At 49.8% G+C, this 60,431-nt stretch overlaps 2 protein-coding genes across 2 annotated transcripts; both read right to left on the minus strand.

Annotated features, from left to right (window-relative positions):
- Window positions 1-7: 7 nt before the first annotated feature.
- On the minus strand, window positions 8-8,980 carry LOC123936392 (annexin A8-like protein 1; the record flags this gene model as incomplete). The annotated part of the gene is made up of 5 exons (XM_045996970.1): window positions 8,760-8,980; window positions 3,369-3,459; window positions 2,373-2,467; window positions 858-971; window positions 8-98 (listed from the first exon to the last, which is right to left on the minus strand). Coding segments are annotated over exons 1-5 (412 nt in total), but the record flags the coding sequence as incomplete, so codon positions are not given.
- Window positions 8,981-20,133: 11,153 nt separating this feature from the next.
- Window positions 20,134-48,025, minus strand: LOC123936393 (anthrax toxin receptor-like; the record flags this gene model as incomplete). Its single annotated transcript, XM_045996971.1, has 16 exons — window positions 20,134-20,361; window positions 26,126-26,203; window positions 27,657-27,740; window positions 28,785-28,820; window positions 29,936-30,121; window positions 31,684-31,774; window positions 32,320-32,389; window positions 33,678-33,776; window positions 39,906-39,966; window positions 40,060-40,140; window positions 40,688-40,756; window positions 40,833-40,912; window positions 41,971-42,004; window positions 42,107-42,188; window positions 46,536-46,607; window positions 47,954-48,025. Coding segments are annotated over 16 exons (1,423 nt in total), but the record flags the coding sequence as incomplete, so codon positions are not given.
- Window positions 48,026-60,431: the final 12,406 nt, after the last annotated feature.

Here is a 60,431-nt window from a genome sequence, read left to right on the forward strand (position 1 = left end):
CCCTTACCCTCCTCATAGGCCTTCATTATCTCCCGCAGCTGGTTCTTGGTCCGAGAAGCCAGGATTTCAATGATGACACCCTCTTTGGTCCCCAAGCCCTGTGGACAAAAACCTCTGTCTGCTGGAGAGCTCAGCCAGGCTTGTCTGCTCTGTCCCTACCCTCCTCTGTCAAGAGGCGAGAGGAAGAGCCTCAGGAAGAACTGGTCAGTGCGCCGCCGCCCTCTGATGGGGGCTTCTGCTGGAGGGTGTTACTGGGGGAAGTCGCCTGCGTTTGTCTCCAGGGGCAGATCCTGGGGGCAGGGGAGGCAACGGGAGAGTTCTGGCTCAGCTCTGCCCTCCATGCTGGGTGGTCTCTAGCACGTGACTCCACCTCGCCAAGCCTAGGGGTCCTCATCAGTCCTCACGGGTAAAGAGCTGGCCCAGTCCAAAGTGGATTGGAGAGAACAGGTGGGAAAGGCCAGGCGTGCACACCCAGTGAGTGTCCTTTCAATGGAGATGATTATAGTTGCTGGGCCCTGACGCCCTCTTCATTCTCTGAGAGTGCTAAAGGAGCCATGGGAGTCATAAGAGATGACTGCAGGAAGAGGACGGAGAAGAGTCTGCAGAGGTCGACCTGTCATTCCTGCACACCTGGGGTGGCCCTGTCCTGAGAAGTGCTGATTCTGGCTTCCTGGTGGCTGCATGACGGCAGAAGCCGGCCCGTCTGGGCAGCAGGCTACAGGCTTCCCGGGCTGGGCCGTTCCAAAGGGTGGTTCACCGGGAGCTTGGAGGTCCCAGTGCCAGGCTGTCTTGGGGAACGCGTTCCCAGCTGTGGCCCCAGTCAGTTCTTGTAACATTTCTGCCCTCCCCCCAGCTACCTTCATGGCATCGTGCAGCTCCTTGGCTTCAAATCTGTATGGAGGGTACATGAGGGCCACAATGAGCCTCTCGAACTTGCCACTCAGCTCCGACTGCAAGGTCTCGGTGAGATCCTAAAGTGAGAAGAAGGAAGAGCAATGATCTGGACATTGTGCCACCCCAAGGGCAGGCAGCTGGTGGCAGCCAGTCCTGGAGGGTCCGCAGGGCCTTTTGCGGGCTCTACCTTGAGCGGGAGCTGGAGTTTCCGGGGCCAGCAGTGCAGCTTCTGTGAGCAGCATTACCTTTCCTGGTGAACTGGAGACAGTGAGACTCCCGCCTTATACCACTGCTTAGGGGACCGGTGGAGAGATGTGCGTGGCTCGACTCAGCTCTCACGGCCATGCTGGGCACATTATAAGCCCGAAATATGTGTTTGTCATTGCTCACCATCAAATCCCGTCATAGCCCGTGGGCACTCAGTAAATTCAGGAATGAATGAAGGAATCCATTTCATGTGGCTCTGCTTCTGAGGGCACCAGTCTCCGCAAGGAGCCACAAGGCCACACCCTGCTGATCTGCACAGTACAGCCAAGGACCAAGGGCCTTGCTGGACCTGGATTTAAATCCCAACCTTGTTGCTTATAGGCTCTGGGATCTTGGGCAGTTACTCTTAGAGCTTATTCTTAGTACATCAATTTCCCTAATGATGAATGTAGGAAATAATGCACAGTTGGGAAGGTTAAGAGAAAGAAATTAAGAAAAAAAAAAAAGAAAGAAAGAAAAGGAAGGAAGAAAGAAAGGAAGAAAGAAAGACATGCATTGACACCCCTTGGAATGTTTGGGCTTCATCATTCACCTTCTGACGTTCAATCTCCAGACTAAGGAGATGTAGCCACAGAAGCTTCTGGCAGCTGAGGCTATGTGTGCCTTTGTTTCTGTGTTTAGGTAGTACCCCCAGTGCCTGGCTCTATCCTGGGGTGGTGGAGGGAGGGAAGAGAGAAAAAGGGTCCAGTGCATGTGTTCCCTGCCCCTGGGGCTCCCTCGAGGCAGAGGGAGCAGGCACAGACATGGAAGCTCTAACGTGAGAAGAGAGTGGACAGGTCACAGGACAGAAAGGAGCTTGGCCGGCTCCTCTGCACGTAGGTGAGAGGAGGATTCCCAGGCTTTGGGAACAGCGTGAGCAAAGCATAGAGGCAGGGGCACAGCTCAAGGATGGGGCAGGGAGACAAGGTAAAGGAGTCGGTAAGAGAGACGGGGTGGAGGGGTACAGCGGACTGCAGAGACTGGCCACCAAGCCAGGGGTGTGGGAAGCCATAAATAACGTAACTAGATAAAACACAGGATGGCCAGTGAAATTTTAACTTCAGATACACAATTAATAATATTTTTAGTGTAAGTATGCCCTCTGTGCCTCATGTTTTTAGAAGCTGGTCTCTGGCCAAAGGCCTGGTCCGGAGCAAAGCTGTCTGCCAGGCTGTCTCTGGCCACAGCAGCCCCCCTAGCATCCCAAGGAAAGTCTCCTGTCCCCCTTTTACCTTGCCAAATTGGGCCTTGAAGGACTTGGCAATTTGCTGCCGCTGAGTGTTGCTTCTCTTCGTGAGCACATCGATGATGGCCTGCTCGTTGGTCCCTGCAGGGGTGCACAGAGTGAGCATCCCTATGGCCCCCAAGGGGGCTGAGGAGGAGGGAGAGCAGCTGCTGGGTGGCCAAGCAGTGGGCACACACCGAGTGGATAGCTCCCAGACCTGACGATGTTCACGGTGTAGATAGAACACTGAAGCAGAAATCTATTCGTCCCCTTCCTCCGCCGCCTCCCACCCACAAGGGGTTGGGGCGCTCCCAGAGGCCAGTCTCAGAGTGGTAGTGCTGAGGTCCCTCTGATCATCTGATCTGCCCTGGACACTCCCGGGGCCTTTGGTGCTCAGATAGGAGGATCTTCTACCCTGTCCTCTCTCGGGCTGGTGGTGGCAGGGGCAAGTCAGGACTGAGGGTCCAGCAAATTGGGTCTGAGTCCTGGCCTAGCTGTCTCATTGCCCAGAGCATCTGCTCTCTCCTTCGGGAAGTGGGGGTAACAGCAGAGATCTCATAGGAAACAGAGGTCATGAACATGCCGTCACGGTTCATCTAGGAAGGACGGCAACCCCTTGCTTGCTTCAGGAATGTGCATCCTGGAGACGGAAAGAGGCTGCCTGTGCCCAGCCCGAGCTGAGTGGAAGTCCAGCTCAGTCCCACAGGTCCAGGGTTCCCAAGGCCATTCTGTGAGTGCAAAAGCTCTGACGAGACGATGGTGATTCCCTCCCTCCCTCATGACTCAGGGAAGCAGAACCACTCTCCCTCTTTTCCAGCTGATGGGGGCAGGGTGTAGACCAGTGCTGGGATGGGGGCACTGTGTGCTTCTCTGGGCTGGGAGACCGTCTTGGGAGCATAGTGTCCCCTGGCCACCCCCCTCCAGAGCTGTGGGGCTCACGGTCTTGAGCAGAGTGGCCAGACCCCAGAGAGGCCCGTGGGCAAGTCTGCGGATGTCCACTTACCGATCCCCTTCATGGCTTTGTAGAGGGTCTCTGCGTCGGGGTCCGGGTTAAAGTGGGGGCTGCCCTTCACAGTAATCCCCTCCTGTTCCACCTGCAAAAGAGCCCAGGCTTGTTCCAAGTGGGAAGGCTGGCAGGGGTGGGTGGGGGGAAGATCACCAGCCCAACACGGCGGAGGCTTGGGCCCCTCCTGCCCCAGCCTGGCATGGGTTTCCGTGATGGTCTGTCTTGGATGAAGGGAGGCCTGAGGGGTCCTTCCTGGCCCAGGACTGTAGCTCCTGGATATGACAGTTACCTGCAGATATGTGTTGAGGAAGGGGTGCCTCAGTCCACTTGGCATCGAGTTGCCCTATGGCTCTTCCACTTTGGGGCTGCGGAAGCCTGGGGGGTGTGTGTGGAGGCCCCGTGTGGCCCTTAGCTGCCTTGGCTAAGGGGAGGGCTGTCCTGTCAGCTCCGGCCTTAAGAAGGAGGGACCCCCTGAGGAGAAGTGAGGCAGGACCGAGGTGGTCTGCATCCAGGGCCACCGTGAGTGGGGGGAATCTCAACCTTCAGCACCAGGGCCAGCCCTGTGGAGCTGGTGTACACTGACCCTAGAAGTGGCTGGTGCTGTTTCTGTGTGCAGACCCGCCACCCAGCCTTCAGTGTCAGGAGGAAGGAAGCACTGGGAGGAAGTCCTAGGAGAGGGGGCTGGACCCAGAGAAGGTCAGCAGTGGTTTTACTGGGGTGACAAGGCACAACAATGACCACGAGTGTGCTCCTGGCCACCTGGCTGTCTTCAGAAGGGTCCCACAGTTTCCCCTGCCTCAGCCTCCTTGCCAGACCTGTCCCTGGATCTTTTGTAATAAGATTCCCGTGGCTGAGGGAAGGTTCACCGGGTGTAACAGGAGCTTGGGAGAAGGGGTGGGGACACCGCAGGGTGTGCGTACAGTGGGTATGAAGGAACACAAAGGGCAGGATGTCCTATGGGAGGTAGCTTTTGGGGGTTAGGCAGGCTGCATCTAATCTCCTGGGGTGGGGTGGGGGGGGGTCTGTGACTCAGGTCAGGCCCTCAGAGGCGTCAGCTTGGTAGGGAAGCTACCATTAAGTGAGAGTAATGTGAGAGACCATAGCCTGTCTGGCCTGGCTGTGAGGGGTTGCTGCTTCCCCTCTGGGCTCTCTGGCTGCCATGTCACCTCCACAGAATGGCTCTTTGATTAATAGGCTGACACCAGCCAGAACCGCAGCTTGTGGGAAGAAGCCACAGAATCTTTCCTGCCCCCGCTCCCGCCCTGGGGTGTGGGCTGTGGATCAGGCCAGGCCTCTCCCCGCTGGCGTCATCCTAGGGCAAGCAGCAGGCCCTGCCCACCCGCACCCCAGAGCTCCCTCCAGCACCATCGACAGGCACTGCTGTCGGTGGGAAAGGGCCACCTACCCCCAAACCACAGGGCAATGGGCGAGTAAGGACAGGCTTTGTGGAGCTGAATGTGCTGCTTTGAGAGTGTGCAGACAAGGTTGGGAAGAGAGGTGTGGTATGAGGTCAAGCTGCCTTCTTTCTGAGAAGTGGGTGTTCACAAGCAGGTAGAGACCCAACAGCCCAGAGCCTTTGCAAGTGTGCAGGCTCATGGAGGACAGAAGGTTAGGTTTAGAAAGAACGGCATGATGCTCTGGAAATTGTGAAGTAAACACAATAACCAAAGTTCGTGGGCCTTTGATCTGAGCCAGATCTCTAATCCCAGGGCTTGCCTGAGGGCTCCTTAGCCTTGTGCCCTGTAGAATTTATCAGATGAAAATAAGTGATCTTTCTTAAGTATGTGCTTTTAGGAAGATGGTAGAGGAGTGGGGGGAGATTGGAGATGGGCACTGAATTTGAAGAAGACTCAGAGATTCCTCAGTGGAAAGGAGTTTAGTCCCATCGTGTTTGGTCTCCCATGAAACTATTCACTTCCTCCTTCTGTCTGCCCCTCATCCACTCATCTACCTTCCCACCTTCCCACCCACCAACCCACTCATTCATTCATCTACTCATCCACTCTCTACACAGAGACTCAATGGCCACATCCATCCATCTATCCAACCATTTATTCATTCATTTAATCACCATGTCCATCCTTCTATCCATCCTTACATCCATCTAATCACCCATCCAGCCATTCATTTAATCATTGTATCCATCCATCCATCCAACCATCCATCCTTCAAGCTCTAATTAGATCCTGAAAATACCTGGCAGATTGCCATCTGTGGGGCTATCTATAGGGATATCGCTTTTGAGTAAAAGGTGAAAGGTCTTTCTATTCCCTTTGCTTGAATTTCAAATGTCTGCTAACACATTTTCCTATCTCATTTTTTTAGCACCGTATTTCTCAGCAAGAAGTGTTAGAAATAATCCCTTGTGCAAATTCCACCCAGAAGAGCCTATATGGTCCCAGAGGTGGCCTGGTTGTGTGCATGCATACACAGTATCCCTTGTTTGTGGAATCTGAGCTGCGGTGACCACCCTTAGCCACTGAGTGGCTGCTTTGTGCCAGGCCTCTGTGTTCGATGCCTCCAGGGCCAGAAGTACTGTGCTCATACTCCTGGACTTCTCTAACCATGAATGCCTCGTTTTACAGACAAGGGGGCTGGGCTCAGAGTGTTTGTCAAGCTGATGTGGCTAGCAAGACCCACAGCCTGACTCAGAAGCTGAGCTCTGTCTACTTCCCCCTACTCTACAGATGACTCAACTTTTTCGGGGCAGGGAATTTTCCCGGAACTCTTTACTGAAGGAAGCCTTGTCCACAGGAATGCAAGTGGTCCGGGAGGGAGTGCGAGGTCTGGGGACCACCCGCGAGGGGCTGTCTCCCTGACCCCAGGCCAATGCGTGGTGCTGGGAAGCAGGGACTGGCCAGACCATGGGGACTGATTCCCTGGGAGCAGTCCCTTTAGCGGGTCCGAGGTCGGCTCTGGGGGGAACTGTTGTCAACCCACTTCCTGGGGGGTTGTGATTTTTGAGGCATTGAGGAGCCTCAGTCTCTTTTTCTTCTCTGTGATTTTAGGGGATAAAAAGTACAATCATCTGGAATCAGACCCCTGAACATCAGCAGAGTGGGGCAGGGCACCAGATCTTCCTATCTGAAAGGCCCCGCTGTTAGAGAACCTGCCGGGGCCCCGTGCCCAGACTGGGCTTGTCCAGACAGGAATATTTTCACTGAGAAGGTGACTCAGTCCTGCCCATGACTCTGAGAGCTCGGTTCTGAGGAGCGCCCCACCTTTGCCTTCCCCCGTCACGAGGCTGCCCTGGGGAACCTGTGAGACAGAACTTCATTTCTCTAAGAGAGGCACAGACAGGTCCCTTTAGCTGATTTTTCATACCCTCACCCCCCAACACCCCCCAGTCCTGGTCCTGGTCCAGCTGGGGGCCCAGAGGATATCTGGTCCTTAGCCAGTCACAGGCGGGCTCTGCCTGTGGTCTTACTGCCCCAAGCCAGCTCTCCTGTAGGCTGTGGGCTGCCAAGGCCCCCAGTCTGGGCTCTGGAATTGGGCTGCTCTGATTCTAACCCAGACTCTACTACTTGCTCGTGAGGCAACCCTGAGCATCCGCTGAGGCTCCTTGTGCTTCCGTTCTTCATCTGTGGATAAAGATACTGTCGTCCGTTTTGTAGAGGTGTTACAAGGCTCAAGCGAGACGCCGAAGTGAGATGCTTAGAGGAATGTCTGGCGCACCATAGGTGCTTGGTGAGGGTCACCATTAACCTGCCAGGTGGGCCAGGTCCCTGCAAGGAGGCTTCTGCCTGCCTGGCTGGGTGGGGCCCCTGCCCCCCTGGGAGCAAGGCCCAGAATCAGGCCATCTAGGGCAGCAGCTGACCATGGAAGAGAGCCCACTGGGCTCTCCTTGCCATGCCTGCTTTCTCAAAAGAAACTTCCCACTGGCCAGGTGGAAACAGGAGGCCACTCTAGGCCCTTGACCTGTCCTGGCTGCTGTGCTGGGGCCCAGACAACGGCCCCCTGTCCCTGTCCCTAGCTGCCTCTCTGTCCTGACTGTCCAGGCCTGGCATATCTGAATCCATCAGCCCCTGGGTTGTGCCGTTTGTGAAAAAGAGATTTCCTGGAGCAGGATAAGGCTGGCTCACAGAGTGCCTGGGGGAGGGGGTGGAGAGACTTCTGACTGCTAGCTGTGGGACCCAGAGGTCACTAGGTGTCTCTGAGACTCAGTGTCCTCATCTGTGAAAAGGGAAGAGCAGCCCTGATGTCCTGGGCTGCCTGGGCGGGGGGTGAAATGAAGGAGTCGTGCCTGACCAGAAGATGTCATTGGCTTGTCATCTTTGTGTCTTCAGCTCATGAGGACGAGACGGCCTCGACTCAAAGCTAGAAGAAACACTCCCAAGAATCTGGTAGTTCAGCTGCGAGGTGGGAGACTTGGGGACAGGCTATGATGTCTTTCCCACCTCAGTCCTCCAGCACTCTATAAAGCATAGGTTTCAGACACTCAAAGCCCCTGTAGGCCAGGTCCTCTTGCCCTCCCTCCTCTCTCCTCAATCTTGTTGAATAAACACCATGGGTTCCTAGAAGACTGCCTGCCCTCCCATGCCCTAAGGTGTGGGCATCGATGAGATCTCCACCATCAGCTGATTTGACTGTGTTGCTCACCAACTCAAGTGCCTTTAATGGCTCCCCACTGCTCTTAAGGTAAAGCCCAAGCCCCTTAGCCTGCCGTGTGAGGCTTTGTAGGAGCTGTCCTGCCTGCTTCTCTAGGTCTGTCTCCCCTGATTCCTCTGCCCCCCCACCCCACAGAGGGCCCTCAGGCCATGACGAGCTACATCTCTCCAAAGCCAAGCTTCCCTCCCCCCAATGCCCCCGGGCCTTTGCACATACTATTCCCTTTGCAAGGAGCAATCTGCCTGATTCTCCTCAAACACATGTGTGTGCACACATACCACACACATGCACATCTCACTCAAACATGACACCTCCTAGCTTTAAGCAGCCTAATACTTCCCACCGCAGCTCTTCCTCTGGGGTCCCCATCCCCTCAGCTTTCTTAGGTGCATCTCAAGGTTCCTTTATCTGGGGGTGCCTGGGTGGCTCAGCTGGTTAAGTGTCTTCCTTTGGCTCAGGTCATGGTCTTCTGGTCCTCGGGTTGAGCCCTGCATTGGGCTCCCAGCTCACTGGGGAGTCGGGTTCTTTCTCCCCCTTGCCTCTCCCCCTGCTTGTGCTGGTTCATTCTCTCTTTCAGATGAATAAATAAAAAAAAAATCTTTTAAGAAGAAAAGCTTCCTTTATCTGTCTCACTAGCTGTGAGCGCCTCTGGGGCTAGGACGGTTTCTTCTCTTTCCCCCCTCAGTGGGCAGCCTGGTGCTTGGCCAGCAGATAGCATGCCTCTCTCCACCAGCACCCTGCAGGAACCCCACCCCCCACCGCGGCTTGCTCCCCACTTACCCAGGCTTTCCACCAGGCCATCCTGTTCTCTCGATTGCCTTTCCCAGGGAAATGAAGATCTGCAGGTCGACCTTCTCTCTACTCGGGAGATCCCACAAGACTGGCTCCCACACAAGAAGCCAGGTCCTTGGGGCTGGGTGTTGGGTGTGGTGGCGAAAGTGGGGCCCCAAGCCCCACCCCTTCCCCTCTGGGCTCCGCCTGGCTCTGGGTCCCTCCTGGGGCTCCCTGGCCGCACCCAGCCACCGCCCGGAGCCCGCCTGTGGAATGCTGCCACTCACTGCCAGATGTCTGGGCTGAGACTGTAATGTCGACTGGAAATTCTGAGTCCCAGCCTTTGACCGCCCTACGTAGTAAACACAGCTGTAGTTTCAGACTGTCTTTGCCGGACCTGAGCTGTAGAAAAGAGGGAAGGATACTATGCCTCCCTTTCTTTAGTTGCACAGTTTCTACACCACTAACAGCATAGTGGGGAGCTCGGCAGGGGACGTAATTACGAGCAGCCTCCATTTTTTGGGGGTGTCTCTGAAGTCTGGAGGCTTCTTTAATCCCTTCTTTAATCCCTGTGACCCATCTGTCCCCTTTGCCTCAGCTGTGAGCGGCAAGCATGAGTTCCGTGTCCTGCAGGAAGAAACAGGCTCCAGCGCTCAGATCATCTGCATGAGTCCCACTGCTCGGGAGAAGCAGAGTGGTCACCCACCCTCTGGGCCCCGCTCTGTGCCTGCCCTGGGCGGGGTCCCGCAGGACGCCACAGCTGCCAGCCAAGGGAGGCAGCCAGGGCCCTATGGAAGAGGTTGATTTTTTCCTCTCTGGAAGAAAAAAAAAATTTTTTTTTAACTCTCCCTGAGTCCCCTGACTAGAATGTTCCACAGGAGACTTTCTCCATCCAACTCTTAACCTGCCCTTTAGGGGAAACATCAGTGCCTCAGGGACCACCCCGAGGCGCCTCTGTTGGGGGAGGCTAGGGCTTCGAGGACGCCCTGCCCTCTGAGTGGACGCTAGCTCCATGCTGGTGTGATTGTTTTATATTCAGGGAAACCTTTCAGAGTAACAGATACGGGTTGTCTCTTGATGCAAAGTTGTCTGGTTTCCTGACCCCGAGTCTAGTACTCTTTGCTCTACACACACGGTGTCTCCAGGCTGTTCTTTCTGGAAGTGAGGACTGGGGTGGGTGGGACAGAGCTGGGCCGGTCTGCAGAGGGGGGCAGGCACCACCCAGAGCCACCGGAGGACTAGGGATAACTACTAGAGAGAACTGTGAGATGTCATCTGAAGAGGAAGCGTTCAGTCTGCCTCTGGTCACACGGACTGAGAAAGGTCTACCCCCGCCTTTGGGGGCCCAGATTTCCCATTCTTCTTAGGAGTCCTTGGGTCAGAAGCGAGGTGCCCTCACTGGTGGGCCTTCTCGGGACTTCAGCTGCCCACACCCATGTGCCTGTTAGGGGGTGTCCACACCATGGCCTGGGCGTGTCTGGGTAGTAGGTACCCTCTGGGAAGCTGTGGTCAAAGTCTAGTTATGAGGCTGACCTTAGATAGGGCCAGCGTGGTGGGCCCTGAGCAGAGCCCGGAGAGCCATGCCGGGCCCTGAGACCAGGATGGGCCACAGAGATTGGTGCAGATGTGACCTGGCTCTCTGAGGGTCTGCGGTGCACAGTGACCCAGACAGGTCACTGGATGAGACCAGGCCCCAACGGCACTTGTGCTCTCTCCTCAGGCTCTGTTCGGACTGCTCTAACAGCCAGGACCTCACCTTCCTTCCCCAGCCCGTCTCCTGCTTCCCTTTGGGATATCCTGCACCCTTTTCCAACTTTTTTAGTCTCATGATTACCACCCTAACTGACCCCCAGGACTCCTTCCTGGACCCTCTGTTCTTCCCCTTCCTCATCAGTGGTTCTGAGCCTTGGCTGTCCTTTGGAATCAAGGTTATGATTCCAAAGATTTGATTCCAAGGACTTGGAATCAAGGATTTGGGGAACTCCCACCCCAGAGAGGAAAGTCCAGAGGCCCCATCTGCTCCTGCAGGTTCTTTGGGCTCAGCAGCCCCACCCATGGATCACCCACTGGGTCATACCCCAGAGGCATGGGCCTCTGTCCTCATGCCAACTCTGGAGCCTCTCACCTGCCCACTTGTACCCACATTCTGCCCTTGTGCCCGCTTCCCCCTCCTGAATGGCCTTACCTCACTCCTGGGTAGATTGGGCAGCTCCCTGAGCCCTGCTGAGTGAGCCCCGGCCCTGGGGGTCAGAGAATGGACAGCGGGCCCCTCCCTTGGGTGCCTGTCTGAGTTCTCTGGGAGGGCTCCCCCTGGAGGAAATCACCATAGCCTGTTCTTCCCACAGCCCCGGCAGACAGTGTGAAGACCACACCCAGGCACAAGGCTGGCCCAGTGCACTGCGGGTGCTCTTAGCTAGGCTGAGGGGACTTCTCTTGAGTAATGTTATGATCTTGGGGTGCCAAGATCCTCTGCCCCATATTTCACTCATGGACCCAGGGTGACAGGAGCTGCCGTGCTCCCACTCAGCTGAGCGTGGGCATGGGAGGGTACTGTGTAGACATGGGTGGTATGGGAGCAACAGACTCGGAATGAAGGCAACACAAGCAGAGGGTGGATTTCTCTGGAAGGGCGTGTGGGGCTGGGGAAGGTGTTTTTAAGGAAGAAGGGGGATTGAGCGTGTTTAATGCTCTTGGAGTGCAGAGAAGGATGAAGATGCAGAAGAGGGAACAGAACAGGGACACCAGTTCCGTAAGAGGCAGGTGGGGAATGGGAGCCAGGGTATGAGCAGAGACTCTGGCATTAGTCAGGAACGAAAACCCCAACCCCAACCCCAACCCACTGTTGTGAAATTTGAGGGAAATGGGCAGGAAATGGGGCATGTCAGGAAAGAGGGGGCTTTCTTTCCACATGCTGTGGAGGCGGTTTTTGTCTGGACACGGTTACAGGTGCTGAGTGTAGGGTGAAGTAGTGAGGTCAGAGGCAGGTGGTTTGAAATGGTCATTGTGGTGAAAATTAACTTACGGCAGGTATCTGTCTTGAGTATTGATCCCAGACTTGGAGTCACCCTGACTGGTCAGGCATGAGTGAAGACCCCCTTGGTCCAGGAACATGGGGCTTGTTTTAAGCAGCTGTGTACAGACCTAGAAACACATTCTGTCCAAACCAGAGTGCTAGTTCTCCATCTTTGATCAGCCCCACCAGTCCTTCCAGAACCTTCTAGAGAGTCTGCTGACTCTCTCTCTTAGCAGAGCACTCAGTGGGTTTCTTGCCTGGTGTTTGCTCTCTGGCCTGGTGAGTCAGCAAACGTGGCTTTGTTCCTTTGTGTGTTTGAGCTCTAGAGCCTTTGTTTTATCCTTTAACCACAGGGGATGAAAGAATGGGCTGCCATGGCTGTAGCTCCTCATTCTTTCCTCGTTTATTAATTTTCCCCTTCTGGTTTCCATCTCAGTCAACAGGGACAGCATCTGCAGATCTGTCTCTCGATTGAGTCCATTTTTTCTCTTCAATTATGTCGAATCATATTAAATTTCTAATTTAATGCCATTTAAAAACTTTGATCTTCTTTAAACTCTGCCATTTTCATAATTAGTTGTTCTTGTCTTCTAGTTTTTATTTCTTTATTTTGTTTGAACATTTCACACACTCTTTTTTTATTTCCCTTTTAGGTTGCTCTATTATCTCTACATTCTGGGCCCTGAGTCTTCGTTTCTTTGATCTGCTGGCTCTCCTTGGCTAGATACCTGGGATTTTTCTTCCCCCTTGAGCTCATCTTCAGCAGGAAATGTTTTCCATGAGAGGCTCCCGCTCCCAGTAGCCCAGATAGGGGAGGCACCACAGCGGGACAGGGCCATGTTTGGTTTTGCTGGAACCTGGGAGATTCTGTTAGGTCCAGATAGACTCCAATGCTATCTTCTCAGCTCAGGTTTCCCATAGCACGCACACCACGCTGCTGACTTGGGACCCTCATTTCCCACAGGAGCTTGGGACGTGTGGCCCTCCTCTGTTAATGAGTAATGTTGTGACCTTCTGCCAAGACGGTTTGTGTCCTGTTTTATGGGGAGCATTGCTCTCTACAGCTCTGACATAAAACGGAGTAGACCCAGCTCTCCGTGTGCTTGGGCACTGAGACTTCACCTCTCAGCTCCTCTGGCCAGGACATAAGTCTTTTTATTTATCTGTTTATTTATTTTTAAGACTTTATGTATTTATTTGACAGAGAGACAGAGAGTACAAGGAGGCAGAGAAGCAGGCAGAAAGGGAGGGAGAGGGAGAGGAAGAAGCAGACCATCTGCTGAGCAGGGAGCCCGATGCGGGGCTTGACCCCAGGACCCTGGGATCACGACCTGAGCTGAAGGCAGCCGCTTAACCGGATGAGCCACCCAGGTGCCCCTGACGTAAGTCTTGTGTTCAAGACTTGACATAAGTCAAGTGTTCAAAGTCTAAGAGCCATTCACTGTTGTGAATTCATTTAAGTTCAGGTTTCTCCTTCTTCCTCCTCCTCTTCTTCTTATATCTCTGGCAATTAGAACATGGTTTTCCTTATTTTTTAACTGGAATTTGTGTTAAAAGTTGTTCTCAGCACTGAGGCTTCAGGGGAGATGGGTGGACACTAGATTCTGAGGGCACGAGCCTGGCAGCGGTATGGAGTTCCCTCCAGAGAGTGTTCCGCAGCCCAGGACAGGCACAGGAGAGGCAAACAGTTGGTTTCATCCGCTTGACTCAGATTTTACCCTGGGTGTGTGACACAAAGAAATGACGCCAGGGAAGAGCAGCATATTGGAACGAGGTTGACCTGGGTGCTGGGCCCTGGGGTTTGTGCTGGAAAGAAAGTGGGAATGACTGTGGGTGGGAGGTCCTGATGGGGTTAAAAAACAATGGGGTGGGAACAATAAGTCAATAAACTAGATATGTACACAGTGTTGGCAGGAGGGAGATGTCTCAATTGTGCGGATGGTGGCTTACAAGCCTCAGGATGTGGTCAGGGGTAGGCAGGTGGCTTGTAGGGCAAACAGGTGGAGGCCAAGAGGTCAAGGATAAGAGGTCATGGCGTTGGGTGGGACATCCCATGGATGTCGAGGTTTGCTGGGATAACAGTGGGCATTGGGTTGCATGGCCATGTTAGCTGAATACGAGGTCTATAGTCCAAGGGAAGGAGAGTGATGGTTGGAGGGAGAGGGCAGAGAGTGGCACAGCAGAGTGGCAGGGCTCTTCCCTGAGTCCTTGACTGTGAGCAAGGCCCATTCCCTGGGGCCCACTGGGCTCTAGAACGGGGACTGAAGCGGGCCACTGGCACGGACCTGGCTGCCCCAGCTGTGAGTCTGCTTAGAACAGGAGGCTGCATGGGAGGCCTGTGGGTTGGAAAAGTACATGTTGAGGGTTTAGGGCACTGCAGGTACCCCCATCCCCTGCCAAGTACTCTCCCGTTTCTCCAAGTTTTAAAGAAATATCTGTAGTCTCCAGAAAAAGGAAAAATAGTGTCATCAATGATGGTGTGGCAGAAAGCGACACTTAACGGACATGCAATTAACTAAGTGGTGATGCAAACGTCTCCATGTTTGTTCCATGGTTCTGCTGACAGCAGATGGTTTAAGATAGATTTTTAAGCTGGGCTAGTAAAGGAGTGTAAGCTTTGAGCGCCATCTTCTGGAACAATCCACCACATCATCCTGGTCTCCCGTCATTCTCATGCCCATCCTCAATGAGGCAACGGGGCACCTAATGCTTGAGGCCACAAGGTAGGACAGCCTCTGGGGTGGGGGGCACTGCAGGAGATGCCTATCGCCTCCTGTACCTTCCCTCCCCTGGGACCCCAGGGGACTTGTGCTGATTGAGCCCCAAGCCCATCTCGGAGTCGGCTCCTGGCCCCAGCTCCCCGAAAGGAAGAAGCCCCTAAGCTTCTTCCCCTTTATGGCCTCCTGTCTGTGAGGCAGCTCCTCTCACCACCAGCCATCTGCTCGCTGAGCCAGAGTGTGCTTCCCAGGGATGTCCCCTGCCCATGGGTAGTGGGAAAGAAAAAAAATGGTCAGGATCTCCGGTTACAAGAAATCCATTTTTGGATTTGAGAATCCCATCTCACCTTTGGGCTCACGAGCTGCAACCCTGGGCATTCTGCATGTCGTTGGAGCCCCATAATTTCTGCAAGGGTCATGAACATGAGGCAGTGGCCCCCCGGAATGTCGAGTCCTCAACATGCTTTTCTTCAGCTCCTCACTCTTCAAAAGAGAAGATGAGTCCCCACAGTCCCTTCCCGATCTTGCCATCTGACCTGAGCAACTAGGTCGTGACCCAGCATTGTCTCAGATTCCCAGGAGCTGCCCCTTGGGAGCCCTCACTGCGTGTGTGAGGATGGGGCGCTGTGCACTCTTCATGCTCCATCTCCACGTTGCTGTCGTCTCTAAAGAGAGAGAGGTCAGTGGCCTGCCGTGGTCACCCAGATGGTCCTTAACCATGGACTCTTTTCACAGGATCCCCCGTGTCCCCCAGAGCCCACCACTTGGAAAGGGACTCCTGACAATATCAGTTGTTACGGGCTGAACTGTGTCCCCTCCAGATTAATCTGTGGGTGCCCTAATCCCCTCAGTACCTCTGAGTGTGACTATTTGGAGATGGGGCTTTTAATTTTTAAAAAATTTATTTGACAGACAGAAGCCACAAGTAGGCAGAGAGGCAGGTAGAGAGAGGGAAGCGGAAGCAGGCTCCCCATGGAGCAGGGAGCCTGATGTGGGGCTTGATCCCAAGACCTTGGGATCATGACCTGAGCTGAAGGCAGAGGCTTAACCAACTGAGCCACTCAGGTGCCCCTGGAGATGGGGTCTTTAAAGAGATAACAAAATTAGATGAGGTCACTAGGGTTGGCCCTGTTCTCAGAGGACTGTTGTCCTTAAGCAGGAGATGAGGACACACAGAGCAGAGCCTGTGAAGGCATAGGAAGAGCTGGCCATTTACAAACCAAGTAGAGAGGCCTCAGCAAGCATGAAACCTGCAGACACCTTGATCTTGGACTTTTAACCTCCAGAATTGTAAGAAAATTGATTTCTGCTGTTTAAGCCACTGAGTCTCCAGTACTTTGTTCCGGTAGCCCATGCAAACATGGTACCCCTAGATGGACAGACACCGCATGTCCCATCTGCTGTTAACTGAGCCCAGACTGCACATGAGGGGTCAGACTCCTCTGTCTCCCACCACTGCCCAAGCCCAGCCCCCTCCCCCGGCTGCACAGGGTGGGTCTGTAGGTTGGAGGCAGCAGGTGGATGTGGGACCCCAAGAGAAAGGGAAGAAGCCAGAGGCAGGTGATGGTAGACCTTGATAGGCTCCTACTTGCTCACACGGCTCAGCTTCTTGGGGCATCAGGAAGCCAAAGACAGTGAGAGAAAGGAGCAGGAGTGAAGGATGGCAGGCAATAAGGGGCCACTCACTGAGAGAGAGATGGATCAGGCTCCCCAGTGTGTGCAGATGACCTTGGAGGAGGCAACTGCTCAGCCCATGGTCACACTCTCGACCTGCCCCACACACTGTGCTGGGCCTGACAGCAGCCATGTGCCCACAGGGACATCCTTTCCCCATGGGCGCAGCACCGGGGAGAAGCCGGTCAACTTGAGCAGGGGCCGGCAACTGGAGACTGTAGGCCGCTGGGCAGCTAAGGGCACAGGGAGACAGAGATGGGAGCGAGAGAGTGGGAGGGACAGAACTCAGAGACCACAAGGCCCAGAGGTGGTCACGTTTGCAGGAGGGTCTGAAAGAGAAGGTGGTGTTCCTTCCCATGGGCTTTCCAGTGTCTGGTCCCGTCTGGCTTGGTGGCCTCTCTGACCACAGGTCCGGACCTGCAGCCAATGTCATTCTGTCCTGCTGCAGCCTGCTGCGCGGTCAGGCTGCTCTCTTCTGCAGGGGGAGTCCTTACGGCAGGATGTTGCCAACCTTCCCATGGAAATCCTGAGCAAGCAGGGGGCACATTCTGAAGTGGTCTGTGAAATTTTTGTGAGCTTTGTGGCTCATCTGAGAGATTCACGACTTCACAGTAGAATTCTTCATATTGAAGAATGTAGATTCCATATGCTCCCCAGGGCTCCTCCTCCTCCAGGGTTAGAACAAAGTCTTGTCTGCAGGAGGGCTGCATGGCTGTTCCCAAACCACCCAGTGCCAGGCCTGCGCTGGCCTTCCGTCCCGGAGGATCTGGCGAGGCTAGGTCCCTGGGCCCTTAGCCTTCCATCTGGCAGGTGGCAATGGCTCCAAATCTTTGTCCTCACTCCTTGTCCACTCTGCCCCCTTGTTCTGAGATACTAAGCACCGCCCCCAGGAGCTTCTGTCTTGACACAAGGTAGAAGACAGATGGAGCTCAGACCACTTGTTTCCTGCTGCAAACGGCCAGGTGGTACCAAGAGCCTGGCCACCTGCCTGGGGTGTGGAATGGGAAACAGGGAGAGCGAGGGGAGCTGATGGATGCTTCTGTAGACTAATTTAGTGCCTGAGCAGATCGCTGAGAACAGCACAGAGAGAAGCACCAGGCGGTGATTGAGAAATAGTGTTTCCTTCTGCCCCACTGACCGCCTCAACATCCCGGGCCCACTCGGGGGGTCCCGGTTCAAGGGCTGTGACAGGGAAGGAGTTCCCACATGGAGATGTGTGTGAGTGCACTGCGGCTTGCACACTCGTGAAGGAGGCCTGTGGCTGGGCCAGGTGGGATCTGAGGGAAGCTCCCAGCTTCCAGAAGCACAAGCTTTGGCCCAGGTCCACTCTGCATCTATAGGGGCCACTCCAAGGGACACCGAGAGGTACTCAGAATATGTCTGAGGGAAGGAGTAAGCATTGCCCGGTGTATTCCCCCTTGCACATGTCTCAGCTCTGGACAGCTCAGATGTCAGACATTTTCTAAAAATGTCCTGCCCTGCCCAAAAACCTCAGGCAGGAACAGGAGACAGGTGATCTGCAAGCCAGCTCTCAGCAGTGGGCTGTGCCCCTTTCTCCTTCACAAAAGCTAGGAGCCCCAGGTTGATGACAAGCCGGAAGACCTCCTGAGCGAGATTCCGGGACGGCAGGGCGGGAGCATGGGTCCGGGAAGGGGTCTCCAAAGAAACTTCCTTTTCCTGATGCCTCCTGATACCGTCCCCACCAGAAGCAAGGCAAGGATCCATGGCTGCGGGGCTGGGGTGGGGGGTGGTGGGGGTAGGCCGATGTTCCTCTCAGATGTCCATGCCTACTTCCCTCCTCAGCTCAGGGATGAGAAGGAGCGATGAGCCCAGGTTCTTATTGGCTAAAAGTAAGACGGCTCCCAGCGCCCGCTAACGAACAGGCATGTTGATGTCGGTCAGGACCAGACCTTTCTCCAGATAGGGTCACGGAGGCTCGGAGATGGCCAAGTGCCATCCTACGGTTCGATGTAGCTACAATGTTGGAGCCCAGAGCCAGAAAAGTGTCCTAGGACCTCTCAGGCCAGGATCATGCTTTCACCAGATACAGAAAAAAGACCCCACTTTTTGGGAAGAGATGAAATCTCTCTGTACACAACCATGATGTTTTAACTCCCATTCTGTCCAGTAAAAAAATGTTTCACACATTTTTCTTGGTATCACAAGTACAATAAGCATGTTTTCCCCGATTCTCAGAAGACTGAGAGTCGATCGACCTTTTCAGAGCTGGATGTGGCAGCTCTTGGCTCATTCATGCTCGGCCCGTGGGCACCAACTGCTCCGTGAAGGTGGTCCAGAGCCAGTGGTCCCGTCCCACGCTGCACAGGCGCCGGTGACCTGCCTGTCCGGAGCCTTCCCCACGGGCTGCACAAGGGCGGGGCCACCTGCCCGCTGGGTGTCCTGCGTCCCCCCTCACCGCGCTCCGTGTTTACACCACCTGTGATTTTCACTCTTGTAACCCCAGAGCGAACCCAAGCATTGACTAGGGCCTCCCATTCCATGAAGGACCTCGGGAAGTGGGGCCTGGAGCAGTTGCTTGTTCTCTTTCATGCACCTGTATAGTTGTTCTGGAATGGGTCCCAGAGCGGGGTCCAGAGAAGCTATGAGTCCATGCCGCAGGGTTAAGCTTCCTCTTCTACTTCCTCCATGTTGAATTGGCTTATTTCTCCGAGACACGGTGCACCTGGCATTTTGTGCTAGGAAAAGCTCTCTTAGAAACAACTTGTGAGGGGGCACCTGGGTGGCTCAGGGGGTTAAGCCTCTGCCTTCAGCCCAGATCATGATCTCAGGGTCCTGGGGTTGAACCCCGCATCGGGCTCTCTGCTCAACGGGAAGCCTGCTTCCCCCCTCTCTCTGCCTGCTTCTCTGCCTACTTGTGATTTCTTTATCAAATAAAACAACAACAATAACAAAAACCAGCTTGTGAGATGGATGGGCTGGGGGACGCGCCAAGGGCCCACAATGGGGTAGGAGATGTTCTCTGTCACCGCTCCCGTCCTGGCTGGTGGCAGGACATGGATCTGTGGCCCAAGCCATGATGGGACGGAAAGGTCGGGAAGGGGTCCACGAGAAAGAGCAGCTCCAGATACAAACGCTTTGGAGAGTTACACTGCAAACCCTCTCCACTTATACACAAGCCATGCCAGGTAAGCCTTTTACTTTTTATTTTTTTTAATTAGGGTCATGGCTATCTAGCCACTTTAATCCATACAGATTAAAAACCCAAACCTGACATTTTTTTTAAACCTATACTTGTCTTACAGAAATTCCACCAAAAAGCGTAATTATGACATTGAAGGATATGAGGGTGGAGGCAGAAAGGACTTTCATTTCCTATCAGCGTGGGTCGGAGATGACTGGGTATGGTCCCGCCGAGGGCTCACGGCCAGTAGGGGAGGGTGTACATTCTCTAGGGAAATGGAGAGGGTCCTCTAACATTCTTCTGGGCTTAGGGATTATCTGGGATATCTGGAAAAGAGAAGTCGCCCTCGCGGCTGGTGAGCTGTAGGGGGTTTGCCTCTTTCTAGGACACATTCAGAAGTGGGGGTAGCCAAACTATGAAAACGAGGACTGTGGAGTGAAGGAGGGGAGAGACTCAAGTTTTCCCTCTGCACAAAGTTAGGGAACAAAATACAGCATTGCATTCATATTTCAGAGACAATGGGGCATTTTTTTCAAGGAGCAGAATTTGGCCAGAACCCTGGGCGTTGCAGCCCTTGGTGACCGATGAAGAACTGGCTGTGGGAGGTGGGAGGCATCCATGTCTGCATCCAGCAGACACCAGGGCACTCTGTCCTGGCAGGAGCAGTATAGACACTTCTCACACAGTGCAGCGATGTTCTCCCGGTAACAAACTCTCTTGCTGATCAGCAATAGATTCCAACTCCTTTGACTGCAAACCAAGACTCAATACATATGTCTAATTCAGTGCACAAAGGGCTCTTAATAATCTGGGGGTTTTGGTGCATTAGAGGCTGGGCTAAGGGGGAGGGAGTGACAAAGTGGTTCCGCAGACTGCCTGGGTAGGGGGAGAGATCAGTGGCAACATCCGGGTGGAGAGCCGGGAGCACGTGGGGAGGGGGTGTTGGCACCGTGAGTAGCAGCTGTTGATGGGGCAGCACGCCTGGCTGGACGGAAGGCAGACCTTCCCGCTGCAGGGCAACTGCCTGCAGAGGGGCTTCACTAGGGTGAAGTTGAAGCACCGGCCCTGCTGGAAAGAGGAGAGAGAGACGGTCGCTGGAACGGCGCTGGAGCAGAATGCTGGGGTTTCTCCGGATGCTGGGGCCTGTCGAGCACCTTCTCTACTTAAGTCCGTCACCCAGAACCCTTCTGATCCCTCTGCTGGATCTGTGGGGGTCTGTTGGTCCCCAGAAAGACCCTTCAGTCCTCACGTGCAGTGAGGCAGACTTGGGACTTCTGTGGACCTGTCATTCATTCATTCATTCAAAGTGTTACCTTGAGTGCCTGTGAGTGACAGAGGGCCCGGACAGATGCTTTCTCTTATGGGGACTGTCATCATCATCACTCTAGTTTTAAAAATCCTTCCAGGGGCGCCTGGGTGTCTCAGTGGGTTAAAGTCTCTGCCTTTGGCTCAGGTCATGATCCCAGGGTTCTGGGATGGAGCCCTGCATCGGACTCTCTGCTCAGCGGGGAGCCTGCTTCCTCCTCTCTCTCTGCCTGCCTCTCTGCCTACTCATGATCTCTCTCTCTGTCGAATAAATAAATAAAATCTTAAAAAAAAAATCCTTCCAAACCCTTGAGAATGACCTTGGCTTTCCCTCTTAATGTAGCTACAGTAGAAAAACAACATACCTAACCTCTGAGAACCCTTGGGTTTCTAAGTGTGTTCTCAATGAACCTGGGACACCTGGAGCCAGACCGTATCCTTTTTCACACCCACAAGGATGTTGAGCCTATTGAACTTTTGGGAAACACACACTTGGGGACCTGCACCCCTCTGTGCAGAGTGGAGTTGAGCCCAGAGATGGGCAAGGATTCCTTGTGGTGACTTTTGCTAGTGGGACAGCAAGACTCACATACATTTTAAACCGTCACTTTCTAGGCCACATTCTATGCAACATCACCTTAGTGTCCATTAAGTTAATATTTTATTTTTCACAGGTAAGAATTTTTGCTTTTCCTTATCGTAAAAGGTAACACTTGCCCGTTGTAGAGAATCCAGACAATATAGACAAACATGCACAAGGAAACAGAAGTTGCTTGTTTTCTAACCACCCACGGTAACCACTCTGAATAGAATCTTGAACTCTGCATATAGCAAGTTCTTTGATCCTTTATCAGCAATCCCTTTTAAGATCTCTGCTCCCTAGCTGGCCATTCTCACTTCCAGACCCACAGCCCAGGTGTGCATTTGCGGCCGCCCTCCAGCTGGCTCCGCATATTATCCCTGCTCACCTCCCCTGCCTCTTTCTTCCCAGCCTCCAGGGCATCAGGCCCAGCCTTAGGGTCTACTTGGCCCAGACCCTGTCCTGAGCCACCTGTGTCTCCGGTCACCTGTCCATTCTCACCTTCTTGTGCACCCACGTACCATCCAGGCCCTCAGGTTCTCTGTTTAGGCCCACTCCACTGTGTCCATTCCCCTGGTCACCTTGTTGCACTCCCCTAGTTCAGACTGCATAGGATCCTCTCCTCTGAGCAATCCCCTAGCTCCATCCCTGCCCCAGGATCAAATAAAAAACTCCTAAACTATTCTTAACTGTTCTTGTGTGTGTGTGTAAACTTAAAATCAGGTTTTCCTAAACATGTTCATTACAATTCCACTAAAGGAGAACTGAGCCCATTGAGTTCCTCTAGGAAAAGCTGGCAATAGGGTCTAGGTTTTCATGTTCTCAAATCTTCTTTCTAGCGGTGAGTAAAGCTCTGTGGTTTCGTTATAGTTCAGTACACTCGTGCTGCCCAGATGCATGGGAGTGCTGCTATTGAGCATAGATTGGAATTTTGTACCTTATCTTTATTTCTACCTCTTTTATTTCTGCTTATTTACTCCAGAATGTGAACAGATTATTCTAGACCTAGAAACTGCTGGGGGATCCCTCTGATTTTGTTAAGAGATGACTGTGGGGGGGCACCTGGGTGGCTTAGTGGGTTAAGCCTCTGCCTTCGGCTCAGGTCATGATCTCGGGATCCTGGGATTGAGCCCCGCATCGGGCTCTCTGCTCAGCAGGGAGCCTGCTTCCCCCCTCTCCCTCTGTCTGCCTCTCTGCCTACCTGTGATATCTCTCTCTGTCAAATAAATAAATAAAATCTTTAAAAAAAAAAAAAGAGATGACTGTGGGGCACCTGTGCTGAGGTCCACCCTCTCTCTCATGCCTGAGCCTATCCCTGGGAGCAGCGGGCTGGATCTGCCCACAGGCAGCTGGGAGGAATGAGGGGCCCCATGTGTTGGGGAACCCTGGAGGGACACAGAGACCCTGAATCTGTGGTGCAAGTGTCAAGGGGTGAGTGGAGCAGTTTGGGCGTTGAGGGGGTCTAATTCCTCTCTGCCTTCTTACCATTTGATGATCTAAGCCAGTGACCCCTCACTTCTTCCATCAGCTCAGGCCTGCACAGGTGAAGGACTATCCTTGAATCTGCCGGCAAACGGTCGCTTGCTAGCCCTAACCTCCGGTGCTTTAAAGCATTGGCTCCATTATTGCATTTCCTGCTACTGCATGAGGAATATGTGTGTGTTTGCACAAGTCCTTGCACGCGCTTGGGCATGCCTCTGTGTGTGTGTGTGTGTGTATGTGTGTGTGTGTGAGAGAGAGAGGAAGAGGGAGAGGGAGAGAGAGAGAGAGAGAGTGATTGTGTGAATTTTGGGTCAGGGATAGGGAGGGTTGCAGAGCACAGGGGAGCCAGCTGCTATCACAATCCCAGAGTTGCATGTGAGACCTTCCCCAAGTTCGCTGGCTTGATAGTTGCCTGTCAAGTTCAGCCTTCCTGGGAGGGGGGGTAAAGTCATGTCCCAGCTTTGTCACACACGCATCCCTGGTGCAGCTCCCTCTGTAGGTAAGGTCAAAGGCTCAGGAGCTCCTCGACCACGAATGCATCGTAAGGCCCATCTGTATCCAGCTCTGCTTTTTCCCCGGAGAAACACTTTTCTGGCAAACATGCCCAAGGTCTATCAGCAGCATATTAGGAAAGTAAGGTGTCGACATTCACAACTGTTTGCCCATTTAAGACACTGCACTGTGGACAGAAGTACATTCCACGTGTTTCCCTACTGCCCTCAGAGTCTGCACAGGGACAGAGCATGAACTTAGACGTGAGCTTCCCCTGGGGTCAGTCATTGCCCTGCCACAGCCCTCCACAACCCTGTCACTTCAACTCCATCACTAACTTCAGAGGCTCAGTTTCCACAGCTGTGACATGCTAAGAAATGACCACATTGCAGAAGAGAGATACAGTCATACGGCAGCGAGGCGCTGGGCTGCTGGTGCTGTCCCGAGAGCTTCACGCCGGGGCCAGTCTGGGCAGGAGACTTAACTGTGTGGGCCTCAGCTCTCTCCCCCATGGAGGTGTGGGAGATGGAGGAGTCGGTTGTATAGAGCCCTCAGGACAGTGTCCGGCCGTCTGCGGGCTCTATGTAAATGGCAGGGGCAGTCCCTGGAAAGGAACTGCTGTGCAGAGAGCCTCTCGGGGGGCACAGTGCTAGGACTGTGGGCAGCACCTGCGGTGGGGGAGGGTAAGGGGGCCTGATTTTTGTGGCGGAACTAACAGTACCAGCATCTGAACTAGTGCGTTGCTCTGGGATAAGGCAACGAGTGAAGAGACACTGATCTCACAGGGGAGCCAGGGTTTGGGTCAAGATTAAGCAACTAGACTGAGTCTTGCTGTGCCATTATATATATATATATATATATATATATATATATATATATGTCAATAGGGAAAGTCAGTCTAGAAGGGAAAGTTTTTAGAAAAAATCTGGGGATTTAAAGGTGGTAGGGGTGGTGGTGCGGAGAGTCGTAGTCATTTTACAAACATCTGCAGTATCTGCTTTCCTACATGGAAGCCCCAGGCCACGCCCATCTCTGAGCAGCCTGGGCTAGGGGTCTGAGCTTGGGGCCACATTGGTATGCAGAGACTGCAGGTCCCAGTGACATTCAGACCCTTTGGTTTCTGGCTGACTAGGGCCTGGGACCAGTGCACTGAAGGCTAAGAGAAGGTGCCAGAACCCTGCACATACTGCAGTCCTGGGGCCCCAGCAATACTCAGGACTCCAGGAAGATGGTTGGAAGGACAAGGTCAGGAGGGGACAGATGAGTGGGGAGGGAGCCCCCTCCCACGGGGCCTAGTTATAGGCTCCCAGGTCTGCTCAGGATGAGAGGATTGACTTCAGACAGCCCTGGGTGCTGAACTTGCTTTCTGTTTGCTGCTTTCCTGACCTCTCGGACAGTGTTTGGCCATCGGCACACACACGGTCCCTCCTGGCTCCAGAGGGGTCTGGGCCAGTGCCAGAGCTGGCATGGCAGGGGTCTGGCAGAGCCGAGGGAGCTGGCAGTGCCCCACAATGCGTGAGTCTGAATTCTGCCACCCTTCATCTGGGGTCTTAGGAATGTGACCATTCTGGAAGGTCGTTCAGCACCCTGCCCTCACCTGGATGGGTAGGATGGCCCTTTCTGGTATCCCTTCCTTGTTCTCCATCTGGTCTCAGGCCTCCCTCCATGTCTTGCTCCATCCCTCCGCCCTGAGTGGGCACCGCTGGGTGGATTCAGGGCACAGGGTTGGTGTGGTGCTCATGTGACCATCATGGGGCTGCGGTTCTGGGAAGAGGCTCCAGGAGAATCAGATCGAGAAGGGAATTCTGTGTGAGCATGGCTGGGACTGAGAGCCCTCTTCAGATCCAGAGCCCAGAGCCCAGCCCCAGAGGAGCCCTGGCATCTCTGACACCAGACGGTGGCCCTGCTGGGGGTCAGCATGCATTGGGGGTGTCTCTTCACCAGTGTCCCAAACCCCTCAGGCCTGCCCAGGACTCTAAATGCTCACCTGATACCGAGGAGAGCCGTGCTTGCCTGATCCAAAGAAGGGACTAATGTGGTCCCCACTAGGGCTTCTGGGAACTACAATATCCTCCAGGCCCCTGGGCCAGTCTGAGCAAAGGGTCTGAGACCTGGAAGCCAGGTGAGCCAGGAGCATGCTCTTCGTGGGCCCTCGGTCTGAGCCTTGTGGGTGTTTGTGGGGTAACCATCATGGGATCAGGATCCTGACCTGACAGGGGCAGGGCAGGGAGAGGGGTGGAGCCATGCCCTGGGGTTCAAGTCCAGCTCTGCCACTCCCAGGCTTTGTGACCTGGGGTCAGTCACTAGACCTCTCTGTGTCTTCGCTCCCCCTTTGGAAAGAAGGGCATATTAGTAGTACTGGCACATGGAGTTATTGGCAGGAGTACATAGTGAAACCATGCAGCGTTCTTAGACTGACAGCTGGACCACAGGAGGAACTGAGAACAACAAGTTGTCACTAATATTCAGTTCCATGGAGGACACCTGTAACAAGCTGGCTTCTCCCTGTTGTCACAGGCAATGAAAGAAGGAGGGACTCTACTATCTGGTAAAAGCAGTCAGTGTTGGCCAACAACATGGGGGTGTCACCACACCTTCCACCAGTCCTGGCATGAGAATCAGCCACACAGGAGGGTCTCAGTGGATGGGGGGAAGCCAGCCGACCTCCAGGGGGGAGCTCAGTGGGGAGAGATGATGGTCAGGGGCCAGAAGAACTCTCTGGCTGGCCTCCCTTTACAGCTTCTTTGACTTAAGTTTGGAGGCGCTGGGTCATAAGAACTTTCCTGTCATTCTGGAGAGGATATGCAGGAAAAATGCAGGTGCCAGACCCAAATCAGCCTCTCCATGTCTTGGCATCCTCCCTGGCAGGTGCTTGGACACAATCTCTGACCCACAGTCCCTGAGTGCAACGGTCAAGACAAAGAGCAAAGGCCTGCTGGCCCATGGGGAACTCCCTGTGCCCCTGCTTACCTTTCTCTTAGGCTGACACCATATCAATGGCACTTGGTTGCAGCTTTGAACAAAGTCACACAGGGTATCAAGTTTGCCCTGAAAAGCAGATGTGGCCACGAGGAAGCTGTAGGCATGGCGATCACCTCCAGAGGGTACAGTCCTCCACTCTGACAGAGGGTCCCAGAGGGCTCTATCCCCAGGAACACACTGAGGGAGCCCTGCAATGTCTACCTGGGGCAGGGACCTGGTGGCCTTGTGTGTTTGGGGTCTCTGGAGTCTGAAACATGTCTTCCTCATGCTGGGCTGTCTGGGGCCTCCCCATCCCTGTCCTCACAGCCCCCTTCAGGGTTGGGGCCTCCCTCACTGGGTGGGGGCCTAGCACATCCCGGGGTGAGAACGTTTCCTGCAGGCCTTCTCCTCCACGAGGCTCTGGTCTCTCCATGTCACTGGGTCCCCAGGACAGTGGAGTTAGCTCAGTCCCTCACTTAGCTGAGCAGACGCATGTAAGGCTTGCAGGAGCCACTGGCATTTCTGGATACTTTTAATAGTGAACAAATCTTGCTCAGAATTCTCCTGTAAAAAATTTCCTTATTTACCCCAAAGATGCAGAAGTAGTGAAAAGAATGGCCATATGTATCCCAATGTTCATAGCAACAATGGCCACAGTCGCCAAACTGTGGAAAGAGCTGGGATGCCCTTCAACAGACGAATGGATAAAGAAGATATGGTCCATATATACAACAGAAAATTATGCCTCCATCAGAAAGGATGAATACTCAACTTTTGTATCAACATGGATGGGACTGGAGGAGATTATGCTGAGTGAAATAAGTCAAGTAGAGAGAGTCAATTATCATATGGTTTCACTTGCTTGTGGAGCATAACAAATAACATGGAGGACATTAGGAGAAGGAAAGGAGAAGTGAAACGGGGGGAATCGGAGGGGGAGACTTTGGACTCTGAGAAACAAACTGAGGGTTTTAGAGGGGAGGTGGGGGGATGGGTGAGCCTGGTGATGGGTATTAAGGAGAGCATGTATTGCATGGGACACTGGGTGTTATATGTAAACAATGAATTATGGAACACTACATCAAAAACTAAGGATGTACTGTATGGTGACTAACATAACATCTGACCCGTGGGAGCCTGCTTATGACTGGGCTTGTGTTTCATCATCCCCCTGCTGGCTGCTGAACCCCAAGTCATTGCTGGAGCTGCTGAGCAGCTCTGAGTGTCCCGGGACTGGCAGACAGTAGCCAGCTACCAGCTTCTGCAAAAGTGGGCCCATGCCGAGGGGGAGACCCTAGTGCTGGGCCCCGCGTGGTAGTGGTGTCAGGAGCCCTCCCTTTGTGTTCTCTCCTGGGCCTGGGGATCAGGGTGCCCTCTGCTTTTTCTCTAGTACCAAGGGATCAATGTCAGTTTCAGTAAAGTTCATTTCCACCCCAGCCATAGTTTCTGGGTCCAGGCCTGTGGAGCATGAAGTGGCTGCCCTCGTTCTCCCTCAGCCCCACCTGCAGGGTCACCGCACCCTCCCTAATGCCCCTCTCACCTCTATCCGTCTTATTCCACCTCCTTGGCACCCACAGGGGATGACCATTGTTGGGCATGTCTCCAAACATTTCCTCGCTGGCTCCTAGGAAGAGAAAGCAGAGTCTGCTCCTGGGTCTGGCAGCTCCTCAGTGTAGACCCATGACATCTGTCCTCTAGCACCTGTCCAAGCTCTGCCCACTCAAAAAAGCACAAGAGAGTTTTCAAGGACAAATGAGGAGCACCCTGCACCAGGACAGTGTTCTCCATGTGAAAATAAGCAAACTCCTTTTGTTTGCAGAAATGACTTTACCCGCCCTTGGGGGAGAAGCCCAGTCTTGAGGTTGTGCAGTGTACAGGAGGGCTGTCCGGATGGGAGCATTGGCAGGGGACGGGGCTGCACTCACCTGACCTTGGCAGATCCATTCTCAGCACCTGGCAGTGCACCCTGTACAGCCAAGGGCGGTGAGGCCTGCTTCCTACCAGCCGTCAGGCTCCGGTACCCTCTTCAGGACACGGTGTCCCCATATAACTCTTTCTTCTGGGACCTGATTTGGGCCCCCACCCTGGGATATCCAAGCCTGCTCCCCTAACCCTGGTTCTCTGTGCTCACCCAGACTGAGGGCAGGTAAGACACCTTCCAACCTCCATAGCCCCTCACATCCCTAGAGTCCCACCCTAGCCAACCTCCTGGCCCTGCCAGGGGACAGGGATGGAGATCAACCATATGCAGCCCAACATACATCAGAGTCCGGGCAGAGGACCAACGTTTGAAACATAAGGTTCCTATTCTCAAAGTTCACCTGACTCTCTGAAACAGTCCTTTGGAAATTGACCCACAGTCCCTATATTTTAATAGGGATCCCAGTGCTTGCTGAAACAGGCTACCTCAAGTTGCTAATTCGGGCGCAAAGGCCCTGGAGCAGCAGAGCTGCATACATGGGAAGGGTGTTATGAGCCCCAAGTCCTTCTGAGGCCCTCCCCGTCCCTCGGTTACTCTCTTTTTTCTGCCAGCTCTCTTTGCCCAGGGAGCTGGGAGGTGCTGGGGCAGGAGGTGCAACTATCCCACAGGCAGCAGGAGCCCTTGTGTGTGAAGTTCAGTGTGGGCATCGAGGATGCAGACCGCATCAGGACCAAAATCATGACTTACCCTTTCTATTATATGCACCGCTGGAATCTCCTTTTTCTAGAATGTTAAAGAGACATGAACACAGGCTGAAGTGGCATGGAGGGAGCTGGCTCCACCATACAGACAGGAGGGGTCCCTATAAAGTAGCAGTTGGACAGAACACGGACTTTGGAGTGTCACTCTACAAGCCACTGCCCATGGGTCTCTGGTCAACCAGCTGCACTGCCCTGAGCCTCAGGCTCCCAGGTTATTCAAGGGGGATTGGAGCTCCCTGGAGGGTGCACGGGGAGACAGCCGGACTAGGCTGCCTGGTCCATGGCAGAGGATAGAGTGGCAAAGGGAGTTCCACCTCTCCCACAATGAGACCTGTTTGTGTTCTGCAGGTTTGTTCTGTCCTTTCCCACATCTGCCGTCCCCTCTTCCTTCACCAGCTCTGGCTGGGACCCTCTCAAACTCAGCAGCCAGTGTGTCTGCCCTCCTGCCTCCCCCAGGGCCAGTATTTGTCTTTTGCTAAGGCTCTGCTTGCCACACCCTATGAAGGTGACATTTTACCCTCCACCCACAGGTACCCATCCAGACCAGACACAGGACGGCGAGTTCCTGAGAGCAAGGCTGGTGGCAGGTCCATTCCTGGCCCTCTATGGCCACCAAGGGGCCCAGCATGCCCTGGCCCTTAGCAAGGAGGAAGGAAGGCCAGACATCCTGGATGAAGGCAGAGATTCTTGTTGGTGTCCGAGGCTCAGCTGTCCCAGAGGTCAGGACCCCTGCCAGCCAGCAGGATCCTCCCTTGGGGCTCTCAGTGCCTCCTGCAGGGCCCACCCTCTTCCTGCAGCACCAGAGGCCTTGTCTGGTGCTCAGTCTGCCTGAGTCTCCAGAAGCCTGGCTGCTATGAGGCCTCCCTGGCATCTGGGCCCTTAGGTGGCTTCTCCCCAGCGGCCAGGGCAGCTCACAGGCCACCTTCAGAGACATACGTGAGGCTGGTGGACCTTAGACACAGGGTGAGTCTCTGCCCAGGAGTAGAAGACAGGCTGTGCCTCTGGTTGTTCCTGCGAGGACCTGGCTGCTGATGGGCAGCTGCCACAGGCAGAATCTGGGGGTGAGGCTGGGAGGCTGTGTCCCTCATGCTGTTGGCATTGTCCCAGGAATGGGACTATGTTCGAGATGTTACTTACCTTTTTGAAGCAATATCGCCAGATGCACCAGATAAGAAACGGGATTAAGACCAGGGCTATGACGATCCCAGCCAAGATGACAGGGTTCATATCTGGAAGATATGTATTTCTAGGTGGTGATGTGACAGGCTGGACTGGTAGTAGAGGAACATTTGGAACAGGAATTGGAATCTGTTCTGGCGCATTCTGCAGAAAGCACACATGTCAGCGACAGGGATGGGCATGAGTGACCTCTTACGGGGAGCATACCCTAGTGCCCACACCAGACCTCCCATCCACCTGTTCCCATGGACCTCAGATTTCCCCACCCCAGGGAGCACTCAAGGCTGGAGGACAGAGACAGTACCGAGAGAGCCACTGAAGAGCCCTGGGCCACAGAGTCTGTCCCAGAGCCCCAACCAGGGAGCGGAATCCCCACGGTGGGACAAAGCCAGTCCTCAGTACACCCCTCGGCGGACACACTGCACAGCCCTGCCCTCAACTAAGTGATCTCCTTTCCCAGAGGCAGGGGAGGGAGAGGGCTGAGGGTCTGTGTCCAGGAGACAAAGCAGCTGAAGGGGGAGGCAGGGTCGGAGTCCAGGGTGGTGTGGCTCCTCCTGAGGTCTTTCTGACATGTGTGTGCTGGGGGCGGGCTGTCAGTTGGTGGGACTCCTGACGGGCACATGGGTGAGTCAGTCTGCTGGTTCAGGAATGTATGCCCAGGCACAAGCGAAGACAGAGTCGGAGGACTGTCAGCACTGCTGGAGCTCTCCCAGGCTGGGACTGGACACTAGGGTGGTGGCGATTAGGCACCACTATCCCTCCTCCCAGGCAGTTGTCATCTGCATCCTAACACTCTCTGTCGCCCATGTCATGGTGCCCTATGCCAGGTATCCAGAAGACATGGAGCTCTGAGGAGGGGGAACCTGGGAGTAGAACCTTCTTTGCTTATGTGCCTGTCCTTGAGCTGAGCCCCAGGCCCTTCCCACAACCCTGGTTGCTTCCCCTCTCATTCCAGGAGAGTAGAGCTAGAGAATGCTAGCAGAGAGGGACAGTTGAGGATCACGAGAAAGCAGTGGAGGTAGAGAGGAGGCTGATTGTCTCTGCCAAATGACCGGGGGCGGGGGTGTTCCCAAGTGGGCTGGGGCTCGGGCCAGTGATGGGCATGTGTGGGTTCAGCTGTACCAGCAGCTGCATCCGTATGGTGGAAACACACCTGGCCCCACCCTCCAGATGCCCTGTGTCCGGGACCTGGATTTGGAGTGTCCCAGTGTCCCCGAGGTCCTGGACTCTGGCTCCTAGCCCACAGTCCCCCAGCCTCTCTCAGCTGCCCGGCTGGAATGCAGGATGGAGCCCTGAGCTCTCCACCACCACAGCTGGGCCAGGGCAGGTGGCGAGGGGGCAGGCAGGTGCCAGAGGCTCAGCACCATTTCTAGGGTCTGCTCAGGGCTCTGGCTGTCCTCTTTCATGTGCCTCCAATGACACTTGATTCACAGAGAGCAGAGTTTCTGCAAGGCTGGGACAGGTGGCTGCATTGCAGGGACTCCTGTGGTCCCATTCTCAGGGCACCTGAGAAGCCTGAGTATGGGGACAGCTTGCCGATGACAGGCTGAGGACCCCAAGCTGGCTGTGAGAAGCTGCCCCAGCTGCCTGTCTGCAGGAGCCACTACTCAGGCCCTGGCACCCTGTCCTTCCCTCTTGCCCTCCAGGGTGTGTGCTCCTTCAGCGTAGGTGTTCTGGACAGCCCAGGAGGGAGGCTGAAGTCTTACCCTGGCGCTCATGCAGTTCTTGCTCGTGATGTTAGCACCGTTGCTGATGAAGTTGATGCCATTATTTAGGCTGACTTCCACGAAGACCACCCTAAAGCAGAGAAAGGGCAGAAAGTGATCAGCAGCCTGGGTGGGCACAGTTCTTGCACTCTGCTCAGACTACAGCCCACAGCTCTCCTTGCACTGATTTGCTCATTGCACCGTGGGGTCACCAGTGAGCACACGGCATGGGGAAAGGGAGGGGCTCATCATAAGCACTTGAGTTTAACCTCTGCAGTGAAGACTGACCAGGCATGAGGAGCCTTACATGAGGTCAGATGCCCTTATGGCCATGGGCTAAGTTCCCAGGGAGAGTGGCTTGGTGACATTGGATTCCTCTCCATTTACAGAGTATGTTGGCTTCGCTCTCACCAGCTGCCTGGAGCTGAGATACCATTCCTGGAGTCATCATCTCCAGTATCCTCCCTCCTCAGCAGAGATCCCGCCACAGCAGATCCCCGAGCGTCTTGTGTGACTGCCGACAAGGACAAGTGTTGACAATGCCTTGAGCCTTCTTGGAGAGACATGTTTTCCCCAGCACGGGTGGCTTACAGTGATGGAAACTGTACATGTACGGCCCCGGACCTGGGCACTTACTGATCTGGATTATCTATCTTTACTCCTGGGCAGATCACGGTGTTTTCCTCCACAGAGCTTGCTTTTTTACCTAAATGAAAATCACGAGAGAATACTGTCAATGACGTATTCTCTTCTTTCCCTTTCAGCTGGCCGCATAGAGCTAATACTCTGGCTAGCAGAGCTAATACTCTGCAAGCAGAGCTAATACTCTGGCGGAAAACAACTTCTCTTTCTGCCTTCCTCTGGGCCCCTACTGTGCACCAGGCCTGTGCAATGCTCTGGTTGAATGGAAAAGGCAGCCTGAGTCCCAGCTCTCAAGGGTCTTACATCTGAGGGACTGGAGGGAGACAGACTAAGAACTAACAAAGAACAAAATAAATGTAGATGCAGAGAGTGACAAGTGCTGAGACAACAAGAAGCAACGGAAGGCACAGAGAGTGGAGGGGAAGGGGCAGGTGCTTAGGAATGGGCGACCTGTCCTGACCTTTAGAGACACCATTTCCCTTAGGGGACTGAAACATTCATCCTGCAGTGAAGTGTTGGCCGGAAGTAGCTCTGGGTTGACCAGATGGCCCTAGAGGAAGATGTCACTGAACATACTATAATCAAGTCAAATGATGGCATCACGGGGCTAACTGGGAAGGCAAAGGAGAACACAGCAAGTCTTCCTGCCCCCGAGATGTCTGGGGAGAATCACACCCACTTCAGCACTGAGGGCACATCTACCTGCCCACCTGTGTACTTCCTCAGGCCACTCGACCCTACAGATGTACGCCTCAGCCTGAGTGTTTCCCAAACATTGGTTTACATAGGCAACATGGCTTAGTTCAGCTATGATATTGGCCTCATTTTACGGTAGAGAAAAGAGAGGCTGAGAATAGATTCCTCATTTGGTGAAGGTCACACGTGTGACGTGTGCCTGTGCCAGGATTCCAGGGTCCGGGCCTGGCAGCTGGCAGCCTCTCTCCGTCCCAGGTGACGTACCTTCCGGGGAAACTACCAGTTCACCTGGCCCACGCTCAGAGCCCCAGGGCTGCCTCTGTTTCTACCAGCAATCTCCATGGATTCGGGTCCTTGTCACTCAAGTCAAGTGAGTGCTGAGCCGAGGGAGGGGAGAGCAGCTCTGGGGCACACCCCGCACCCAGAGCCATTCTCAGTAGGGGGAGAGCCCTGCTCCAAGAGGCTCTTGTGTTTTGGGGTTGATGACTTCCCAACTTCTCCATCAGATCCCTCCTTCCCCTTGTCCACAGGGATCTATCCTCACAATGTTCAGAGTGCACGGTCAGCAAGGGCTCTGAAGGCCTGGCTGGCTGAGGGGAAGGCAGCCTGAGGTGGGGAATTTGTCACTTGGAGGCACCACCAATGGGGCTACTTACTGAAGGACTTATTTTCGCTGAAGATGAATTTACAAATAACTTCATCCTTCTTTTTTGCATTATTAAAGCCGGTTCCAGTAACCATCAATTCATAGTTTTCTGCAAAGACAACATTCAAAGGACTGTGTGAGGCGGGGCTGAGGGCACCTCTGTCTTCCATGGCAGGTCACCCCCAAAATGGAATTCTTAGGGATTCCTATGAGGAAGCAAACATGTCAAAACCAAGACGTGTGATTCCCCTGGGCCAGATCCTCAACCGGTGTCACCAAGGGTGCACTTTGAGTGTCAGGGCAGGCTTCGGTTCTTGGGGGCCTCTCACCTCCACTCCTGACATTCAGAGCCCATTAAGAGCCCCTGCTTCTTGCTCTGCATATCCTACGAGTCTGTGACCCTGCAGAGAAGAATCCCCAAGGGAAGGAGAGCTCCTGTCTTTGCCGTGGTTCTGGAACTCCACAGATGATTTTCCCATGCCTCCTCCTGATAGACTACAACCAACCCATGTGGGGTTCAGCAGACACTTCTTCTATCAGTGTGGAGACAGGTGAAGGTCTTAGACCCCAAACAAGGTGCTGCAGCTCCCCTGGAGCTTCTGAGCTTCTGAAGCAAAGCCAGGGGGCAGCTGGTGGGCCTGGCCCTCTGGGAGTTCACCAGGCTAACATGCAGGTCTTCAGCAGCAAGCCCAAGGTCCTTGGCCTCCACCACTGCCTCCTGTCCCAGCTGGGCTAACTCCCCTTCATGGAGCTTGATTTGCCCTAGCTCAATTTACTCTCTAGGTATAATTCTTCGTATTAGCAGAACTGGACCGGCTGTCCCGATTCCTCCTTTTTCCTGTCTCCCGAAGCTTCCATTGATCAGGGCAGTGTCAGCAAATGCTCTGCTTTGAAGCACATAGATTCTAGACCCGTGGCCCGACGCTGGCCTGTTGATGTGGGTTTTTAGGCTTTCAGGTGTTTTCCAAAAATTAGAGTTAACATTGTAAAGCCTGCACATTTCCCCTAGTAATCCAGATCACTAGCTTTCTCGGAAAGCAGGAACAGCTGGCATCAGTGGGTTTGTATTTCCGTATGCCACTGCCCAGTTTCAGTTTGGGGAGCACTCCCCGTGGCCAGCACCTCCTTTACTCCAGCACACCCCACACTGCAGCCTCTCATTCTGACTCACCCCTGCTCGTGGCACCAGCCTGGCCAGTTCCATCTGTCCCACTCAGGGCTGACTAGTCGTCTCTAAGCGACGTGTCTTCTCCCACATACAGTAGCCAAATCTCACAATGCTGCTTTGAATTCGATTGTGCCAGGCTCCCTGTCATACCCTCTGAGGACCTGTCCCTCTATGACACAGGGTTCTGAGATTGGCCAGGAAGGAGCACTTGGGATTGTCTCCTGTGAACCTCTTTGCCAGCCCAGCTAGGGCCACCCCTCAGTCTCACAGAAGTAGCATTTATATTTTATCCCAGGATTTTTTAATTGCAAAGAAGCATTTCCGTGCAAGACAGAACTGTAAATGCATAACCCACATTGTTATTAGATACAGGCAGAGAAAGGGAAAATTCAGCTGGCTGTGTGTGGCTGCAGGTGCGATCAGGCTCCAGAGGAGGCCAAAACAGCAAGTAGACTCTTCCTGCCACGCAAACAGGCAGAAGGAACCAGAAATGGGCAAATCTGTGCCAGGCCAAGGTGTGTAACGCCGGTGTTTATCCAAAATAACACTCCCCACTAACAGCATATACTATGGGCTGATCTATACTTTCCCTCACCTCCCAACATGCCCACACTAGGCATTACTCCCTAAGTTACACAGAAGGAAGCCAAGGCTAAGAGAGGGCAGGTGGCTTTCCCTGGAGCCCTGGCAGGTACAGGGCTAGGATCTGACCTCTTGTGCCCAAGGCAAGTCCCACTTTTGCCCCCTCTGCTCCTCTCTTAGTTCTGAGCAGCTATCACCAGTTTGCCCAGGATATAGGGCAGCTGCTGAGGGTAGGGCTGCCTGATAGCCCAGGACCTCACAGAGCCTGCACTCCTCGGGAATCTTGCCCACTGTCCTTCTGCCCACATGCCCCCGTCCCATGAGGTGTGCACTGTAGCCCTCGGGGCCCTCCTCAGTCATCACTCCTCCTCTGTAGCAGGGCCATCTGTGTCCCCAGGCACTGCCGCTCTCAGAGGGTCCTGTCACTTTGGCAAGTGCTTCAGTAAGTGGAAAGCCGGGTGATGGGCTCAGATTTTTGAGCAGGAGAAATGTGGAGTTAAAGGATTTTGCTCTTTCCAGTAGTTGCTCCTTCTGCTCCAAGACCCCCACCCAATTCCTCCAACAGTAACCACCACAGGATGAAAATGAAGCACAGACAAACATCAGCTTGTGGGAGCTGCATTTCCTACACAGGGGGCCATTGCTTCGCAGCGGTTGGGTGGCACGAGGACCCAGATCCCCTGGAAGGGAGACTGGTCATTCTGGTTGGAGAATTTTCTTTCTGGAGAAGAAGTTGTACAGCGGGCCTCCCAGGGCTCCAGAGAGAGGAGCTCCCCAAGAGGGTGGGAGGGCAGCTCCCCAAGAAGGCCAGGAGGAAACCAGCAGTGAGGAAGGGCAACCCACTGACCATGAGACTGACAAGGGCACACGAGTGGACATGACTGCCCTGGGGAGGGTCGGGCTCTGGGAACACCCCCTGCTGCTCGGTACAGGCTCTTTGGGAGAAATCCGACTCTACTGACCAATGTTTATCCTGTGTGTCCTCTTCATGCTGCAATCCTGCTTGTGGGATTGACCCAGGGAATCCTGACTCATGCCCACAGAGAGTGAGCCTCACGGTGTTCACAGCCAGCTGCAGCCACAAGTTAGGACAACCAGAATATTGACGAGGGAGACTAGTGAAAGAAATTTCCTCCATCTGTAGAATGGAATATGTGCTGATGGTTGGGGAATGTTACATACTGCATGACAGAGGGTGGGATGAAAGGGGAGCTTGATCATGGTAGACAGATAGCAGCTACCCACGCTGGTGGCAAAGGTGTCTCTGCCCAGCACCGTGGGTCTTGCCTTCCCCCTCTGGGGGCTCCTGCCCCACACAGCCCGCCCTGCCCTCTGCACACAGTGCAGGCCCTGCTCACTGGATCTCCGAGGAGAGCCCTCCTCTGCCCTGGATCCTACTACGTGCCACCATGGACTCACTCTGGGCCAGTCACAGACAGAAAAAAGAATGGCCAGGTGCCCCCTCCAGCCTTCCTCCCTGACACAAAACTCCAAGTCCAGCCAGCACACACACAGGAAGGATAAATCTCCAAACCACCGTGCCAAGAGTACCAGAGCAAGCATGACGTTCAAACACATGAGTCCACCAAGAGGATGTTTTAAAGGAGCAAACTAGCCTATGGGAGAAAAACTGAGAAGAGCAGTTGCCTTCAGGATGGGGGGAGGGGGACAAAGATCTCCTGGCAAGTGATCTGAGGGGTTTTCTGGGGTCAATGGTAAACTGTGTCTTCCTGGGGTGTGCATTTACCAGAAGTCATCAAATGATACACTAAAGTTTGCTGCAATTTAAAAAGAGAACTCTTAACAAATATCAGTGTAAATAGTGAAATACATGCAGAATGATGGGTTTTGGGGATGAGGTAGCCTGATGCCTGTAAAACGGTTTGAAACGCATAAAAAAATAAGATGCACTGTGTCTGTATATGTGTATGCGCATAGAAGGATGTGTTTGCAAGACAGAGAGAGAGCACTAGATAGACAAAATTATAATGAAATATGGTCAGATATTAAATATGAACGGCAAAACCCAGGTAGTGGAGATGAGGCTATTCTTTGTACTGGTGTTTCCACTTTGAAGTAGGTTTGGAAATTTTCTTCACAAAATCCGAGAAAATACCAAAGTACTGAATGGTAAAAATAAACAGTGACACAGCCAAGGCAAAGTCACGGCACGTACAAAGTGACAAGTGACTAATGAGAGGGACAGAGCAAGGGCTGTGGGAATCCAGAGGGGCCAGTGAATCAGGGAAGGGGCAAGGGGCAGACTCCTGGGAGTGAGGCCTCAAAGAAGGGGTGGACTGAACCCTGGAAAGTGGAAGGAGGGGCTTGCCGGAAGCCCAGTGTCACCCCTTGCCCCAGCCTTAGAGCTGAGCCCCCTTGATGGGGGCTAGGGACCTCACACTCCCGGCAAGGCTGGGGTTTGGAAAGAGGCCTGCTCAGTGCCCTCCGGCCCTGTGTAGAAGATGCCAGCCTGAGCCACAGTGGTAGAGAAGCTGTGAGTCTGTGCTCACCCCTGCCAGCTTTTCTAGGTGCTCTGGCCATGGGATTTATTCACCATGCAACGACCAGACACTCACACAAGTCACACTAACACCAAACACCCACACAGGGCCTGAGGGCACTGAGCCAAGGATGGGCTAGAGCCCAGGCATAGAGGCAGGAAGGCTAGCAGAGGCCCCTGCCTCACCCTGGAGAGCACCCCGAGAGGCTGAAAAGGCCCTGAGTCTCATGCTCGTCCCCTGTCTCTTTCCCAAGGCTCCCTGACCCACTGATTTATTTCAACTGACAGCCTGATGAAATGCCTCCTTTGATTTCATTTGGGGTCCAGGATCCTGCCTTGAGCTTGGCCTCCCAGGGACTGTCACATTGTGGCAGCTTCCTCAAGAGGGCAACAATTGAAAAGGTCAGAACAGGAAATGCTGAGTTAAGCTGTCAGTGGGTGTGTGGCAGGCACCTGTCACCCCGGCCTGGCCACCATGGGGAAGGGACGATGACTGCCATTTGCACCTGCAGTTTGACAGGCTGCTGCGATGCCATGGCCTGTGCGTGTCCAGGGCACATAATCAGAGAAACGAAGCTGTCAGGTCAGCTACACGGCTTTAAACCAGCAGAGCCTACTTGTGTGGGGTCTCTTGCCCACCTCCCCCCTCGCGCTGCAGGTTGGTGCAGAAGACAGGAGCAATCAGAGAGCTGCGGCCCACGGCTTATTCGGCTGGAGATGCTTTTATCCGGGATGATTTCCCCACACCCTCCACACATGGCCTTGGCACTGGGGCCGGGGGCACCATGACGATGGCAATATTAGTACCACTACTCCTGCTTAGGGCTGACCGACTTCTAGATCCTGTGCCAGTCCTCATAAAATCCCCCGGCCTTCCGTCTCACATCTGCTCATGGGTGTTGTTATTGCTCCTTCTTGGAGACAAGAGGGGAGCTCACAGATGTTCAGTGGTTTGTTCCGGGAGGCAGGCTCATGGGCAGCACAGCCAGATGTGAACACAGGTCCGTCTGACCCCATGGTCTGTGGCACTATGCCCCTACAGTTAGGAGTGCAGAGGCCAGAGCCAGCCCCTGGGTCTGCATCTGGCTGGATCCAGCTCAGTGCTGTTAGCAGCGGAAGAAATGTGCTTATCCATCCGCTTCCATGTACTGATCCCCAGTGGGCACACACAGAGCCCATTACAGAGAGGGGGGCTTCTGTCACAGTAGTCACTGTGTAGGAGTTCTCACCAGACTGACACAGGGACCCTGGATGGGGAGAGGGCACCCTTGTGAAGTTCCAGATGTTGAGGGAGAGGAGTTCCCCATATAACCACGGGATGAGATGTTAGCTGTATTTGTATGGATGCCTTCTGTCTGGCTATGTTCCCAGTATGATGCTGGCCATTGAACTGTGTCCAATTCTTTAGTCATCCATTGAGATAATGTTTCTTTTCTGCACGTTGCTGATGTGGTAAGTTACACTGATATTTTAAATACTGAATCGGACTTGTATTGTAGGAGTGGTCCCTAATTATTCTTGATGAACTGTGCTTTTTATATATTCTCAGATTTCATTTTACAGTGTTCTGTTGAAGGTTTTTAAATATATATTTTTTTCTTGTTACGTATTCAACTTTTGGTTTTCAGGTTTAGAAAAGTTCCACATAAAACTTCTTTGGTAATCATTTTGCTGTATGTGTATATGAAATAATGGTACTATTTTAAACTTATGCAGAGAAGCGTATGTACATTATGTCAAAAACTAAAAAACAGTCACACGCATACCTCCACGACAGTCCCTGGCATGCATACCTCACAGAAAGATCTACTTACTTCTATAACCCGTGTACCTTTCTCTAAACCATTCCTTGCATACACACACCACACACTGAAACTCACAGCACCCACATGCTCCCACCGCATGCATCATGCACCCAGCACGTACAACACTGCCCTCCCCACCCCCCCCCCCCGCCCCATGTTGACAACAGTGACTCCAGCTCTTACCTCCTGCACAGAAGGAGGAAGGCTCCACTTTTGTAATATCAATACAAGACTTAGCTGCGAGCTGGAATAGAGGGGGGGGGTGGCAGGTCAGGGACAGTAATGGGGGGTTGTGGACAGATGTCACCCCATTCCCTTTCTCTCATCCCTCACTCACTTTTCCTACAATGTTTCGTAGATCCTTAAATCCATTGTCCACTGCAAACACGTGTTGTGGGCTGTCTGCAATCTCCAACAGCTATAAGACAGAGGAGGTGCCTGAGGCCCATGGCCAGCGTTTGAGGACACAGAAGTCCCCATCCCAGGAAAGAGTCCCTTCCCTCATGCCATGTTAGACTCCAACGGCCAGACTCTGGCACTGGCCAGCAGCCCACCTGTCGGAAAGGGAAAGCCCTTCCACCAGCACCATCGGCAGCAGGTTTTACACACTTGTCATTTGTTACTTTTGTTTAAAAGATTTTATTTATTTATTTGACAGACAGAGATCCCAAGTAGGCAGAGAGGCAGGCAGAGAGAGAGGAGGAAGCAGGCTCCCTGCTGAGCAGAGAGCCCGATGCGGGGCTCGATCCCAGGACCCTGGGATCATGACCTGAGCTGAAGGCAGAGGCTTTAACCCACTGAGCCACCCAGGCGGCCCTTGTCATTTGTTTCTGCAGGGGCTATCTGCTGTCGAGGCACTAGTGGTGGGTTACAGGTCCATCCTCGTGTAACCCTGGGAAAGCTGCCTATGAAAGCTTTCTCCATCTAGGCTCACAGGTGGCACCTGGTTACCAGCTTGGAATTACCTGGTCTTTCCTATAGTCTTTTACACCAATGCTGTAAACAGTGGCCCCCAGTCTCCGAGCCTCTTCAGCCTAAGAGAATGAAAGTGTTGAGTATAAGTCACCAAATGTGTGGAGCAGAATACTGGCAACAATGGATGGGACTCACTTCGAACTTGGTATCCTGGAAGGGCTGTGGCAGCAGAGTTCCGTCGGTCAGAGAGATAATCACGATGGGAGTCTTTTTCCCTGCAGAAGCAGCACGCAGTGGCCTGATCAGTAAAGACCCCCAGAATGACTCTCCACAGGCTGCTGGAGCACAGTGCTGCTCCCCACACTTCCTCCTCCAGAGGAGAGGCCCCCCGACCCAAGCACCCACCATCAGCGATGTCTGGAGGGCTAGCAGCCCAGCCCTGGAGGGAGAAGGGCCTTAGCCAGGACCTACATTATAGATGACAGCGCTGAGCCTCCCTCTGGCCCTTCCTACTGAACCATCACTATGACCAGACATACGACCCTTGCTCTGAAAGGTAATGCCAGCTACTTCACTGCACAAGCATCAGCCTTTCTGTTGAGCCAAGGGATGGACAGCCAGACTCGACTGTACCAGATGTCCTGCAGGGCAGTGCCCTCAGAAAGTCCTGTTCTATCTCTGCACCCAGAGCTCCAGAAGACAAGGTGGAGACTCTCGGGCTGTGGACCCCATGGCCAGCTCAGTGCCCTTCCCCACTAGGCCCACACTTTCTTCCCGGCAATGGCTGCGACCCTACGGTCTAGACAAAGACGGTTCTGGGCAGAGCACAGTCTTTTCCAGTGTTGGGGACACAGTCACAGGATGACATTAGCCAGAAGGAAGGAACTGAAGGGAAAGGAGCCAGGGCCAGAATGTGGTGGAGACAAAGTGTGGTTAGCAAGGGGGAAATCCAGTGTTTTTTTCTGAAGATGGAATCTTGTCTGCTCTTGGACCCCTAGCTTTTCTGTTTTCCTGTTCAGGCAGCCCAAGTGTAGTTCAAGCACCTCTCAGTTACCAAGAACCTAGAAGGTACACCTATGTCCCCATATTACTCTGAGACACATTACTAGGGATGGTTTTCATCCTCACTGCACAGAGGAGGATACCCATGGCCCAGAGAGGACAGCACCTTGCTCCAAGAGTCAGTGATAGTAAGGTCAGTGACGAGGGTCTGCACCAGACCTCGGTAAGTAAGGTAAGGGTAAGTAAGACGAGGGTCTGCACCAGACCTCTCTGAGGCCCAAGTCTGCTCTGCCCCCACACCTGCCCACAGTGAAGTTACCAGACAACTTACCTTTAGTGTTTTCTTGTTCAATCTGCTCATTTGCCTGCAAGGAAATGAAGGAGTATTGGGGGAGGGCAGTGGGAAGACCCAGGAACACTCTAAGAACTCCATAAAGCAGAAGTCCTCAGAGCTCTAGTTTCGGTACCATTTTAAATCCTTCCTGCATGTTTGTGGCTCCCGAAGGCACTACATTCTGGAGTTCAGCAAGACTGTCACGTATTTCATTTCTGAAAAAAATCAGAAGAGGGGTTGTGGTGGTATGAGGTGTGGATTATTCAAATGAGCCAAAGCTAACCCTCGTGCAGTGTTGGTGGGAATGGAAACTAGTGCTGTTATTCTGGGAAACAGTATGAACATTCCTCAAAAAATTAAAAATAGAATTACCATATGATCCATTAATTCCACAATGGGGTATTTGCCCAAAGAAAATGAAAATACTGACTCAAAAAGATATCTGCACCTTCATGTTCACTGCAAAATTATTTACAAAAGTCATGATATGGAAGCAACTCAAGTGTCCAATGATAGATGAATGGATAAAGAAGTTTGGTTTATGCAGTCTAGGAATATTATTCTATTAAAACCATGAGATCTTGCCATTTACAGCAACACGGATGGATCTGAAGTTATTATGCTAAATGATTGAGTCAGATAGAAAAATACCCCATGATTTCACTTATATGTGAAATCAAAAAATGAAACAAAGAAGCAGACAAACAAAAAAGCGGGAATAGACTCATTAACACAGAGAACTATCTGATGGTTGCCAGAGGGGAAGAAGTTGGAGGGAGGGTTAAAATGGGTCAAGATGAGTGAGAGATACAAGCTTCCAGTTATGGAGTGAAAAAGTCACAGGGATGAAAGGTAGATCATAAGGAATATAGTCTATGATATTGTAACGATGTTGTGTGGTGATAAATTGTAGCTACACTCGTGGTGAGCGTAACATACATATAGAATAGTGCAATCACTATGCTTCACATCTACATCTAATATAACTTTGTGTGTCAACTATACTTCAAAAAAAAAGAAAAGAAGAAGAAGAAGAGGAGGAGGAGGAGGAGGAGGAGGAAGAAGAGGAGGAGGAAGAAGAAGAAGGAAGAAAAGCAAAATAAAGCAGCCCCAAGCCATCCTGGAGCCACCTTAGGGGGCTTTAACACTCCCCTCACTGAAATGGATAGATCATCTAAGCAAAAGATCAACAAGGAAATAAAGTCTTTAAATGACACACTGTACCAGATGGACATCACAGATCTATCCCGAACATTCCATTCCCAAGCAACAGAATACACATTCTTCTGTAGTGCACATGGAACATTCTCCAGAAGAGATCACATCTGGGTCACAAATCAGGTTTCAGCTAGTACCAAAAGATTTGGATCATTGCCTGCATATTTTCAGACCATAATGCTTTGAAACTAGAACTCAACCACAGGAAGAAAGTTGGAAGGAACTCAAATACATGGAGGCTAAAGAGCATCCTTCTAAAGAATGAATGGATCAACCAGGAAATTAAGGAAGAATTTTAAAAATTCATGGAAACAAATGAAAATGAAAACACAACTGTTCAAAATCTTTGGGATGTATCAAAGATAGTGAGGAAAGTATATAGCAATACGAGCCTTTCTCAAGAAACAAGAAAGGCCTCAAATACACAACCTAAACCTACACCTAAAGAGGCTGGAGAAAAAAACAGCAAAAAAAAAAAAAAAAATCTGAAAGGTGGCTGAAGTGTAATTTGGGTTTGATATTAAAGGCAGCCCCAAGCTGTTCTGGAGCCACTGTACATCTGTCTGGCTGGGACAGGACACAAGTCAAGTAGCCAGGTCATGACCTTTGGCCTTCTGTCCTTGATATTGACAGGCCATGTCCAGGCCTCCGCTGTCTCCCATCGGGTGAGAATATGGTGGGAGATGCTGCTTTGCTAATCCCATGGGTATGGCCTGGCTTTCTCTGCACTGGTCACAGTCTCAGGCACACAGACCTGGGGGATCCCCAATGCCCCAGGATGAATGTGGGGCACACCCATGGAGGTGTCACTGTGGATCCCACTCACAATGTGATGGGCAGGGATGCTAGAAGCTACCAGGTCCCTCAGGAAGGCACACTATCCTCCAACAGGTAAGGCTGAGTTTGGAAAAGTCATCCTGCCGATTGACACTTCTGCTCTGTCCCATCCTCCACTGCCAAAGGTCCCTGAGGTTGACCTGGTCTCCCTAAGCTTCTTTCCCTTCTGGACCGGTGCTAAAGGAAGTAGCAAGCTGCTTCATGAACATACTAGGGCTCCTGAGTTCATGTGCTCCTGAAAAACGCCAAAGCCTGAAGTGGGCCTGAGGAGTGATCCCTTGGCTGCCACGGGTCTGTGGCCAGACAACTGCTGTGAAGGCAGATCTCATGGGTGGCACTGGGACACAGGAGAGCCTGGGGGTTTAGGTTCAGGCTAATCCCATGTGACGAGCTGGGCTGGCATAGCCAGTCTAGGAGAGCGTGGACCCGAGAAACTTTCTCACTGTGGAGAGTGCAGATGTTGCTATGAGGGAGACCTGTCCCGCCCAGCCCAGCCCAGCCCAGGAGGTGAGGCCTGGGACCTGGGGCCAGTGGAAACCACACCAGGCACTGTCTGTCCAGTGGAAGCACTCTCCCCTCCTCTCTCATCATACACTGGAAGATTTGTATTTTGTGACAGCATCCCAAGTATGGGGAAACTCTCATCTCTTCCCAGTGTCTAGCCAATAGGCTCCCTCCAGGGATTGCTGCCCCTCTGGCCTTACTCCCAGCTCTGTCCATGGGAGGGACACCACGCTCCTTGTCCCCTAGCAGTCTCTCTTCCTCTTTAATACCTGTCTCAATTCCTTGGAGCCTCTCCATCTCTTCCCTGCTGTCATGCACCTGGACAACACCTCTGGGTCTTCTTAGCCCCTGTGCCATCTGGTTTCTCCAACATCCGGAAGAAACCCTTCTTGGACTATGTCTCCTTAGACTACTCGATCCTAGCAGGAAGGGCTCAGAAAGCACCAAGCAAGGTCCTAGCCTTGGTTTCACATTCTCTGCAGAACCTCCAGAGTCACACTTGTATCAGGTAACATCATCCCCTCCGGTATTCCCTCTGAATGACAGGGTCCACCTGGGCTCTCAGCCATAGGCCTCCTCAACTCCTAGGCAGTGGGGCACGTTTGGGAAGGCCCAGTCTCAGGTGGAGCCTAACTCCGGTCAAGATTCTCTGGTTTCTCAGGAGCTGACAGCCGTAGGACCCTGATCTGAGTGTGAGCTCTCTTCTCAGCTGCACATCTTGTCCCATCTCATTTCACATCTTTTCCACTCTCCTGGGTACACTGCCACTCCTGAAATCTTGTTTGTGGAAGACGTCATGTTTCCTGTCCAGAGGGGACCAGGAGGCCCTCCCTAAGCCCACAAACAACTTCTCACATCTGGGCCCTGAGACTCCCACCTTAGAGAAGGCAGAAACCTTCCCCTCCTCAGTGACAGCTCTTCCACCAGAGCCCCCTGCCCAGCAGCCTTGCATCTCTCTGCCACCGGCCAGCGTCACCCCCAAAGGACTTGCTTCCTTCCACTCAGCTCATATCCACTCAGGTCTCTCTGTTCTAAACACATAACCACACATATGCACAAATCCTTGCCTCCACTAATGCTTGGAGCAGCCATCCCACTCCCCACTTTTCCTGGAGTCAGACATGAGAGGGCTATCTGGATGCACTGACATCATGACACCCTTCTCCTGCAGTCTGGTTGTTCTTGATCACTCTGCTGCTCCTGGCTTCTCTCCATGGTCCTGAACGGTGGCTCTGTGACTCAAATTCTGGCACCCATCCAGTCCTAAGGATATTCACCCTCTCTTTGCTGCTTAACTTTCTCTGTGTTGTGTTCTGATCATTTGTGCCCTCAAGAATCTTAACTTCTTTAGCCAGCTACTCAGAAGCTCTATAACTCCCTACTTCTAGGCTTTTGGGAAAACTGTTGGGCCCACCGTGGCCCACCTAGGCTTTGGGCATGCCATGTCTTTCTCAATTCTGATGTTCAGGACCCCACTCATGGGCTCCCCTGTCTCAGATCCACCATAGAAGTAAGATCCCCTTCACTGAGACCATCAATAATTTGATGTTGCTCATCCTTTCTTCCCTGGTTATGACTGTTTCACTGGCACCCCCATTGGCCCAGGGCAGAGAGTGACACATGACAACAGATCCTTAATGCTGTTCACTGTTTGTAAAGGAGCCATACACCTGTTCTATACCATGCTGAGAGTCCTCACAGCCCGTCTGTTCTAAGAGGATGGAAGAATGCAGAAACAAAGAATCAGGACAGGTGAAAGGCAGGGCTTAGGAGTGGAGATGATCTAGTAGCACAGGGTGGCCAATGTCAGAGCAGCTGGGAGTCAGAAAGGGATGGGGAACCAGATCTGGGAGTCAGGGTGCACAATGCGGGTAGTCTAGGCCTGCCCAGCCTGCACTCCAGCGGGCTCCCCACTGTGGTCTCAGGGAACTCATTTGCTCCCTGGCTCTTTCTGTAGTCCTACCCTCTGGGCCTGCCTTGGGGGTCACCATGTTAACACTTACCTGTCTGATGTGAGTTTCATGAGAGTGTGGCCCTCTGTGGAGAAGGTGATGAAAGACATCCGCTGGTTTGGGCTGGGGAGGAAGAATGTGCGTGTGAGAAGTCATAGAAAGAGGCTCAAAATGAAGCCAATGAGCAGCCAGGGAGGGGGTACATGACAGTTTCCCTGCCCTCACCCTAATTCTTACCCTTTGGGGCCCATTTCCCAAACCCCAGAACTTCCCATAACTTCAGTCAGGAATTCAGAGGCCTGTAAGATATCTGGCCTTTCTGGAAGAGTGTGCCAGAATGGTATCTTGATCTATCCTTACCTCACAACACCCCAGTAGTGTTTTTCTGTCAGTCTGTTTCTCTTTTTCTTTCTCTCTTCTGTACATGTGCATGCAGGTGCACACACCGCACACACAAACACCACACACAAACACACATAGGCACTCATACAGACAGCTGCATTCACAAGGAGAGAGAGAAACATCTGCACACTCCTGCAGGAAGATCTCCCACCTGACCTCTCTTCTCTAACATTCTTTGGAACTTTGCCTTTCCTTTCTTGCCTGTTTTCCCCACTTCTTCCCTCTTCCTCTCAAAGAAATTATTTTCCCTCTTGGCAGCTATCTACATCCCTCCCTTTCCTGCTTCTGGCCATTGTCTTCTGGTATGCTGACCCTCATTATCCTTGGCTAAATTGGTACCATAGGTCTCTAGCTGAGTTCCCTACTGCTCTTGGCTCTTGTTCCCACTCATTTTACCCATTTCTGTCAGACTTTTTTTTCTTAATACACAACCTTGATCATGTCAAACCCTTAAACAAGAATTATCTGTAGCTCCCTATTGCTCACAGCATGAAACTTAGGCCCCATGGCATGACACTATGAGCTTATGGCCGTGGCTCCAAGTCAACATGCCCAGCCTCATCTCCTAGTCCTTTCTTGAGATAATCCTACTCTGCAGCCAAACAGACCACTCATTCCATAAGAAGTATTCTTGATGGTTCCTATTGCCCTGTCTTTCCCATCCATCAAAACCCAGTTGATATTGCCACAACTTCTGGGATGCCATCCTTGAGTTAACATTTTTCCTTTTTCTGTAAGCTTTCATATAAGTCCTTTGCCTTTTTATTTTGCCCCCTGACACCTTTAACCAGGTGTTTAATTACTGTGTTACTGGTTTGCCTGTTTCCTAATCTGTTAGGCAGGGCACATTACCGTGTCTCCAGTAATATAGCCTGACTGTCAGGCAGGAGCCAAGTAAAGTTGCTGAGACCCTTGGAATCACTGTGATCTCTCCTTTCTTGCTTCAGAACTTCACTCTGGGCTCTGTGTTCTTGACTGGAGGGACTCCCATGCCCACTGAGTTTAAACAGCTCTGTACTATGTCTGGCAGAAGAAAACAACACCCTATTAACACAGAGAAGCCATACTTGTCAAACTTATTGACCAAATCTTCCACCATGTCATAAATGTCCATCCAGTTGTTGTTCACACTGCCCGACCTGAAAATGAAGAAACACGAGTCAGAGAGATGAGTCACATCTATTGTGTAGGAATAGTTCCTGTCTTCTCTGCCTTCCTGCAGGTCCTTTAGCAAACTCCTCACCTCTATTCTCTTCAACATAGCCAAAGCCTGCCACACATCCTCAGTGACCTAGTGGGTCACACTTGTAGTGACTTTCATCAGTGTGATTTTTGGGAAGGTTGCCTAACAATATCTGTATGTTTGGGCTGAGAAACTTCAAAGGATGAGGGACTTGTGGTGGCAAACCAGGATGTATGGTCATGCTAGGTGGGCTGGTTGGACAAGAAACAAGGGAGGATGCATTGATTGGTAAAGCCTCCAGTGATTCTGATTTGTTGGCTTTCCTGGTTGCCAATTGTCTCCCAGATGTCTGCTCTTCCTCTGCCCCTTGAAGGTGTCTGTGGTTGGGTGGGAGGCAGAGCTCTTTGGCACCACATCCCAACAAAATGCTCCTGGATTTTCCTTTATATCATTCCTTTGCCTCCTCTAGACTATATCTAAAACTATCAGTGGGTGGTTTCTAATGATGTCAGGATTATCATTCATGGAGTAAGTATATAATAGGCATATTACAAGCATGATTTCCAATTCCAGAACAGCCCTATGATATCAGAAGTATTCCCATTTTACAGATGAGACTCACAGGTCATGCCATTTGCCATGATATTAATAATGAGCATGGATCTGAATGCAGATCTAGCTTTAAAAAAGCCATGCTCACCCATTACACTAGGCAGATCAAGGTGACTCTGGTTGAGTAAGAAAGTACTAGACTCTGACAACCAACCCACAATGCAGACTTTTTTTTAAGAAGTTTTCATGTTAAAGTGCAAGACAACTTCCTTAATTAATGGAAACTCTGTCCACTCTCCTTCTCATTACTTTTCTCTCCTGTTTTTCCCCTGAGTGAAGAGGATATTCCAAAGAAGATGTACAGGAAATAAGAATCTTCAACTCACCCACCTACTCTGGGGAAGTTTCCAGTTTGTGATGATTTTGAAGAAAGGTTTAGACTCCAGAAACCTTTAGACAAACATGAGTGCTCCTGGGCAGCGGAAAATACTGCAGGGACAATCAGGTCACTAGGAAGGAGGCAATATGGAGCAGCAACTATGTGGGCTTCCAGCACACAGAGCTCCAATCCTGTTCTAGTGTCTCACTCTTAAATGAGAATGAAGAGGACCAGCAGACATTTGAGGACATCTCCATCATCGAAGCTTGAGGCTAAAACACACTAATGATATAACTATGCTGGAAGAATGGAAAAGATGGGGGGAAATCATATAGAGAACCTAAGCTGTAAGAAAGCTAAATTCTCTTCCCTCATAATAAGAAGACAACAGAGAATTAGTAAATCTCAAACAGCAATAAACAGCATCAGTATTAGCATGGTATTAGAAACAGCATAATACCAGAAGAAAAATCTGCAAAATGAGAGATTAAAAAACAAGACTCAGCTACTTGCTGCCTACCAGAGATTTGTTCAGCTTTGAAGACACATGTGGGTTCAATATGAAGGGACTGAAGGTATTCCATGCAAGTGGAAACTAAAAAATTATAGTTATATCAGACAAAATAGACTTTAAGCCAAAAAACAGTAACAGAATCAAAGAAAGCTATCATATAATGATAGAAGGGTAAATACATCAAGAAAATACAAAAATCATAAATATATACATACCTAGCATCTGAGCACCTAAATATATTAAGCAATATTAACAGATCCGAAGGAAGGAAAGGTAACAACACAAAAATAGCAACTTTAATATCCTAGTTCCAGTAATGGATAGATCATCTAGACAGCCTTGGAATCTAACCATACTATGGCCAAGTGGACTTAAAAGACATATATAAAACATTTCAACCAACTGTTGCAGAATACACATCCTTTTCAAGTCCACACAGATTGTTCTCCAGGATAGATCCTATGATATGACACAAAACAAGTCTTAGCAAATTTAAGGAGATTTAAGTCATAGTAGCTGTCTTTTTTAACAACATGGAATAAAAAACAAGAGACAATCTGGAAAACAAACATATATTTATGGAAATTAAACATACTTTTGCATGACCAATGGGTCAAAGAAGATTAGAATGGGAAAAAGAAACAAATGGAAGAAAAAATCCTAATGGAAACTAATGGAAAACTAATGGAAACTAATGGAAATGGAAACAAATAGCAAAACCTACAGAATGTTGCAGAATAGTTCTGAGAGGAAAATGAATAATGAGAAACGCATATATTAAGGAATTAGCAAAATGTCAAATAAAATATCTTACTTTACATGTCAAGGAACTAGGAAAAAAAAGAACAAATGAATCCCAAAGTTAGCATAGAAACAAAATGAAAAAGGTGCTGAAATAAATAAATTAAATTTAAATTAGAAAGAGGAGATACTGTAACTGATACTACAGAAATACATAGAATCATAAGAAACTACTCGGAGTAATTATACACCCACAAATTAGATAAACTACAGCAAATGGATAAATTCCTAGAAAACATACAAAGTGCCAAAACTGAAACACAAAGAAGCATAAAATCTGTCTTTTAAGACCTGAATAGACCTAGTAAAGAGACTGAATCAGTAATTACCAATTTCCTAGAAGAGAAAAGCCTGGGACCAGAAGGTTTTGTAGGTTAATATGAACAAACATATAATGAAGAGTTAACGCCAATCTCTCCCAAACACTTCAAAAAAATTGAAGAACACCTCCAGACTCATTCTATGAGATCTGCATTATCCCCAAATCAAAGCCAGACTAATACTACAAAAACAGATACAGATGAATACAGATGCAAAAATCCTCAACAAAAGAATCTGCCAAACTGAATTTAACAACATATTAAAAGATTTATATCCCATGACCAAGTAGGATTTATTTCCACAATGGAAACATGGTTCAATGCAAAAGTCAAACAATGTAATTAACAGGATAGACTATAATAGGCTGAACAGATCAAAAAAACAAATTCCATGATCATTCCAATTTATGAGGAAAAGCATTTGAAAAAATCAACATATGTCACAAAAATGCTCTGTTTAGGAATGAGAGAAAAGTTCTATGATAAACATAATAAGGGCCATATATAAAAACCCATAGCCGACATATCAATGGTGAAAGACTAAAAGCTTTTCCTAAGATCAAAAGTAATACAAAAATGCACAGTTCCGTCACTTCAGTTCAACAGAGTATTGGAAGTTCTAGCTGGATCAATTAGTCAAGGATAAGAAATAAAGGCATCCATATTGAAAAGGAAGATGTAAAATTGTCTCTGTTCTTAGACAATATGATCTTACATGTAGAAAACCCCATAGATTACACACACAAAAAAACGGTTTGACTAATAAAAGAAATTAGCAAAGTTACAGGATACAGATTAACATAAAAAATCAGTTACATTTTGATATGCACTAACAATGAACATTCCAAAAAGGAAATTAAGAAAACAAATCCATTTACAATATTATCAAACAGAACAAAATACTTATGAATAAATTTAACCAAAGAGGCAGACTAGTACATTGAAAACTATAATACATGGCTAAAAGAAATTTAAAAAGACACAAATCATTAGAGGAACCTTACATATTCACTGGAAGACTTAATATCTTAAAGCTGGCAATAGTAGCCAAGGCCATCTATGGGCTCAGTGCAATCTTTCTCAAAATGTCAACATTTTAAAAAATATTTTTTTATTTATTTGACAGAGAGAACTCACAACTAGGCAGAGAGGCAGGCAGAGAGAGAGGAGGAAGTAGGCTCCCTGTGGAGCAGAGAGCCTGATGTGGGGCTCGATCCCTGGAGACATACTTATTAAGACTTTGGTACACTGGGTGTGGTGCCTAAACAATGAATCTTGGAACACTGAAAAAATAAGATAAAATAAAATGATTTTCATATAACTAAAGTCAAAGAAGTTACTGCCTGTGTAATCCTCTAAGATTTAAGGAAACTACCCTATGCCTCAGCAATTGCACCTCTAGGTACTTACCCACTGGACACAAAAATACAGACTCAAAGGGCACATGCACCCCAATGTTTATAACAGGTTTATCAACAATAGCCAAACTATAGGCAGAGCTCAACTGTCCACCCAGTGAAGAATGGATAAAAGAGTTGGGACATATATAGACATGTATATATTGTTGTGACATATGGAGCTAGAGTGTCATGCTAATGAAATAAGTCAGTCAGAGAAAGACAAATAACATATGACTTCACACAGATGTGGAACTTAGGAAACAAAACAGGTGAACAGGGAACAGAGAGAAAAGCAAACCATGAGACACTCAACAATACAGAACAAACAGGGTAGATGGAGGGAGCTAGGTTGGGGGTGGTCTAAATAGGTGATGGGTGGGTACTTGTTACAATGAGTATGGGTTGTTATAATAAGTAAGCAAAGAAACACTAAATTCTACTCCTGAAGCGAATATTCCACTAAATGTTAATTAATTAGAATTTAAATAAAAATAAAAATAAACAACAACAACAACAACCCCAGAGCTACAATAATCAAAATAGTGTAATACTGGCATAAAGACAGACATATAGACTAAAGGAATAGAATAACAAGCACAGAAATAAACCCTCATATGTATGTTCAATTGATTTTTTAATAAGGATATCAAAAACATTCAATGTGGGAAAGGACACTATTTTCATTTTTTTAAAAAGAATTTATTTTTTTATTTGACAGAGAGAGATCACTAGTAGGCAGAGAGGCAGGTAGAGAGAGAGAGGAGGAAGCAGGCTCCCTGCCGAGCAGAGATCCCAATACGGGGCTCGATCCCAGAACCCTGAGACCATGACCTGATTTGAAGGCAGAGGCTTAACCCACTGAGCCACCCAGGCGCCCCAAGGACACTATTTTCAAAATAGTGCTGGGAAAACTGGATGTCTACATGTAATAATGTAGCTGGGCTCTTACCTTATGTTATATACAAAAATTAACTCAAATGAGTAAAAACTTAAATGCAAGAACTAAAAATATTAAACTTTTATTTTATTTTATTTTTATCTAAAATTTCTAATTTTATTTACATCTATTCAATGTACTTGTTCCTAACAGTTTTGTTGAGATTACCCATAAAAACTTTATGAGACAAGGGGAGGATCAGTGAAATAGGCAATGGGAATTAAGGGATCCCCTTGTTCTGATGTGCACAGGTGATAGATGGAAGTGATGGGTCACTATAATGTGCACGTGAAACTAATAAAACATGGTGTGTTAACTAACTGAAATTAAAATAAAAATTAATAAAAACCCCGATGAAACATAAAAGTTCATCATTCTCCCAAGGTATTTTTTTTAAACATTTTGGAACAGAGATCACTTCTACTTATTTTAGTAAACCAAGGCACATGAAAGTTTTAATTTTAGTGCTGATAACTGAAGCCATGCCTATTTTACTTAAACCAATAACTGAGTATTTGCCCAGATCACATGAATTTGAAACATATTTAGGTTAGTTTCTATCTTTCTCACAGTTTTAGAATACCCAATCCTTATATGTACTTGTCTCCAAACCAAGGAAATAGAGCTCATTATAAATTAGTTTGGACAGTATCCATCCAGAGAGAAAAATATCTCACATTGACAACATATATTTGTGGACACAGAGATCATGCTCATGGATTGGAAGAATAAACATTGTTAAAATATCTATGCTGCCCAGAACAATCTATACTTTCAACTCCATCCAGATAAAAATACCATTGGTGGGGCGCCTGGGTGGCTCAGTTGGTTAAGCGACTGCCTTCAGCTCAGGTCATGATCCCAGAGTCCTGGGATTGAGTCACGCATCGGGCTCCCAGCTCCTTGGAGAGTCTGCTTCTCACTCTGACTTTCTCCCCTCTCATGCTCTCTCTCTCTCAAATAAGAAAAAAAAAATACCATTGGCATTTTTCAAAGAGTTGGAACAAACAATCCTAAAATTTGTATGCAGCCAGAAAGACCATGAATCACCAAGGAAATGTTGAAAAAGAAAAACAAAGCTGGAGGAATCATGTTGCCTGATTTCAAGCTATATTACAAAGCTGTGATCACCAAGACAGCATTGTTCTGGCACAGAAATATAGACTAGTGGAACAGAATAGAGAGCCCATATGTGGACCCTCAACTCTAGGTCAAATAATCTTTGACAAATCAGGAAAAAATATCCAATGGAAAAAAGACAGTCTCTTCAATAAATGGTGCTGAGAAAATTGGACAGCTATATATGGAAGAATGAAAGTCAACAATTCCCTTACACCATACACAAAGATAAACTCAAAATGGATGAAAGACCTCAATGTGAGACAGGAATCCATCAAACCCTAGAGGGGAACATAGGCAGTAACCTCTTCAACATTGGCCACAACAACTTCTATCAAGATGTCTCCAAAGGCAAGGGAAACAAAAGTGAAAATGAACTTTTGGGAATTCATCAAGATAAAAGGTTTCTGCATAGGAAAGGAAACAATCAACAAAACAAAAAGGCAACCCATGGAATGGGAGAAGATATTTGCAAATGACACTATAGACAAAGAGCTGATATTCAAGATATCAAAGAACTTCTCAAAGTCAGCACCCAAAAACCAAATAATCAAGTCAAAAAATGGGCAGAAAACATGAACAGACACTTCCCCAAAGAAGACATACAAATGGCTAACAGACACATGAGAAAATGTTCATCATCATTAGCCATCAGGGAAATTCAAACCAAAACCACACTGAGGAGGGAGGAGCAAGATGGTGGAAGGGTAGACCTAAATTTCGTCTGGTCCCAGGAATTCAGTTGGATAGTTACCAAACCATTCTCAACACCTCCAACTAAACAGGAGATGGAAGAGAAGAACTGCAGCAATTCTATGAACAGAAAAGCGACCACTTTCTAGAAGGTAGGACATGTGGATAAGTGAATTTGAGGCAACATACAGGAAGAGAGACTGCAGGGGGCTGGGGCTGGCTCCCAGCAAGCAGTATAGAGTAGTGGAGTACAAAATGGGAGCTTTTAGAAGTCTGCTCCACAGAAGGAGGTCACTCCAGAGACTGAACAGAGGTGGAGCCCTCATGGGGACAGTGTGGTCTCAGGACCGTTGGGGTCACAGAAAGACCAGGGGTTTCTGAATGTGGCAGAGTTCTCAAGTATCAGAGCAGGGAAGCCAGCTGCAGATATGGAGCTGAGGAGGGGCTCTCAGCTCAAGGTTACCTTAAATCATCGGGCCATGACTCTTTGAGCAGGGACCTCACAAGGAGCAGATCTGGGAAGGGCTCCTCCTTCCTCTACCAGGAGGAGTGGCATGGGAGTGTGCTGCAGGAATCAGCTGGGTTTGGAGACTCCAAATGGGCTGTGTTCCAGAGAAAGAAATGTTCGGTCACAGGGCAGGTCAACTCAGATTGTGGCTGGAGACCAGGGAGATGGGATGGATTGAGTGCTTTTCTCTGAGGGCACACTGAAGAGTGAGGCCCTGAGCTCTCAGCTCCTACAGAGCCTGGCCGGAGATTGGGAGGCCACCATCTTTATTCTTGCCCTCTAAAGCTGTACAGAAATCATTCAGGGAAAAAAGCTACTGAGAGGGTACCCAAGCAGACTACTCAGTTGGGCCCCTGGCAAGGGCAGTACAATTCTGCCTTGGGCAAAGACATTTGAAAATCACTGCATCAGGCCCTTCCCCCAGAAGATCAGCAAGAACATTCAGCCAAGACCAAGTTCATCAATCAATGAGAACTGCAAAACACAGGTGCTAGGGGAATACAGCACATAGAATTCATGGCTTTTTAACCCATGATTCTTTAGTCTTTCAAAGTTAAATTTTTAAAAATTTTTGCTACTTTTATCTTTTTCTTCTTAAAAATTTTTTCCTCTTTCCTATTTTAACCTATTTTATCTTATCAATACCTTTTTAAAAATATTTTTTAATTTTCATTTTTATAGTCATATTCTATCCCTTCATTGTATTTAACCTCATTTTTTGTATACATATAAGTTTTTCTTTCTTTAAAACTTTGGATACAGTTTCTTCTAACAGAACAAAATATGCCCTACATATACTGTATGGCTTTGTTTTAGTCTCCAGCCTGATCACATTCTCTCCTTTCTTTTTTTTCCTTTTTTCAACCAACTTCCTATCTTATCAATTCCTTTTTTGGAATCTTTTTAAATTTTCATATTTACAGTCTTATTCCATCCCTTCATCATGTTTACCCTTATTTTTGTATATATATAAGTTATTCTTTCTTCAAAATTTTGGGAGGCAGTTTCTTCTAACAGACCAAAATACACCCAAAATCAAGTGTGTGGCTTTGTTCTATTAATCTGTCTAATACATATATATATTTTTTTCTACCCTGCCCCCCCTTCCAGTTTCAGGTTTCTTCCGATTTGGTTACTGTGTGTTTTCTGGAGTTATTGCTACCCTTTTAGTATTTTGTTCTTCCATTCATCTATTCTTATCTGAACAAAATGACAAGACAGAAGAGCTCACATCAAAAAAAAAAAAAAAGGAACAAGAGACAGTAATGATGGCTAGGGACTTAATCTATGCAGACATTAGTAAGAATTCAGAACTAGAGTTCAGAATGATGATTATCAAGGTGCTAGCTGGATTTGAAAAAAAGCATAGAAGAGGTCTTTTATCCATTTTGAGTTTATCTTTGTGTACACTGTAAGAGAGTAGTCAAGTTTCATTCTTCTACATATAGCTGTCCAGTTTTCCCAGCACCATTTATTGAAAAGACTGTCTTTTTCCCACTGTATATTTTTTCCTGTTTTGTCGAAGATTATTTGGCCATAGAGTTGAGGGTCCATATCTGGGCTCTCTACTCTGTTCCACTGGTCTATGTGTCTCTTTTTATGCCAGGACCATGCTGTCTTGGTGATCGCAGCTTTGTAGTAAAGCTTGAAATCAGGTACCGTGATGCCGCCAGTTTTGTTTTTCTTTTTCAACATTTCTTAGCAATTCGGGTCTCTTCTGATTCCATACAAATTTTAGGATTATTTTCTCCAGCTCTTTGAAAAATACCGGTGGAATTTTGATCAGAATGGCATGAAAAGTATAGATTGCTCTAGGCAGTATAGATATTTTAACAATGTTTATTCTTCTGATCTAAAAGTATGGAATGGTCTCCCATCTTTTTGTGTCTTCTTCAATTTCTTTCATGAGTGTTCTGTAGTTCCTTGAGTACAGATCCTTTACTTCTTTGGTTAGGTTTATTCCTAGGTATCTTATGGTTCTTGGTGCTTTAGTGAATGAAATTGATTCTCTAATTTCCCGTTCTGTATTTTCACTGTTAGTGTGTAAGAAAGCAACTGATTTCTGTACATTGACTTTGTATTCAGAATCCTAGAGGAGAACATAGGCAGTAATCTCTTCAATATCAGCCACAGCAACTTCTTTCAAGATATGTCTCCAAAGGCAAAGGAAACAAAAGCAAAAATGAACTTTTGGGACTTCATCAAGATCAAAAGCTTCTGCACAGCAAAGGAAACAGTCAACAAAACAAAGAAGCAACCCACGGAATGGGAGAAGATATTTGCAAATGACAGTACAGACAAAAGGTTGATATCCAGAATCTATAAAGAACTCCTCAAACTCAACACACATAAAATAGATAATCATATCAAAAAATGGGCAGAAGATATGAACAGACACTTCTCCAATGAAGACATACAAATGGCTGTAACACATGAAAGAATTTCATCATCACTAGCCATCAGGGAGATTCAAATTAAAACCACATTGAGATATCACCTTACACCAGTTAGAATGGCCAAAATTAGCAAGACAGGAAACAACGTGTGTTGGAGAAGATGTGGAGAAAGGGGAACCCTCTTACACTGTTGGTGGGAATGCAAGTTGGTGCAGCCACTTTGGAAAACAGTGTGGAGATTCATTAGGAAATGAAAAATAGAGCTTCCCTATGACCCTGCAATTGCACTACTGGGCATTTACCCCAAAGACACAGATGTAGCAAAAAGAAGGGTCATCTGTACCCCAATCTTTATTGCAGCAATGGCCATGGTCGCCAAACTGTGGACAGAACCAAGATGCCCTTCAACGGATGAATGGATAAGGAAGATGTGGTTCATATACACTATGGAGTATTAGTCTCCATCAGAAAGGATGAATACCCAACCTTTGTAGCAACGTGGATGGGACTGGAAGAGATTATGCTAGGTGAAATAAATCAAGCAGAGAGAGTCAATTATCCTATGGTTTCACTTATTTGTGGAAAATAACAAATAACATGAAGGACATGGGGAGATGGAGAGGAGAAAGGAGTTGAGGGAAATTGGAAGGGGAGATGAACCATGAGAGACTATGGACTCTGAAAAACAACCTGAGGGTTTTGAAGGGGCGGGGGGTGGGAGGTTGGGGGACCCAGGTGGTGGGTATTATGGAGGGCATGTATTGCTTGGAGCACTGTGTGTGGTGCATAAACAATGAATACTGTTATGCTGAAAAGAAATTTAAAAAAGCATAGAAGATCCCTTTCTGGAGAAATATAGGAACTAAAATCTAACCAAGTTGAAATAAAAAAAAGCTATTAATAAGGTGTAATACAAAATGGAGGCTCTTGCTGTTGGATAATGAAGCAGAAGAGAGAATTAGTGATATAGAAGACCAAATGATGGAGAATAAAGAAGCTGTGCAAAAGAGAGAAAAACAACTACTGGATCACAAGGGAAGAATTTGAGAGATAAGTGACAACATAAGACAAAACAACATTAGAATAGTTGGGACCCCAGAAGAAGAAGAAATGGAGAGAGGGGCAGAAGGTATATTGGAGCAAATTATAGCACAGAACGATTCCAATTTGGGGAAGGAAACAAGCATCAAATTCCAGGAGGCACAGGAATTCTCCCTCAAAATCAATAAAAATAGGTTAACACTCCGTCATCTAATAGTAAAACTACAATTATCAGAGACAAAGAGAAAAACTTGAAAGCAGCTCAGGAAAAGAGATCTGTAACCTACAATAGTAGATATATTAGATTGGCAGCAGATCTATCCAAGAGACCTGGCAGGCCAGAAAGCACTGGTATGATATATTCAGAGTAGTAAATAAGAAAAATATGCAGCCCAGAATACTATATCCAGCTAGGCTGTCATTGAAAATAGAAGGAGGACTAAAAATGTTCCAGAACAAACAGAAACTAAAAGAGTTTGTGAACACCAAACTATCCCTACAGGAATTATTGAAAGAGGTCCTCTAGGCAAAGAGATAGTCTCAAAGTAACAGACCAGAAAGGAACAGAGACAATTACAGTAACAGTCACCTTATAGGCAACAAAATGGCATTAAATTCATATCTTTCAGTAGTTACCCTGAATGTAAATGGGCTAAATACCCAATCAAAAGACACAGGGTATCAGAATGGATTAAAAAAACAAGATGCATCAATATGCTGTCTGCAAGAAACTCAGTTTGGACCAAAAGACTCCTCCAAGTGAAGGGGTGGAAAACAATTTACCATGTTAATGGACAACAAGAGAAAGCTGGAGTGGCAATCCTTCTCTCAGACAAGTTAGATTTTAAGCCAAAGACTATACTAAGAGATGAGGAAGGACACTATGTTATACGTAAAGGGTCTGTCCAACAAGAAGATCTAACAGTTTTAAATATCTATGCCCCTAACATGGGAGCAGACAACTATATAGACCAATAAATAACAAAATCAAAGAAACAGATTAACAATAGGGGACAGTAGGGGACTTTAACACACCCCTCACTGAAATGGACAGATCATCTAAGCAAAAGATCAACAAGGAAATAAAGGCTTCCAATGACACACTGGACCAGATGGACATCACAGATCTATTCAGAACATTCCATCCCCAAGCAAGAGAGCACACATTCTTCTCCAGTGCACATGGAACATTCTCCAGAAGAGGTCACATCCTGGGTCACAAATCAGGTCTCAGCTGGTACCAAAAGATGAGGATCATTCCCTGCATATTTTCAGACCACTATGCTTTGGAACTAGAACTCAACCACAGAGGAAAGTTGGAAGGAATTCAAACACATGGAGGCTAAAGAGCATCCTTCTAAAGAATGAATGGATCAACCAGGAAATTAAGGAAGAATTTTAAAAATTCATGGAAACAAATGAAAATGAAAACACAACTGTTCAAAATCTTTGGGATGCAGCAAAGGTGGTCCTGTATAGAGAGTGTATACAAGTCTTTCTCAAGAAACCAGAAAGGCCTCAAATACACAACCTAACCCTACACCTAATGAAGCTGGAGAAAAAACAGCAAATAAAGCCTAAACCCAGCAGGAAAAGAGAAATAATAAATATCAGAGCAGAAATCAATGAAAAAGAAACCAAAAGAACAGTAGAACAGATCAATGAAACTAGGAACTGGTTCTTTGAAAGAATTAATAAGATT

The sequence above is a fragment of the Meles meles genome, unplaced genomic scaffold, assembly GCF_922984935.1.
Source record: "Meles meles unplaced genomic scaffold, mMelMel3.1 paternal haplotype, whole genome shotgun sequence".
NCBI classification, from domain to species: Eukaryota; Metazoa; Chordata; class Mammalia; order Carnivora; family Mustelidae; genus Meles; species Meles meles.